The 56,860-nt window shown below is 56.8% G+C and overlaps 1 protein-coding gene across 1 annotated transcript; it reads right to left on the minus strand.

The window, feature by feature from the left end:
* Positions 1-5: 5 nt before the first annotated feature.
* On the minus strand, positions 6-33,007 carry SH3TC1 (SH3 domain and tetratricopeptide repeats 1; the record flags this gene model as incomplete). The annotated part of the gene is made up of 13 exons (XM_031662674.1): positions 32,501-33,007; positions 26,532-26,731; positions 22,097-22,171; positions 19,158-19,285; positions 17,425-17,530; positions 15,794-15,940; positions 14,883-15,093; positions 13,714-13,790; positions 12,529-12,724; positions 9,067-9,197; positions 6,926-6,967; positions 3,539-5,203; positions 6-37 (listed from the first exon to the last, which is right to left on the minus strand). Coding segments are annotated over exons 2-13 (2,982 nt in total), but the record flags the coding sequence as incomplete, so codon positions are not given.
* Between the last annotated feature and the right edge of the window lie 23,853 nt (positions 33,008-56,860).

Here is a 56,860-nt window from a genome sequence, read left to right on the forward strand (position 1 = left end):
TAGAAGTAGCACAGCCGCTGGACGGCCCGCAGCTGGCCTGGGCAGAAGACAAAATGGAAGACGTTAGCCTCCCAGCATCGAAGCGAGGCTGGCTGGGCTCGGAGGCCCCTGCGCCGTGCTTGCCTCTTTCACACCTCTGTGAGCCTGGGCCCCATAGGCAGGGAGCCTGAGCGCAGACAGGCCATGCACCCGTGCAAGGGCAGCTGCCGAACACACTGTGACATGGGCACAGCTTGGTGCAGATGCTCATGGTAGAGCCCGGCCTTCTTTACAACCCCCAGGGCCGAGGTCCTGGCCAGGCTCGGCCCCTGCACCAGGCCATCTATTTCTGCTTCACAAAGCCCCTCTGGCCAGGACCAGGGCCGCCTTCAGCCTGAGCTGATGAGGCCAGGGGCACAAGTAGCCCCTGTCGCAGATGGAACCCTGAGAGAGCAAAGCCAAGCGTCATGTCTGCCACACACGGCATCATGTTGGGGGAATGGGGTTCAAAGCCGGCCCCTGGCGTTCCCACACATGCTTCTCTCATGCAACCAGGCTCCCAAGCCACAGGCTCACTGGCCTCTCCCAAAGCCTGATTTTCTAGTGTCAGAAACATTCCGGAGATTAACACAGGAAACCAGGTACGCCGAATGGACATCTGTCACACACGCCACCCAACAACAGCTGAATACACAGTCCTCTCGAGCGCCCACGGGACATTCCCCATGACAGACCACGTGCCAGGCCACAAAACGAGCCTCAGTGAATAGAGAAGGACTGAGACCAAAGCAGAGGTGTTCTTCAGCTGTACTGGCACGAAACTAGAAATCAACAGTGAAGCAAATGTGGGAAATTCAAAAATATGTGGAAATTACACATTCCTAAACAACAGTGAGTCAAAGAAGAGACCATCAGGGAAACTGAAAACTAATTTGAGAAGAATGCAAACAAATGCACAGCTCGGGCCAGCGCAGTGGCTCACGCCTGTCATCCCAGCACTGTGGGAGGCCGAGGCGGGAGGATCGCTTGAGTCCAGGAGTTTGAGACCAGCCTGGGAAACATGGTGAAACCCCGTCTCTATAAAAAATACAAAAATTAGCCGTGTGTGGTGGTGCATCTCTGTAATCCCAGCTACTCAGGAGGCTGGGACATGAGAATGGCTTGAACCTGGGTAGAAGTTGCAGTGAGCCAAGATTGCACCACTGCACCCCAGACTGGGCAATAGAGCAAAACTTTGTCTTAAAAAAAAAAAAAAAAAAAAAAAAAGCACAGCATATCAAAAATTCCAAGATGCAGCTAAGGCAGTGCTGAAAGGGAAATTTATAACTGTAAATGTCTACATTCAAAGAAAGAAGAAAAATCTCAAATCAAAAACCTAACCTTCCACCTTGAGAAACTAGAAAAAGAATGAACTAAACCCAAAGTGAACAAAAGGAAGAAAATAATAAACGTGAGAGTGGAAATGGGAAGTAAAAATACAGAGAATGGAAAAACAAAAGAGATAATCAACAGAACCAAAAGTGGGTTTTTTGAAAATAATAACAAAATTGACAAATCTTTCACCAGACTGACCAAGAAAAGAAAGACGGGACACAAATGACTAAAATCAGAGACTGAGCACCATGGCTCACGCCTGTCATCCCAGCGCTTTGTGAGGCTGAGGTGGAAGGATCGCTGAGGCCAGCACTCAAGACCAGCCTGGCAGAACATGATGAGACTTCATCTCTAATATAAATAAATAAATAAATAATTAAAAACCCAAGTTTCTAAAATCAGAAATGAAAGAGGAAACCTTATTGCCAACCTGACAGAAATAAAAAGATTCCATGAAAACACTACGAACAACTGTACACCAACAAATCAGACCATCTAGACACAACAGCCACACTCCTAGAAAGACACAAACTACCGAAAGTGACTCAAAAATGACCCCAAGGAAGCATGTGGGATATCAGCCCCGCCCTCAGTCTCCTCGACTGTTCAGCGCAGGGTGGGGAGACAGGGAAGCATGATCCCCGTTCCCTGGCCTGCATTTCCAAGTCTGAATCTCCCAGCACCCCACGGAGGGCCTCGTAGGAGGAGGTGCCACAGGCTATTGTGCCAGGAGCCACGGGAGGCTGCAGTGGGGGCTGGGGTGCTGGGTTCCTGGAGGGTCTCCTTCCAGTCAGAATGCCCCTGGGGAAGAAGCCTGGGTCTGAACCCCCTACCCCTCCTTGGGCAGATGTGTGGGACCGGGGCCCCTTCACATGGTCCTTTCCAAAATCTCATCCCTCCTAGGGCCAGGAGTGGTGCCAGGCCTGTGCTGGGAAATGGGCAGATTTGGCCACAGCCCCTGGGGCTCTGGGCCAGGCCACAGGAGGCACCTCTGAGTGGTCTCACTACGCCATGACAAAGCGCTGCAAGACAGAGGGGACCCACAACAGTATCCCTTGTCTCGACCATTTCCCTGGACTCAACTTCCTCATCTATCCTCTGCGGCCTAGATTTCGGACAGCCCTGCCCACCTACTGTCCGTTCACTGCTCCGTCTGCAGTGACTGTTCGATAGCACTCCATGGCTCCCCAGTGCTCTTGGGGAAAAGGCCAAGCACAGCCTGAGGCCCCAGGCCCTGCTTAGCTCTCCAGAAGAGCTTCTCACCATCCAGCACCCAACCCACCCAGTCCCAACTCTGCACCTCCCTGCATAAGCCCTGCTCACTCCCCCCCGCTCACACCACACTCATCTCCGCTCACTCCCGCTCACTCACCCCCATCACACCCCCACTCACTCACCACCACTCACACCCCACTCATCCCCGCTCACTCACCCCCACTCGCTCACCCCTGGGCCTTCACACAGGCTACACCACCAGCCCCTCCACCACCACCAGCCCCTCACCCACCACCTATTACTTGACTAAATCCTCTCAACCCTCTGGTCCCAGACTAAAGAGGCTTCCCTAACCCGGGGCCAAGTGCTGCCCTGCCATCACGCCACTCACCCTTTTGTGGCTTCTCTGGCCTGAAGCTCACATTCCCACGCTCAGCCCCTGCCACCCGAGGACCCCACAAGCCCCATTTGTGGGTGGGGCCTGGCACACTCTGCACAACGAGCTGCTTTTGCATGAACTGCTCTGCGGCTTTGGGCAATTGCCCGTCCTGTGTCCTCTGTGAAGTGGGATGACAGGTGCACAGGCTGCCGAGATACCAAGCAGATAACAGGGACACAAGAACTGGCGTTCAGGGCCTGGCTCGTGCAGGGGCCCCAAGTCCCAGCGCAGCAGAGCCTGCCTTGATCCCAGGGTTATGTCTAGGGATTCCCAGCATGCAGGACTTTCAGTGCTCAAGGCAGGATGGTCCCTGGGCAAACCGGGAAGAGCTGGCTGCCCCAGTAGGGCACAGAGGGCCTGGCCCTGCGTGGGAACCGCCTGTCTCCAGGGCTCTTGCCAACATCTGCTGTTGGCCACGACTCAGCACTTTCGATGGTGGAAAAACCACCACTTGTTTCTGAATCACAAACCCCAGGTGTGCCCTGACCCGAGTGGCCCCAGAAGGCGCACAGGAGGAACCGGGGCACTCACTCTCCACGTGGCCCATCTCCATGGCGACCAGAAGGGCCCACTCATAGTAGCCCTTGCCCTGCTGGGCCGGGCCCTGGCGGGTGCAGAGGTGGCCCAGCTGCAGGAGCACGTGGGTGAAGTCCCGGCCACACTCCCGACAGGGCAGCCTCGAGAACAGCCGCACGGCCTCCAGGAGGTAGTGCTGGGCCAGCCTGCTGGCACCCGCATGCAGGCACAGGGCCCCGAAGTTGGCCAGCACCACTGCCTGGTTCCTCTGCTGGCCCAGGTCCCGAGCCACCCGTAGGGCGCGGTAGTAGCCCTCGGCTGCCTGCCTCGTCCGGCCCGTCCTCTTCAGAGCCACGGCCACCATGTTGGCAATCACGCCCTCCTGGTCCTCGCTGGCCACCACTGCATCCTGGACAGACTGCAGGATGTCCAGGGCCACCGGGCTCTGTCCATGAAGCACGTGCAGCCAGGCCAGGGCCAACAGGCGGTCCACGATGGCACGGACTCCGGCAACAGCACTGGCTTCCACTGCCTGCGTCATGAAGGTGATGGCCGGGCCGTGGTAGCCATGGTGGCTGTACAGCTGGGCCAGGCTGGCGTGGAGAAGGCCGCGCAGCGCCTGGCCTGCGCCCGGGGTTAGGGAGGCCAGCGCTCGCCTGAGGTAGTGGGAAGTCTGGGTGGGGAGGCCGTGGGGCTGGAGGGCGTTCTGGAGCACCAGGTTCACGCTCCTCAGCGAGCCGGCCAGCGAGTCCTGTGTCCTCAATGAGGCCACCTTGACACAGCTCAGCACCAGGTGGGGCAGGCACTTGTGGCTGTAGATGTCAGCCAGGAGTAGGGAGCAGTCTGAGAGCCACGCAGCCTCTGGGGCTCCCGAGTCCCTGTGCAAAAGCAGCAGCCGCTCTAGAAAGGGCAGGGCCTCCTCGGGCTGCTTGAGGTGCACGTGGTGCCTGGCCAGCAGGAAGCAGGCCCGGGCCTCGGCCTGCAGGCTCTGGCCACCCACCGCCCACCGCAGCGCCAGCTGCAAGAGCTCCCCCTCCGCCTCGGTGCTGCAGATGTGGCCGGGCGTCCCCAGGAGCAGGGCCATGGCTTTGGGAACCACCTGTGTACACTTCTCCCGGTTCTTCTGCTTCCGGTAAATGCTGGCCAGGTTGGTGTACACAGCCACCACCAGGAACAGGTCCCCGAAGCTGCCTTCCAGGGCCCCCAGTGCTTCCTCAAAGTACACCCGGGCCTGGGACAGCTTGAGCCTCCTGCTGCACAGCCGCCCCAGGAGGAAGCAGAGCCTGGCCAGGGCCATGACGAGGCCAGCGTTCTTGGCCGCCCCTCGGGCCTGTGCCAGGCGCCCAGTCAGCTCCTCCTCGTCGCTAAAGCTGCAGAACACGCTGCTCAGCCATGGCAGCGCCACGTCGTACAGGCCACGGAAGCTGGCCTTGTACCCGGGGGCGTTCAGGAACAGCAGCAGTGAGCTCAGGGCCTCTGGATCCTCCCAGTCGTCCTCAGCTTCCAAGCAGAAGGAGGGCTCCTCGGGGTCCTGCAAGCTCACGTTGCTGGATGCCGCACAGAGACCCCAGGACGCTGGCTCCAGGGGGCAGCCTGGGCAGGTCTTGCATTGTTCCAGAACATTCTTCACCTTCGGCAGGGTCTCCTGTGGCTCCAGGCCCAGGCAAGGTGGAGGTATTTCTGCAAGTCACAAAAACACCTAGACAGATGTGAGTCCTTGGTCCACTGGGGGCAGAGTCCCCACATCCCCGACCCTGGCGCAGCTTGCCACGAGCCCTTGAGAATTATGTGCAATGCAAACTCGGGGCCTGGAGCACGTAGGAACTCCGGCACTATGGGGACAGAGAGAACACGCAGGCCCGTGGCCTGACTCTCCTACAAAATCACCCTCCTGTCCTGGCTTTGTCACCCACCTGACAGCAAGGTTTTAGGAGACTATGTCAGCTCAGTGATCCCTCAGAGACGTCTTTCCCTTTAGAAAGAATCAAAGCCTTCTAACTGGACCCATGTATGTGCAGCACTACAACTACAAATGTAACTTTTGTCAGCATATTGGGCCCCCCGGTGGGGTACAGGAATCCATCAAATCCTCAACAGCCAATCAGAGCTATGGATCAGCTCAAAAGCTGCTATGCAAAATTGGTAAAGCCACCGACGGCACAGGACAGGGGTGTTGTACCCATGTACCCAGCTCCGTGCAGGGAAACGGACCATCCCTGCAGGAAGGATGGGAAAGCTTCCAGGCCCCTGTGGCCACCTTCACCTTGGATGGTCTGAAAACCTGAAGCCCTCAGTTCCTAAAGGGTTAACAAAGGCCAGACTGCTCCAGCAGCCCACTGGTGCCTGCTGGCTTTGGTGGATTCCTAGCCAAAGCCCCCTCCCAGAGGTGAGCAAACAAGCGCATTTCCTGTTGGAAAACCTGGGATGAAAGGAGGCATTACTGGGAAGGGAAAAACCTAGATTGAAACAGACTCTCTGTTTCAAGCTCACATGTAAAAAATATTTTCAATACAAACTGCCTCCTTATTCATCTGTAAAGCCTTGGAATTAAAAAAATAAATAAATATGATTTAGAGGCAAATGTCTGACTTGACTACACTAGATGAGCTAAGAAATCTCCCCCACCCGGCAGAGGCACACAGCCCCTCCCAGCCACTACCCTGGCCTCCGGGGCAGCTGGAGAGCCACGTGCCTTGGCTCCCGGGACTTTGGCAGAGGGTGGAACCACCCCCTCCCTGAGGCAAACCTACAACAGCCTTCCCTTCCCCACTGGCTTCCCTGGCCTCCTCTGGGACCTTGTGCCTGCATCCCAAATGTACTGGGATGGATCCCATTCCCAGGGAACTTCCAAGGGCCCTTGGGGCGTCCACATCACCAGGCTGTCCACATGCAGACCCTGTGTGATGGGAAGAGACAGAGCCATAGAGGGGAGAAGGGAGGGCCTCCCTGAATCAGCCCCTCAGGAAGGAGCAGACCCTTCAGGGACCTCAGTTGAGGCCCCTGCAACCTAAGGCTCTGAATTCTGCTACCCGCTGAGGGCAGTGTGGCCTCCCACCTCTGAGGCAGAGCACAGGGTGAGCTGCAGCTTCTCCAGGTCATGAGAAAGGAACCCACAGCTACATGTGGGCCCCGGCAGTGGAAAGGATGCCCCACTTCTGTCAGGGACCAGGCAGGGGCCAGCATGTTCACTGGAAGAAGTGTGGGACCCCACGGCCTCCAGTGCCAGAGTAGACGGGAGGTTCAGGCCCACCTCAGGCGATGTCCCTCAAGTCCCCGGCCCACACCACAGAGGGGTGACAGCCGCATCCAATGCCCACCGTACTCAGCTCTGTCCCCTCCCCCAGCGTTACCCCAAGGCCCAGCTCATAACCAGAGGAAGCCTGAGCCACCAGCAAAACCCACCTCGTTCCTGTGGCTGCTCGGTCTCAGCTTCCTCTACTGAGTCTGGCAAGGGAGAAAAGAGAAGCGATCAACACCCCCAGCCAGCACCTCTGGTCCCCTGTCAGCTTCAGCTGGGTATCGGTGTTGCAGGGTGAGAGCATCGCAGGGTGCAGGGGTTGCTGGCTGGGGTGTTGCAGGGGTACAGGTGCACACCAGCATAGGAGCGCTCCTGACACCTGAGGGAGAGGCACGGCCAACGGGCCAGAGAATTCCCGTGTTCCAGCATCTCCAGGCCTCCACCCCACCCAACCCCTGTGGGGACTCCCCTCTCCCATCGTCTGGGGACATCCTCCCATCATCAGTGGGAGCACGCTCTCGGCTTGCATCAGCTCCACCAGGGAGTAGGGCGCATGGAACAGTCAGCAACTCTGAGTCCGAAAGCCCAGGGATGAATGCCGATCCACCGTGCACCCCCACCCTCTTCACCCCAGGGCAGGCAGCTCCTGGGTCTGTTTCCACCCCAGCAAAGAGGCTGACATTAACTGTTTACTGGGTTTCCATGGAGATCAAATGAGAAATAGCTGTAAAAGGTGTGGACCGCGTCAAGTGCTGTGAATGAACTGGGATAACAGGCGTGCGGTTCTGGGGAGCACCCTCCAATGCCCCCACCCCAGAACATCTACACCCTGTAACGCCCCCACCCCACAACACCTACACCCTGTAACGCCCCCACCCACACTTACACCCAGTAACGCCCCCACCCCACAACACCTACACCCTGTAACGCCCCCACCCCACAACACCTACACCCTGTAACGCCCCCACCCCACACCACCTACACCCTGTTCCACCATTTTATTTCCCTTCCACCATATTGACATTCCCTATTTCTCGCCACTCCACCCCATTCTGGGAGGCAGCCCCGCCTGACGCCCTGCCTGTGTTGCCCATGAGCATGCCTTGGGATGGCATTGCCTGGCCGCCCTCGGCCCCGCCTGGCCTGTGGGCGGCCCCGCCTGCGGCCTCACGCCCATGGTGTTGCCCATGAGCACGCCCGTTGACCCCGCCCTGGCCAGCCCCGCCTGTGGGCGGCCCCGCCTGAGCCTCACCATGTGGGCATTATGACGCCGCCTCAGTGGGCCCCGCCTCTGGCCTTAACGCCATTACCACAACACCTACACCCTGTAACTCCCCCACCCCACAACACCTACACCTGTAACGCCCCACCCCACAACACCTACACCCTGTAACGCCCCACCCCACAACACCTACACCCTATAATGCCAGCCTGGCCAACATGGCCAAACCCCGTCCCTACAAAAAAATACAAAACTAATCCAGGGTGTGGTGGCGTGTGCCTGTAGTTCCAGCTACTTGGGAGGCTGAGACATGAGAATCGCTTAACCCAGAAGGCGGAGGTTGCAGTGAGCCAAGATCATGCCACTGCACTCCAGCCTGGGCAACAGAGCAGGACTCTGTCTCAAAAAAAAAAAAAAAAAAAGTGGGTGTGTAGGCACATCTGTGTTTATCTACACCCAGCAAACAGCACGACCTCTGCCATGTTTCTTTATGTTGTGGATGACATACCACCTTCATCCATGCATTGCTCTGCAGCCCCCAGAGAAACCTTTCGCACACAGAGGGGCACTGAGGTCAGAGGGACTATCTCTGTCCTTAGAAGGCGGCAGCCCTGGGATCCCACCATGACATTCCCTGGCAGCCAGGTGACCAGGTCACACCACAGCCTGGGTTCTTTGTCTTGTGGCGAGGAGAAAAGTCACCCTCACCCGGGCAAAGCGCGGTGGGCAAAGGGCTGGGCCCCGAACAGGAGCCTTCAGGGCTGGCAAATTAGAACCAGGTCCACACCCTCTCCCTCGCCCAGCGTCTCAGGCAGGTGCCTGGGGTCAGGGTAGGAAGGGCTTCCCTGGTGCCCACGGGAGACTCAGGGCCACATTCCCACACCCCCAGCCCCTCACCCATCCTCTCTCCTGTCTGGCTTCTCTGCAGCCCCTGTGTGCCCTGGAGGCGGCGGCAGCCTCTGTCTGTTCACCTTTCAGTGCCCGGGGGCTGGCACTCACTATCTGTGGATGGACAAGGCAGTGGGGGCTGCGGAAGGGAAAGGGGAGGGCAGCAGCCCTGCCACAGGCATCGCCCACACGCACCCAGGCTGTACACGCTGCAGACATCAGTGCCCGACATCCGCCTCAGCAACTGCCTGGCATCCTCCTCAGAAAAGCGGCCCTCGCTGAAGAATGACTTTTCTTCCTCATTGAGAAAAATTGCACTTTCCAACCTGGAAAAAAATGAAGTGCTTTATTTAAAATAACATATTTGCGAAGTTGGCATTTCACACTAAGACGCATTTCCATTCCTTGATTTGACAGTCTCGGAGCACTACTCTCTGCCCGGGGTGGAGACAGAGATTTAAAAACAACAACAACAAAAAGTCCGGACGCGGCGGCTCACGCCTGTAATCCCAGCACTTTGGGAGGTTGAGGCGGGCGGATCACTTGAGATCAGGGGTTCAAGACCAGCCTAGCCAACATGGTGAAACCCCATCTCTACAAAAATACAAAAATTAGCCAGGCATGGTGGCATGAGCCTGTAATCCCAGCTGTTCGGGAGGTTGTGGCAGGAGAATCACTTGAACACAGGAGGAAGAGGTTGCAGTGAGCCGAGATCATACCACTGCACTCCAGCCTGGGCAACAGAGCAAGACTCCGTCTGGGGGAAAAAAAAAAAAAAAAAAACAGATCCTGCCCTCAAGGGGTGCCTTGTCTGGCCAGGGTCAGATACCCAAAAGCAGGAAAGGCTGCAACAGATGCAAACAGGTAATGGTGTCCTAGGACAGTGAGCTCCTAGACAGCCTTCAAAGCCCCACCCCAAATGTCCCCTCCCTTATGAAGTCTCCTGTAACAGCTGCAGGCAGAACCAATCCAATCTCTCCACATTGTAAACTCCTGCTGATTCTGTACAACCTCAATGCTCCCCAACATAAACTCAGGGCACTCTCATAAAGTCAGGGAGAAGAACTACAGGAAGAAACAGAGAGAGAGGGAGAGAGGGAGAGAGGGAGAGAGGGAGAGAGAAAGGAGGCAATTTTTGCTTATAGGACTAAATTACCAGTATAATATGAAACTTTGAAAAGCATCTTATTGAGATTTTAAAAAAACTTAGAGTAGCTTACAGCACATTCTACAAAATAACGGGCCGATATTCTTTAAAAACATCAAAGAAAGACTGAAAAGCTGTTTCATATTAAGAAGGCAAGACAGGACATCTGAATAGAACACGAGGTCTGAAATTTTCATTGTCTATAAAGGGCATCATTGTGACTACTGGCAAAATCTGAATAAGATCTGTAGATAATGGCATTGTATCAGTGTTAATTTCCTGATTTCGACAGTTGTACTGTGGTTACATAAGCAGATGTCCTGGTTTTAGGAACCACATACTGCGTTATTTAGGGGTAAAGGAACATCATGTTTACAACGGACTCTCAAAAGGTTTAGAAAAAAATAGAAGTGAAAGAGAGAAAGTAATAAAGCAAATATCATAACATGTTAACATTTGTGCAATCTGGGTGAGGGCATATGGGAATGTTGTACTCTTTTTGCAATTTTCTTCTAGGTCTGAAATTGTGTCAAAAATAAAGTTAACGAAAAAAAAGAAGAGCCACCAGGTTGTTCATTAAATAAAAGATGAAAATCCAGGGTCTGGATTAGGAAAGATATTCAGCAAACATTTGTTGAGTGGATGAGAGAAGTCAGAATTTCTCCATCCGGGAACAGGACCAATGGCACCTGGCCCTGTCATCCTTCTGGGTTAAAGGAAGGGAACAAACTAGCTCATTCCCCGGCTCTTCTCTGACCCTTTTTAAGTTCAGTACATGCTGACTTCACACGGCCCCCAGTGACCTGTTGAGAAGTTGTGGTCTCCCTCGGAAATGGTAGGGATCAGCTAGACCAAGGATGCCCAGACAGTGTCCCGTGGAACACCAGCTCAGCCAAAAGCAAACAGGGTTGTGTGAGAAGAGGATTCTGGAGGTTATATAAGTGTGGGAAAGGCATTTCAACAGGAAAAAGATACCTTGTTTGTGCTGGGAATCCCTGGGATCACCCACAAGGGATGTGAACAAAGCTTTTCCCCACTGCTTAGGGCACGATGAAGTCTGTGATGGAGTAGTGGGTGAGAACATGCTTTGGGAACTGCTGGTGTAGCTCCTGCCATCAGAGTATGGCCTAGCCAGCTTTCAGCTGCTTCTGATGCACAGGTGCCAGAGGTACCAGAGCAGATGGACCCTTTCCATGAGGGGAACAAGTGCATAGCTTGATGAGGCATGATAACAAATGGCCTCTGAGACCCAGTCTGAGAAGTGTTGGTCTGTCGCAGCCCCAAACATGGAAAAGGACCACTGAAGACAAGCATCTCATTGGTGGGGCCAGGACCAGGGTCATATGACCCAGAAAGTGGACTCTCCACGCACCCACGTTCTCTGTGCTCCTTGACCGAGGTCTGAAGAAGCTCAAGTACAGGGAAACAGAATTCCATCAAAGGATGGGCACAGCTGACTCCTCTCCAAAGACCCCCTGCTGTTGCTCGCACTGGGCAGTGAGGACACCGAAGTGACCAGGGAATTCTTCTCTTGGAGTTCCCTGGCTGGGGGCAGGCAGGTCATGGGCGGCGTGGGAATCACATAGGAAGAGGCGTATGGCCAGAAGAGTGCCCCCACAGAGGAGCCACGGGGGCTGATGGGAGGCCCCAGGAGAACAGGGGGGTCGGGGAGAGTGGGCATCCCGGGCAGAAGGGCACACGTGTCACCCAGAGCCGTTTTAGAAGGCACGAGTTACTCTGTGCAGCTGCACTCTGGTGAGCTGATGGCGAGGGCCAGCCTGGCCATGGGGGCCCGCAAGGCTGGGCCCAGAAGCTTCCTGGGGCTTTACGGAGAAGGGTGACGTGTGTACTGGATTACATTGTGTCCCTCAATTCATGTCTCTCGGAACCCCAGAAGGTAAGCTTTTCTGGAGAAAGGATCTTTGCAGGTGTAATTAGTTCAGCTAAGATGAGGTCAGACCGGAGTTGGATGGGCGCTAGGAGACGGGCACCCTCATAAGAAGAGAATACAGTAGACACCCAGAGGAAGACAGCCACATGGAGATGGTGGCAGAGTGCAGTGATGTGGCCACAAGCCAAGGAACGCCCGCGGCCACCAGGAGCTGGAAGAGGCGAGAAGAACCCTTCCCTAGAGACTCCAGAGAAAATGTGGCCCTTCTGGCCTTGGTTTTAGACTTTCGGCCTCCACAACTCTGAACGAGCACATTTCTGCTGCTTTAAGCGCCTGGTGTGCAGTGCCTTATCACGGCAGCCACGGGAAGATAATGCACATGGGCAGGTGGGCATTCGAGGGACGCTCTCCCTGCAGCAGCCCGGAGGAAGGACACAGGGGAACCCTGGAGTCAGGCACTGGGGCTGAGGGGGCAACAGCCTGAGGACAAGGGAAGAGACTAGGCATCGTCCACAGCGATTTCCAGGCTTGTCACCTGGGAAGCCAGGTGGACGCAACAATGTCCCCTTCGGTGAGATGGGGGTGGGTTCAGGAAAGGAGCAGGGCTCCAGCCACTCACTCGGACACGAGGCCCTGCATGCTGATGAGGTCGCTCCGCACAAACCCCACCTGGCCCGAGGCTGCGTGTCGGCCCACGCACCAGGGCAGGCCGGGCACCTGCGCCCCAAGGATCTCGATGAGGTCGCCACCTTGGAAGGTCATCTCTTCGGGCCCCGAGCCCTGGAAGTCTGCCAAGGCCCAGGCCAGGCCCACAGCTACAGAAGAAAGCCACACGGTGAGTGCCAGGGAGACCAAATAGGGGCCTGAGCGGGCAGACAGGGCCGATGCCAGCCACCCTGGACCATGGGGAATTCATCTTTTGGCTGCTAGGAGGTTCGTAGTAAAGCTTGGCCTCCGCAATGAGACAGGGAACGTCTCCGTGGTCCTCAGAGGGGATGTTTTTATCCCTCTATTGAAGATGAGGAAAATGGAGGCTCAGAGATGTTGATAAATGAGCCTCGGCCATCAGCCTCCAAAACCAAGGCTCTTTCCTCCTCGGCCATCAGCCTCCAAAACCAAGGCTCTTTCCTCCTTTCCTTCTGCAGCCACAACCCCCAGCCCTGCCCACTCCCCACCCACTCCCCACCCCGCTCCTGACAGGTGCACAGGCCATCCAGACACCAGCAGCTTGGCACAGAGCAAAAAGCGCTGGATCTGGCATCCAAGCAGAAGGGCTGCTGGCAGTGCCAGCTTTTCACAAAGAGGACACAGCCACAGTCCTCTGTTAGTGCATGGGGCAAATTCTGCCAGTGCCAGCCCACCTCGACGCAGGGCCTTCCAGGCGTTTCATACAGTGACGGAAGGATAGAGTCTGAGACTGTTGGGTTGCACTGTCTGAGAAGTGACATTTGGGAGCTCTTCGGAGACAGTGGCCAGGGGCCTTGGTGCAGCTTCACTGAGCATCCTGTGAAGCTGCATCAGCCCCCAGAGTTCCTGAGTATCAGTTATAACCTCACAAGCTGGAGAAGACTCGGTTGGTACAAAAGTAATTGTGGTTTTTGCCATTGAAAGTAATAACAAAAATCACAATTACTTTTGCACTACCTAATAGCTTTCTCTCCCTCCCTCTCTCTCTCTCTCTCTCTCTCTCTCTCTCTCTCTCACTCTCTGCCTCAGGGAGGGTTCAGGACAACTTCCAAAATGTTGGTGCTGCTCCGTGGTACACACCTTTCCCCGGGAAAGAGAGGCCCATGGAAACACTTACCCATCAGCGGGTTGTCGGGCGTCACAGGGCCACCCATGGCGTCATCGATGGGGTCCTGGGGGACCCTAAGAGCCCACCTGGAACCAGAAGAGGGAGGTCTTTGCTGCGGGATTTCAGATTTGGGGCAGATACATCCTGTGCAGAGACTGGACAGGTCAGCCGCCCCCAGCAACCCAAGCAGGTCCCTCACCTCCCCAGACACACACATGTGCACCCACACACACGCCTGCCCGGCTGTGTGTCCTTCAGGCCCCGTGTGTGTGGCACTGCTCCCAGGGAGCCCCATGTCCCTCAGCCTAGGGCCCTCATCCTGGAAACACCACCACCCCTGTGAACCTGGAACCCTGCAGACCCCCAAAGCACCTGCCTCCCCAAGCTCCGCACAGAGAGGGGTGAGGGAGATTCCAGCCTGGGGCTCTGGAGGCCTGGATTCAAATCCTAGTGCTACTGTGACTTTGCCATATAACCTGGACAGATCACTCCTCTCTCGGCCTCAGTTCCTTCAGCCAGAAAAAAACGAAGCTGAACTAGATGACTGATAGTCCCTCTTTCCCAGGGGGCAGAGCACACTCAGTGTCCCCTGTTGGGATGCCACTGGCCAGAGGACATAGGGAGGATTCTTAGGAGAAGCTCCTCCTGGGTCTCAGTAATGAGAGAAGCCAAGCCACAGCCTGTCATTTGAGATACTGCAAATCAAGAGACTGAGGTTCTCTCTTTGCTTTGGCTACCAGGAAGCTCCAACCCAAGTTAATGCCCCTGCTTCAGCCAGTGAACAGGAGTCTGCATGTGACCTGTCCTCACATCCCCTGGCTCTACCCCTGGGTCCCCTGTGCCTTCTCACTCTGGGTACACATGTTTTATGTAACTTCCTCAAAAGCTTTTTGGATGAGCCTGGTAAGAGCTCATGCCACACCTCCTGTGCCATCGAACCCCAGGATAGCCCTGCCAGGTGGATGTCATTGGCCTATCATGCAGCTGGCAGGCCCGAGGCTCAGACAGGTGGCCAACTTGCCGAGGCCACACCGCTGGGAAGCAGCAGAACAAGTCCATGGCCAGGTCTGTCCGGGGCTCCCACCACTCCCTGTCCATCCCCTTGACCTCCAGATGACCCGGGTCTGGGAGTCTCGGTGAGGCCAACGGCTCTCAGAGCAGCAAAGGCCGGTACCTACTGATGAAACGGAATCAAAGGCTCCGGGGCGGCTGCCACTGCCACCTCCTCGGAGGACACGCTGGGGCTCGGTGGTGAAGAGTCTGCTTCCGGGGCCGCCTCTCCCTGGGGAGCCCCCGAAGCCTGCCTGAGGGCCTGGGGGCCATTTCCTGCATCCCGGGGACCCGTCATCACTCTCACATGGTGGTCAGGACACAGGACAAAGAAGGGCCCTTCAAAAGGATGGAGGCGGTCACTGAGGGTGGTTGGACTGGGCGCAGCTGTGGCCCTGCCCCCCACACCCCTGCCGGACAGACAACGAAGGCAGCACCCGCAGGAGTGGTTCCCCCAGTATCTGCAGGCACAGAAACCCAAAGGGGCCCAGACGGGGAGGTGGGCCCGGGGCGAGGTCCCAGCTCAGCCTCCATGTGCTGTGTGAGGCTGGCTCAGCCTCAGACCTTCGCCCTGGGCCTCAGTTTCCCTGACTGTGCGATGCGAAGCCAAACGTGGGACCCCAGGGCCCTTCTGCTGAGTGTGGACTGCCCCCGTGAGCCCAGCCACCGCTGGCAGCCCTCTCCGGCTGTGGTTGGGTAGGAAAGACAGCCTCATGTCCCCGCCTCAGACTCGGGGCCAACCACGAGGCTAGTGCAGCAGCCACGCCAGGGACACGAGCTGGGGCTGGCACCAGACAGAACCTCTCTTCCGCTGTGTCCCAGGCACCTCTGTGTCCCTGGGGGCTGGCCAGGGTCTCTACCACTAAGTGACAGTGCCACACCAAGCACACCTCCCTGCCTGGAACACCCCTCAGCCTCCAGAGGCTCCGCAGCCCACAGCCCCAGGCATGCTCAGCACAGCGGGATCCAGGCTGTCACCCCACGGCCCGGGCGTGCCCCGCACAGCTAGACCTTGGCCATCACCCCATGCAACACTCACCTTCTTGGACGAGGAGGCTCTCGTGGGTCAGCCTCAAGGCGTTCTCATCGACATGGACTTGGATGGCCGTCTCCTCCTCCTCACTGGGCGAGAGCAGCCAGAAGGCCTGGTCCATAAGCAGGTTTGCCAGGCAGTGATGAGTGAAGCCTGTGGAGGCAAGGCCCGGTCACCTGAGGGCTCCAGAAGAGGGGCAGGGAGGCAGGGAAGCCTGCGTGGCCCCAGGTTAGCTGAGCCCTGCATTGACCAGGTCCAGGGAGACTCGCCCTGAGGTGCACACAGTGCTGGCCACACAGCCTGACCGTCCGGGCTGTGAGAGGTCAAGCCCAGCTCCACCACCCACCAGCGGCAACCATGGTCAAGTTATGTGACCTCCCCACGCCTCCGTATCCCCCTCTGTGAGACAGAGACCATGTGGTCGGGGCCGTGCAGGCCGTGGGGGGTGCAGGCTAGCAGCAAGGTGAGTCTGAAACGCACATGCGCGAGCCCCACCCCGCGTTATGAGCTGATATCTGTTTCCATTTCTATCAGCTGAAGCCTTGTCTCTGGGATGCTGCGAGCTCCCCACTCTGGTCTGGGACAGTGAGCCTTCGTTCACCGCAGCTGAACTAGGAGGCTCGGTGCACGCTTAAGGCACAGGCAAGTGACGTGAGAATCCTTCCTCCACACTCAGCGTACAGTGGACTCTGAAAGACGGGGACGGGAAGCCTGCTGCCCTCTGGATGGACGCCCCCCTGCCCCGCCCACAATGGCCACCACTGTGGATGGGCAGCCAAGGATGAGCCACTTCCTCCAAGAACCGGCCAAGGGGGATGAGCGTCAGCCCTGCTCACTGGTGCTCGGGGAATTGTGGCTACAATTCCTATTCCCTAACTTACTCGGCCCTGAAATCAAGGGTGGTACGGCAAGATCCCCAGGGAGGCTCCGTTAGAGCCTGGAATTCCTCCAAATGGAACAGGGAATGTTTCAGGAAGAGCTCACGTGGGTCAGCTTTCAAATCACAGCTTTCCCGGTCAGCACTGAGGCCACTGGATGGCAGCTTCCCTCAAGTTGTGGTTGAGTGAAATTACAGAAAGCAGCGTGTGAAGGCAACTAGAAGCACAGCCTATATCATTCCTTCAACAAAGACCCACATCCATCCACGACTCCGCCTACCCGGCATTGCTCCCTGAGCACCAGGTGCGCACACCAGTGTTGCTATCTCGCTGGTGAGGCCTTTGTGAACCTGCCTGCTCTAAAGCACGGATTTGTGGCTCACGCCTGTAATGCCAGCACTTTGGGAGGCCGAGGCGGGCAGATCACCTGAAGCCAGGAGTTTGAGATCAACTTGGTCAACATAGTGAAACCCCATCTCTACTAAAAATACAAAAATTTAGCTGGGCATGGTGGCTTGTGCCTATAATCCCAGCTACTCAGGAAGCTGAGGCAGGAGAATCGCTTGAACCCAGGGGGCAGGGGCTGCAGTGAGCTAAGATTGCACCATTGCACTCCAGCCTGAGTGACAGAGTGAGACTTCGTCTTAAAACAATAGATAAATAAATAAAGCACCAATCTGTAATCTAAGTGCATGGTGTGTAACCAGCACCTTCCAACAGGCGTCCCCATGACCAATTCTGGGAGGGTCACCTCTTTACCAAGAGCGTGGTAGGTGGAAAACTTCCAGATTTCTTCAAAAGTCTTAAATGTCACCACGATCCGGTCCTGGTCACTGTGGATCGACAGCAGCCTGGCTGATAATTCCTTAAGAGAAAGAAATAGGAATTCGAGAGGGCCCAGGAGCTCCGGGGCATCTGTCAGGAGGATAAGTCCACATGACAGAGACATCTCACAGACGTGGCCCCAGCGGGGCACGACACACCCAGGGCAGATTCCTTCACATTCCAAGTCAGCTCCTCCCCTGCTCTCAAGCCAGCCATGGCTCCCCAGAGCCTGTGGGGAGAAGCTCCTGCCCTTCCCAGAGCTCATGTGGCCCCCATGCCCTGGCCCCTCACCCTCTATGCCTCCACCTCAGCACTCCACCTGCCTTATCCCACACACACCAGTGACCGCCTGTTCTCCCCACCTAAGCTGGTTCCTGTTCAGCTGTGCTCCCAGCCGCACCTGCAGCATCAGCTCTGATTTCCATCTCCCCAGCCAGCATCCCCTCTCCTCTGATTTCTACTCATCAGTGTTGATAGGCACATGAAAAATAACAGCAGCTAACACAGCTCTTCTCGGGAAGTATGTGTCACAGGGCACTATTAGAGTCTCCATTTGAGAGACAAAAAATAAAGCCCTGTTTCTTTCTTTTCTTTTCTTTTAGAGATGAGGTCCCACTCTGCTGTCCAGGCTGGAGTACAGTGGCACAATCACAGTTCATTGCAGCCTCAACCTCCTGGGCTCAGGTAATCCACCCATTTTACCTTCCCACAGGTGTGTACCATCACACCTGGCTAACTTTTTTATGTTTTGTAGAGACGAGGTCTCCCTATGTTGCTGAAGCTGGTCTTGAACTCCTGGGCTCAAGTGATCCTCCTTCCTCATTCACCCAAAGTGCTAGGATTATAGGTGTGAGCCACCATGTCCCGCTGAAGGCTCCATTTCTCATCCAAGGTCTGACATCTGTAAGTGGCTCAGCTGAGATTCAAACCCAGAGCCAGCACACTGACTCAGTGCACCTGTGCCCGACATCACGCACCACAGCCCCACGTGTCGAGCAGGTACTATGTGTCCAGCACCCTGCAGGTGCTTGGTGTGAGTTAATCACATAACCCTCAAGTCAGCTCCTAGGGACGTAATTCTAAGCATCCCCAATGTGTGGCTGAGGAAGCAGGGTTCATAGAGGCTAACAGGCACCGGCCAAGGCCAGGCTGGTTCAACCCCAGTCAGTGGTGGTAATGTCCAGCCCAGCTCCCAAGCCCCCGGCCCTCAGCCATGGGGAGGTCTGTCAGGCCCAGACACACCCTGTGCCAGCCTCCCCAGAACGCTGGTGTGTGCAGAGGCCCGCAGGATGCTGGCTTTGTCGCCAGGAAAAAAATAATAAGACTAACTTTACACTTGTCCTTAACTCCCCATCAAAGAGACTTTGACAGTCCTTGCGAGTGGAGGACAGGTGGAGAAAGTGACAGCCCGAGGTCCCCTGTGCTGGGGCTGTGGGAGAGCAGAGGGGACGATCACAGTGTCCCCCATGAAGCAAGTGGGAGAAACAACCCTTCGCCATCCCCTGGGCATCACAGCCTCCCCTCCCTCCGAGGCCACCACTCTCCTGAGTGGCTCTTGCTCTCTGAGGCCTGTGTCCTCTGTCCCCGGTCTCAGACACTGCACCTCAGTCCCTCCCTGCCGCCGACTCCAGCTCCCATCCCTGCCCAGGCCCTAGAAGGCTACTCACCCCGAGCACGCGGGCCATCTCCCGGCTGTCATTCTCCAGCAGGCGGAGCTGGCCCCGGAGGGTCTGCTGTAGGCCGGGGTCCTGTAGCCCGCTCTTCCTCCGCACAGCCAGCAGCTGCAGGGTCAGGTCTGGAGGGGCAGATGGAGAGTGGGCAGCTGGTCTAGCCTGGGCTGAGAGGTCTGTGGGACACTGTACTCCCCCTGCCAGCCTCCAACCCACACACCTGACCCCGAAGGCCTGGGCAGTGGGCTCCTGGGTTTAGATCTCAACCTTGCCCCACCCCTAAAAAGGCCTTAGACTGCTGCTTAGCTCCCAGCCTGTTTCCTTCGGGATGAGTGCCTGTCCTATGGAGTGCTGGAGACAAGTGGACTCATGTCCCCTGCAGGCCAGGCCAGCACAGCAACCACTGCACACAGATGGTCTCTCCTCCCTGTCACCGTGACCTCCAACCCTTCCCCTCAGCGCCCTGCCCCTAGAGGGTTGCTGCATCGGAACCTGTGGGCACAGGACCTGGACAGCTGCATTTAGCAAGCCCCTCTTCCACCCCCATGGTGACTGTAAGGTGGGGAGTCTGGGACCATGGGGGCACCCACCTCCAGCACACAGCCCATAAGCACCTTGGAAACCTCAGTTCCGCCTCCCTAAGCCAGCTCCTCTCCACTTCCTCCCTGTCTCTCAGAGGGCAGAGGCCCCCACCCCTGTCCAGATCAATAACACCTCCCACTCACACACCACATCAGCCACCAGCAACCCCGTGGGCTCCACCCCCCACCCCACCCCTGCCCCCATCCTGGTTCCGAGCCTCGGCGGGTCTGACCTGGGCAGCTGTCCACACCTGCCCCTCCCTCCTGTCTGTGCCCTGATCTGTGCAGAGCCACTGGGACCCCATGACGGCACGGTCCGACCCATCACCCCTGCTCTGGGCCGTCCCTGTGGCACCGTCCAGCTGAACCTTCCGCAGGGGTGGGCGTGGGCTCTGTCTGCTGGGTCCCATTCGGGGGCCACCCACCACGGGGGCTGCGGAGCTCCTGAGATCCACCCCCCTCCTCAACGTCTGAGGTTGGCAATTTCCCACTAGAATCCAGGCTCCCGGGGCTGTGACCCCGTCTGCCCTGTGCACTATCCCTCCCAGTGCCTGGAAACACAGAGAAAAAAGGCTTCCCCATCCCCCAGGTCAACACTCAGCCCCAGATCTCTAGGCAGTGTCATTCCAGGGGCTTTGGCCTCTACAGAGCCAAAGGGAGAAGTGGGGGAGACGGGGAAGAGAATGAGTAGTAGAACAGGAGGAGAGCAGGGAGAGGGGAGAAACTGGGACGGGGAGAGGGAAGGAGAAGGGAGAAAATGGGGGCGGGGGTGGAGAGGGACAGAGAGGGGAGAAACTGGGTGGGGGAGAGGGAGGGAGAGGAGAGAAGCCAGCAGGGGGAAAGGGAGGGAGGGGGAGAAAATGGGAGGGGGAGAAGGAGGGAGAAGGGAGAAAAGTAGGGGAAAGAGGGAGAAGGGAGAAAAGTGGGGGAAAGAGGGAGAAGGGAGGAAACGGGTAGGGGGAGAGGGAGGGAGAGGGGAGAAACCAGGAGGGGGAAGAAAATGGGAGGGGGAGAGGGAGGGAGAGGGGAGAAAATGGGAGGGGGAGAGGGAGGGAGGGGAGAGAAACCAGGAGGGAGAGAGGGAGGGAGAGGGGAGAAAATGGGAGGGAGAGAGGGAGGGAAAGCTGGAGAGACAGACGGAAATGAGACAGAGGCAGAGACGGATTCTCACACCTTTGAATAACCCTGAAGCACCTGCCTGAGAGTTTTCGGCTAAGGGACCGTTGAGCAAACACCCTCACCCGCTATGGGGGAAGGGCCAGTCCAGACACCTCTGGAATCCGGAATCCACTCCTCCAACAGGAGACACCAGCCCATCATTCCACAATGGTTCCTGCACTGTGATGGCCTGAAGTTCCTGCTCCCATAAGAGGATGGGCATTGCATTATCCCTTTTTTGTTGTTGTTGTTTTTTAGAACAGAGTCTCGCTCTGTCGCCCAGGCTGGAGTGCAATGGCACAATCTCGGCTCACTGCAACCTCTGCCTCCTGGGGTCAAGTGATTCTTCTGCCTCAGCCTCCAAGTAGCTGGGATTACAGGCGTGTGCCAGCTAATTTTTGTATTTTTAGTAGAGATGGGGTTTCTCCATATGGGCCAGGCTGATCTTGAACTCCTGACCTCAAGTGATCCACCTGCTTCAGCCTCCCAAAGTGCTGGGATTACAGGCATGAGCCACCGCACCAAGCCTGCATTTTCAAATTCTAAATAACCTGTCCTATTGCCTAACGCATCCTGGTCATCCCAAGTGGCCACCAGCAGTGCTGACCACACAAAAGGAAAGTCAGAGGACAGTCGGGCATCAAAGCAAAGGTGAAAAGCCAACGTGGATGCTGGGGTCTCCATTCCTCCCCAGCTGGGGGTCAGGGGGTCTCCAGGGTGAGCGGCTTTTTAACACCTCCACAGCCCACAACTTCCTGGGCCCCCTCTGTGGGCTCTGCTCCCCAGCCCGGGGCTGCCTCCCTCCGCCCGTGCCCTGCGGAGATCCCATCCCTGGGAAGCCTGTGCCTGGATGCCTCACGCCACCACACAGAGGGCACTTTCACCTACTTCTTACCACATGGCACCTGTGAAGCCCCTCCCCACGGTGTCACCCATGGAGCCCCCAGGACCCACGTCCCCTCTTTGTTCAGACGCATACAGGGATGCTTAAGGGAGCCCCCAGGGGCTATGTCCCCCTCTGGGTGCAGGACCTGGGCATCCGCATTTAACAAGCCCCTCCTTCTACTCCTACGTGATTTTAAGGCGGGAAGTCTGAGGCCACACGTTGAGAAGCCCTGGGTTAGACTCTTGGATGCCCAGGGAGCGCCACAGCCCAGATTTGAACCTGAAGCCCTGTGTGGGGTGCAGGATGTTTACCTGTGGGATAAGCCCCCATCTGCCAGGGAGGGGTCCCAGCGGCAGGCCCAGCCACACGGGTGGGAGAAGCCTCGTCTGCAACATAGCAGGTTCCCAGGATTAGGGGAGACCAAGCAAATGCCTGGCTGCCCTGAAGGCGCCAAACGCTCCAGGTCTTTCTGCAAGAAAAGAGGTGAGTTCTGTCCCGCACAAGCCGCCTTTCCCACAGCTGCCTCCCTCCAGTCTCCCCAGAGCCCAGCAAGGAGGGAAACTGCCTGCATTTCCCAGTGTGCTGTGACAAGCTGCCCCACACTCAGAAGATTAAGACCACACCACTCGTAGGACCCCGCTGCTCTGAACTTCCAATGCGCCTCACAGAGCCAAAGTGAGGGTGTGGACAGGGTCCTGTTCCTCCCAGGGTCTCTGGGGAGAATCCACTCCTGGCCTTCAAGAGGCCGCACATGTCCCTCGGCTTGTGGCCGCCACTGTACTTCCGCTTTGTCACTGCATCTCCTTTTCTGCCTCTCCCTCCTGCCTTCCTCCTACAAAGGCCCTGTGATTCCATGGAGGGCCCATCGGAGCATCCGGGATCCTCTCTCCATCTCGAGATCCTTGCCTTTGATGACATCTGCAAAGTCCTTTTCGCTGGATGAGGTAATGCAGGCACAGGTCCTGGGCATAAAGACGTGGGCATTTTGGGGGGACTTTATCTTGCCGCCCACAGATGGGCTTAGCCTCACAGCTTGTGCAGGTGGGAGCCGGGACATGGACCCCTACTGGCTGCTCGGTTCCCTGCTGGGGGTCACCCCTCTGGCCATTGGTCCTGCAGACTTTGCATCTTGGCCTGGGCACTTCACCTTTGTCCTGCGCAGTTTCTCTATCCAGGCCTCAGGATCCAGGGGGATCTGATTAGGAAAACCTGCAACTGCAGCAGAGAGCCGTGAACTTCTGTGTGGCCAGTCTTCACAGCCTCCTGGACGTCTCGCTCCGAGCCCTGGGCGCAGCTCAGCCACAGTGGCCTTGAGCCTTGCATCGCCCAAGTGATAGTGTTCACTTCACACCAGCATTTGCTGACCGCCTGCGGTGGTGTGCGCTTGCCCTGTGTGGCCAGAGCCCATTCTTAGGCCTCACTTACTCTGCAGCCCCAGCCCAAGCCCAGAGCTAGGCATGCAGTGAGGACTCAGAAATGTCTCAAACGGGCCGAGCGCAGTGGCTCATGCCTGTAATCCCAGCACTTTGGGAGGCTGAGGCAGGTGGATCACGAGGTCAGGAGTTCGAGACCAGCCTGGCCAACATGGTAAACCCCGTCTCTACTAAAAATAGAAAAATTAGCCAGGTAGGGTGGCGCATGCCTGTAGTCCCAGTTACTCGGGAGGCTGAGGCAGGAGAATCGCTTGAACCCGGGAGGCTGAGGTTGTAGTGAGTCGAGATCGCAACATTGCACTCCAGCCTGGGTGACAGAGTGAGACGCCGTCTCAAAACCAAAAAAGAAATGTCTCAAATGGAAAGAAGCGTGTGTTGCTCAGATCTCGGCTCCGCTGGTTGATGCACCTGACAGCTGTAACCGAAACACACCCCGTGGATGCCCCCGTGGGCTAAAAAGAACGTGTGCTCAGACTTTCGTGCTAAAGAATCCAGCAGCAGCCAGCCTGGAGATTCACTCCCCGTGTGAAGAAGATCTGAGCCCCTGGCTCATTGCACGGAATGCAGGCTGTGCAGATCCTGCCCCTTTGTTTGGAAGGGTTGGATGAGGCTTGCCAGCTGGAGGATGGTAGAGGGAGGGTGCTAAGGGAAAATGCTATACCAACTGCATGCTTTTTTACAGGGGGCCTGTCCAGTCCGCCACTGCTGAACCACCCTGTATAGAAGTCCTCTCAATCAACCCTATGTCATGGTCGCTGGCTCTGTGTCTCCTCTTCAACCTCTCGAACAAGGTGCCGTCCCTATTGAAGTTGATAGGTGTCTGGCCCAACAGCTTCTAAACATCATCCTCCAGTTCAGAAGCCAGGGCTCCCTGGAGACCCAGCCGATCCCAGGGCTGTGGCAGGGAAAGTGCAGAATGAGCCCGGAACATCTCATGTCCCAGAAAGTGAGGACGCACCCACTGAGTGAAGTAGACACATGGAAAACCCAAATCTAGAGTGATCTGAATGACAAAATAGGTAATGATGTATACAGTCCGGAGACTTGATTAAAGATGTGTGAGCCTACGCTGAATTAAATCAGTGGATACCTGGGGAGCGGAACAGCTCTTCCTTACAGTTGAAAACTGATTGCTGAATGGAGAAGGCTTGCCTCATTAGACAGTCACCGCCTGGCAGCCTCTGTCGCAAGGACTATTTCAGCCAGGCCAGCCCATGATGAGACAGTAGAGCTTCACGAGTTTGACAAGGAACAGGATATTCACGCAGTTTCAGGGTGTCGCCCACCCAGTTACTTACTAACTGCAGAGGGGAGAAAAATAACCGTGCAGTGGGGAGAACTGGCAGCCGCCCCTTTCCCAAGGAACCAAAATTAGCATCACCAGCCAGAGACTAATGGACATCGTCTGCACTGAAGAAACATTGCTTCTGTGGGATTCCTGCCCAAATCTCTAATGTGATCGTGAAGAAATATTGGCTGCACTCAAATCGAGAGACATTCTACAAAGATCCAAACTGTATCTTCAAAACAGCAGCCTCCGGATTAAAAGGTACCTCAGAGAGGTCGCGTCAGAAAACAAGGTGTGACCCAGGAATATATATACATATTTTTTTTTGCTATAAAGGATATTATTGGGATAAATGGCAAGATCTGAATGAGGCCTGTAGATGAGGTGATGGTGTTATTAAAACCAGGAAATTAACATTGAAATAAGTACAATGCGGTTATGTAAGAGAACGTCCTGGTTTTAGGAAATATGGACACTTTTTAGGATGAAGGGGCATCGTGTCTGCCATTTACTCCCAAAAGGATCAGAAGAAAATCACACACACACACACAGACACACACACAGACACACACACACGAGTACACACACAAAGTAAAAGTCATAAAATGTGAACATTCAAGGAATGTGGGTGTGGGCAAATGGAATTATCTGCACTATTTCTTGCCACCTTTGATGTCTATCTGAAATTGCCCAGAGAAGACGAGGAGGTGAAGGAGCTGAGGAGCCCCACCCCAAGCCAGCTTTCCCTCGGCCCACCCAGCCTCCAAAGCAGGGAGAGTCTCCTCAGCTCCCCTGCGCTGGGCCCACAGAGATTCGCTCCAGGCAGAGGCGATGCCACAGTGCTTTGCTGAGCCTCTGGAGGAAGAAATACCCAGCCACTCAGGGCAAAGGCTTCCAACGCCCGCCACTCCCATTCCCAGAGGCTCCCAGCTCCTCCCTGGGCCCCGCGGCTCTGTGGGAGGCTGGCCAGGGCCCTCCTGCTCTGTGCACTCATGGCCCTGGGCACGGCCCAGCCCCTTCCTTTCTGTGAGGCCTGCCCTGGAGGGAACGTGATTCCGTGGCCTGGTGGGCTCCCCAGGCCCAGGCCCCGCCCCAAACCTCTGAGCCGCCCTTCCTGGCCGGGCAGGCTGGTGCCTGCAGACCACTTCCCCTTTGTGATTCAGGGCAGGAGGCCATCGACCCCTTCCCATCTCCGCCCTCATGCGGAAGGGCAGGATTGCAGGTATAAAACTCTCCCACACCCGGCTGTGAGCCACGACAGCATCTGAGGTTTTCACGCCGCTGTCCAAACACATCCTTCGTTCATCAATCCCTTGAACAGTGACGGAGCACCTACCATGTGCTAAGCCCTGGAGTCCCGAGACAGGGACGTGGGCAGCTAAGAGGAGACCAGGCTGAGGCTGGACACTGGGAGGAGGCGGCCCAGGGTGGGGTCACAGCCGCAGCTGTCTCCGGCCAGGGAGAGACTTGCAGGCCTTGGTGTCCCCTGCCTCTCCCCTCCTCCCCTTCAGGGTCTCAGGATGAGGGTAAGATGGGATCCTGGAGATCACCTAGGCCACCCTTCAGGTTTCCCAGGGATTCAGGAGACTGGGCATGCGTCCTGGCCTGGCCCCTGACTGCAGGGTGGCCTGGCCCGGCCCTTCCCTCTCTGCACCTTGGGTGCCTCCTGGGGAATGAGGATGCCTCGTCCTGAGGACCCTCAGGGGTTCCAAGGCCAAACCCATCGGACTGTTTCTGGAATGGTCTCTGAACATGTGGGTTCGAATGCCCCTGTCTCGTTCTTTGCCAGCTTTGTTATCACTGACCTGTCCCTGGAAAAACACGAGCTGGGCTCTGGCCTCTCAAGTGACTCAGCGGGCACAGTGGCTCCAGTAAACACACGTGGAGGAAGGAAACAAGAAGTGATGGAGAGCAGACCCCAGCCCCAGCCCCAGCCCTTACCCCAGGAGGCCTGGAGGCGGACAGGGCGGTGAAGGACGGATGGACAGGGCAGGTGGGGTGGACAAGTGGGTGGGATGGACTCACCGCCTCTCCCCGGTGCCTTGGCCTCCTCAGGCCCCGCTTTCTCCCAGCTCACAGAGGGCCTCGTGGTCATCGTCCAGACGTGGTCCCGGCTGCTGCCCCCTCCTGAGGGTCCCACGGGACCCCTTCCCATGGGGGTCGGCTCCTCAGTGATCACAGCAGGGAGGTTCTCCATTACCTGCGGCGGCCTCACATGCCTGGCCCTGTGGATAGAGTGGGTGTGGTCAGGAGAGGTGGCCCCCGCCAGAACCAGCACAGAGGCTGTGTCCAAGGCTGGGGTCCAGAGGAGAGAACGCCAGCGTTGCTGAGCGCCTGCACCTTTCAGACCCAGCGGGCCCCTCACCGCAGCAGGTGACCGTGCGCGGTGTTGTGGTGGGCGTGATCCCGCACCGCTGCTGTGCCTCCCTCCCCATCTCGGGTGTGCTGTGCTCTCTTCCTCCACAGGGCCTCCTCTCACTGGTTTTCTGCCTGGAGGCCCCTTCCCCATCGAAGCAGAGCCCCTGGGTGTCTTGGGCCTCTCCTCAGGGGCCGGTCACTGCCTCTTTGCTAGGCCGTCATGCCTGACAGACTCTGCTCCCAGGACAGTGCTCCATTGCCTGCCTGAAGACACAGAAGGACACAAAGTCCCCCTTCCGGCATCACATGCAGGCGCAGGGCCCGTGGGGACGGCGGCCGGGGCCAGGGCTGAGGCACACAGGGGACAAATCCCAGCTGTGGCCGCGGGGATGGGGTCAGCCGTGTCCTCCTCAGCTCCGGCCTCAGGCAGAGAGGCTGACAAGCGGGGAGGACGGCAAGCGCAGTGTCAGGACCCTGCTGTCCCTACAGGGAGGGCTTGGTCATGGGGGGCCTCACTGTTCCCTGATTGTGAGTGGAGGAAGGTCCACCCTGCCCCACTAGAATGCCATGGCCAGGGCGGTTTTCAAGTCCAGAGCCTCGGGGAGCGATGGGGACGCAGAAGAAGGAAAAGGGGTTCCGTCCGTGCCTGACGTGTGGTGAGAAGGTTTTCCCTGCTGCTATCTAACGCAGGCTCCGCTGCCCCTCCTTGGTGAAATGTGAGGTGGGAAAGAAATAAGCCAGTGTCCCCTGCAGCTCCTGCCTCCCATCTCCCTGCCCCACAAGACATTCTGAGCAAACACTGGGACAGACTTTCCTACGTGTGGACTCGTCCCCTTGCTCTTGGCTTGAAGCCCCCAGTGGTCAGCAAACATCCCCTCTGCAGGCAGGGCATGGAGAACCGGGGCAGCGATGCCTCTGACCTCTGTCTGGAGGCAAAAGTGCAAGTCTGGCCTCCTGCTGTCCCGTCACCACTTTTGTGGTGGACGCTGGGGGACCAGGCACCCAGGGCTTGCCAGGGCCTCTGTCCGGGCCTCAGAGACCTGATGGGCCCACCAAGCTGGGGCCTGCCAGTGGCCAGGACAACCCCCAGAGCCTCCTGTCCTTGCCCCATCTCCCACTTCCACCCTGGTCTCTGGGCAGGGAATGTGGCAGAGGACTGGGAGGCAAACCGGGCAGCTGTTGGGGGTACGTGGGGTCTGCAGTCAGGGACACAGGACGCGGCTGTGAAGGGAAGGCAGGAGGCCCTGGACATCCAGCACCCAGGAAAGGCAGAGAGGCATCCCTAGGCGCTTCAAGCCAGGAGCAGGGGGTCGAGTCCACACGTAGAAAAGTCTGTCCCAGCGTCTGCTCAGAATGTCTCGCAGGGGCGGGGAAATCAGAAGCAGGAGCGGCGGGAGTGCTGGGCTTATTTCTTCCCCACCTCAATTTTTCACCAAACAGGGGCAGCTGAGCCTGCATCAGACAGCAGCACGGAAAATCTCACCATACATCAAGCACAGACAGAGCCCGGCTTCCTTCCCCAGCACCCCCAGCCCTCCCCCAAGGCTCTGAGCCTGAAAACCCAGAGACAGTCAAGACTGACCTCAGGACTCCCAGGACAGTGGGTGTCAACTGGCACACCTCCCATTGCCAGACGCCTTGGCCCAGCAACCCCAAGGAAGGCCTACCTCCCCAGTACACAGATGGGGAAACCGAGGCTCTGAGGGGTCAGGCAATTCTCCTGCCTGTGCGCGCACACACACACACGCGCACACACACACACACACGTGCACCCGCACACCCATCAGACCAAAGCAGAAGCACACACTGCAGCTGCCATCCCTGCTGCCTCTTCCCCACCCGTGAGCACCTCCGCCATCCCCGCACTGCTCTTGGCTCGGGCCACCACTGCGGCGACAGCTCCCTTCACAGAGGCTCCCCAAGAGGCCACTCCCCTGTAACATTTAGTACAGAACGAGGAAACCCTCATGGGGGGGCGAGTCGGCTGCAGGCAGGGACAAGTGGGTGTCATGTAAGCCCAGCCATCACCCCTGCCCCCATAGCTGTGGCTGTCACCCTGAGAACCGGCCTCCCAGGCCCCAGCTCACCGCACACTGTGGGCTCCATCAGCAGAGCAGGGGCAGGAGGAGCCCACCGTCTAAAGTCTTTGGTTTCAACAACCACCACCCACCCCTGTGCTGTGCCAGCTCTGAGCCGGCCAGTGGGAACACAGAGGGAGGAAGACCCAGACCTGCTCAGTTGAGAATTTAGACAGAATAGCGATGGTTCCGTGAGGCAGGTTCTATGAGGCATAGAGAGGGTCCCCTAGCCCTGGCCGAGGAGGGAATCTCAGTCAGGGAAGGCTCCCTGGGGACCTCAGACCGCAGGGCCTCAGCCAGACCAGCCCCGGGCCAGCAAGGCTTGCAGAGGCGACAGCTCCTGGCTATGAAGTGGCCCCGGCACACCCCCTCCCACCAGCACACCTGCTCCAACTGTAACCTGATTGGTCAGTTTGTGGCCAAATCCTTCCCACCCCCCAACCACCTCTGGGGGCCGGGAATGGTGAATCAGGAGACATCTGACGCCAAGAGGCGCCCAAGAGACCCTTCAGGGAAACTGCTCGCCCAGGAGTGGGAGCAGGGTGCAGCCCGTAAGACGCTTTCCAAAGGAGGAAACGTGCATGGAACTGTGGACATGGAACATGGCCTCACTGATCAAATGCCTTGTGCAGCCTGGGGCCTTCACCCTCCCTGTTCCCATGTCCTGGGACCCTGGTCACGCCTGGAGAGCTCTGGGCACCTTCGGGGACAGCGCGGGACGCTCCGGCTGCCCTTGCCAGCCTCAGACTTCGCTTTCTCCTCCTTGCTTTGCAGGACTGTGGTCCTGGTACCTGTGGCTGCCTGTGCCCACCACCTGGCCCGGGGTCTGTGGCAGCACCAGGAAGCCGCTGCCTGCAAGGCCAGGCTGTCTTCCCATCTCATCTCCGGAAGCGCATGGAGGGGTCTCGACAAAGCGCTGGGGTCCACTCGCTGGCGTGCGAGCTTCCTGGTTTAGGGGGTCTTTTGCTCCCAATGCCTGACCTTGGGGTCCTCGTCCTCCCATCTCTGCCTTTGTCCCTCAGGAGCCAGGTCTCATGTCCCTGTAAGCAGAGCAGGGGTCCCAGCAGCCTTTCTGCATCCACTGGCTGATGCCCGGGACACCTGCCTGCCTCCCAGCCCACCTCCCCCTGGGTTAGGAACGGGCCTGTTCGAAATGGCATCCAGGGCTTCTATGGGCCTGGCACACAGCCGGTGCTCAGAGACGGTCTCCTGAGAAAAGGAGGGCTCCCCGGGCTCAGGGAATTTCCCACCTGCTGTTACAACCCTAAGCGTGGGGTTCCTGTGCAGAGCCTGGCGATGAGGAAGTGAGTTCCGTCTCCGCAGCGTCCCCTCCCTCCACCAGGCCCAGCCACCACTGCACAAGCAGAGGCCCCAACCACGGGTAGGTGTTGATGCTCCCAGGGGCCAGCTCACCGAGCTGGGCGACCACCAAGCAGCCTGCAGGACTCTCTCCTTCCTGCCTTTATCCTGTTTGTTCAGTTTATCATCAGGATAAACCCTTGGAGGGCCCTGGATGGGTCAGAACAGGCCCCAGCCCCAGGCCAGCCTCCGGCTCCAGGGCAAGGGGCGGAGTTTGGCTCCAGAACATGGAGATGTGGGGCCAAACCCTGGTTTCTGGGAGACCTCTCCATGCCTCAATTTACTGAGCCAGAAAATGAGAATGAGCACGCACACCGCACAAGTGGGTCGAGTGGGTAAAAGGGACAGTGCTCCTGGTCCACAGTCAGAGTTTGGTGAGTGTGGGTTGGAAGAAGGAGGGAGAGGGCCCGGGCCGGCCCTGAACGGGTTTGGGAAGCTTTGGCCAAGCTTTCGCCATGCTGTTACTGAACAAATACTTCTAGGGTCATTGAGACCTCACCTATGCCACCAAGCACCTCTGGAGTGTTGACTTGTCACCTCGCATCCTGGGGTGACACTGTCCTTTCAAAATTCATGCCCACAGGAACCTCAGAATGGGGCCTTACTCGGAAATGGTCTGTGCAGACGAAGTGACCTTCACTTAAGATGAGGGTGTTCCAGATGAGGATGGCCCTAAATCCCGTGCCTGGTGTCCTTGTGAGTAAAAGAGAAGACACGGAGACACACAGAGCAACCGGAGAGGAGGCCACGTGACCACCAGGGTGGAGAGTGGACTGATGCAATCACAGCCAAGGAGCGCCCGGAGCCACAGGGAGCGGGAAGAGGCAGGGAGGAGCCGCCCCAGGAGCCTTCTGAGGGACACCTTGAGTTCGGAATTCCGACCTCTAGAGCTGCGAGAGAACATGAGCAAGAGGGCTCTGCCATGCGCTCTGGCAGCGCGGGAAACCGGCGCAGCCGTGCACTCCTGGGCCCTGCCTTCCTCTTCTGCGTTGTGCGGCCATCCTCACTCATGTTGCTGGAAGAGTGAGTGATGACTCCGTGCATAAAACGCTGGCCCAGCGCCCGACACGGGACACAGTTGTCATCGCTGTCACAACGGTGTTGACAGTCACATAATTATGGCTGTCCGGGGTGCTCACAGCATCCTTGGCTCACCTGGAGGAGGGAGGCACCACCGTGCCCCTTTCACAAATGAGCCATCAGCTGCGGTGACTCTGCCTGCCCAAGGTCACACAGCCAAGCAGCACAGGTGGGGTTGAACCCAGGCGGTCTGAGCCCAGCCCCCGCGTACCCATCCTAAACCTAACCCTGACTTGGGCCCAGCCGTGCCTCCAGCCACAAGCTCAGCCGCAGCCCCGCTGCCTGGCACTGGGAGGCCACACCCTGAGTGGCCGGCCCACATGTAGGCTGCCCCTGGCCCTGGCACTGGCTGACGCCACTAACTCCCCGCTGTGTCACTTTCCTATTCATCTCATTTGAGTCTCGTCAACGGCAAAAGGTTGGAAACTCCCGCTTCACAGACAGGGCAGGGCTCCCGGGGTTCCTGGGGAATCACGCACAGGCCCACAGGGGGACTCAGTGGTGTACACACACGGGACCACACGCCCCGGCACACCTGCAGTTGAAGGCTGGGCCCAGGCCCTCCCTGGAATTTTCAGGCTGGAGCCCCTGGTCCAGTGGCTGGTCCATTTGGTTGTTGGAAAAGAGACCAAGGTGGCAGCGTCAAAGTGGCTGGTTACAGCCACCGCGGTGCCGGGTGAGGCTTAGAGGCGCTGGGCTTGCCCTGGTGGGTCTGGCAGTGTGGCCCGAGCTAACCAGGGGCTGGGGTCACACCTAAGACCCGCTGGACTTGGAATCCAGCGACAGGCTGGCTCTGCTCCCAGACCCCCAGGGCTGCTCATGCCGAGGGTCAGCATGGGGTCAAGCCAGGTCCCAGAAGCAAGGGTGCTTTGTCAAAGCTGAAACCATTGCCCGTAATTACTGCGGATTGGCACTGCCAGCACCTGTGAGCTCTGAGTAGGGTCTGCTGAGGGTGCCGCCGACCTCCCTGAGGCCCCCAGCTCGCAGTTTCGCTCCACTCCCATCCGAAACAGCTCAGAAAAGTCCTCAAGAGAGTGTAAAGATCCAACCGTGGCAAGACCCGCAGATAGCAGCCTGCTCGGCCAGTCCGCACCCCACCTGCCCCGGAGCCCCCCGTACCTGAGGCGTGCTCCTCGGGGGCAGCTCCCAGGCCCACAGGACCGTGGCACGCAGGCACCAGGTGGCCGCTCCTGGCCCAGCGCTGGCTGGCCCCACAGGGTTGTCTCCAGCTGGACGGAGCAGGCAGGGGCCGCCCACAGCCGGGCTGACTGCACAGCGGCCTCCGCCCCCTGCTTCCTGCCCTACTTCCTCCCTGCGCCTGAGGGCCGGTGACGGAGAGGCAGGCCCAGCGCGGCTGCACAGACACCGCAGCCGGTTGATCATTAGCTCTTTCCTGGACCGGCTCCAGGCCCTGTCCTGCCTGCCCGCTGCCCAGCCCCCAGGTTCTGTACTAGAGGCCGGGGCAACCAGCCCCCCGCCTCGGCTGGGATTGGGGAAGTCCACCAGCCACCGGCCCTCCAGCCCTGCCAGCCTCAGCTCTGCTCTCTGTTCCTCTTCCACTTACTGCACACACACACACACGCATGCCTGCACACACACATGCATGCACACACACACACATGCATGCACACACACACACATGTGTATGCAGACACACAAACACACATGTGCATGAGCACACAGACTCACGAGCACAAGTGTGTGCACACAGACAGGCACACGTATGCACACACACGCTCACATGCAGTTCCTTCCGTCTCCGCCCGGGTGCTGCCCAGGCCACCGGCTCCATCAATGGGAACACTTAGGGGAAGAGATGGGCCCCCCTCCGCCTCACCGCAGCTCTCCTTGTAAACCTGGCCTGTCCCAACGGGCCTCCCTCTTTACCTCCCCCAACTGGCTCCAGGCCTGAGCCAGGTTTGAGAGCAGAAACTCCCTGGCCAGGCGGACCCAAGGCCAAAGCACGGAATCTCACCCCTGCCCGCTGAGGAAGCCTGGCCTGGGCTCACGTCAGCTCAGACAAGAGGCAGAACTGAACTCTGTTGGCCCCACCTGTCTGCCTGCTCTGATGCCCTTGCCAACACAGGAGTATGAGCACCCACGTGGTGGATGTGGGCTGCTGGCTCCGGCCCAGCTCTAGGAAATGGGAATGGGAGGGATCCCTCCATCCTGTGCTGTGGTAGGTTGGTGCTTTACACACACCTGGTTTAATAAAACCAAGAATAATCGCTAAGTTAAATAGTAACGTATCCATCTCACAGATAGGAAAACTAAGTCTCAGGGGGTAATATGACATGCCCAAGGCCAGTGACCAGCTAGAAGATAAAACTGGAACCAGTTCTGACTGGTCCTGAGGGCTTTAGGGCTGGGCTTTTCAACCCAGGCACTACTGACATTTGGGGTCGCATCCTTCTTTGTTGCAGGGCAGGGGGCTGTCCTGTGCACTGGAGGGTTTTAGCTGGTCCCTGGCCTCCACCCACTGGATGCCAGTAGCCCCCTCCTCTAATCATAACAGCCAAACAGCTCAGATATTGATCCCCTAGAGGTGAAGTCGCCCCAGGCTGAGAATTCCCACCCCAGGTGAGCTACTCAGGTCAAAGCCCCTCCCAGCCCACACCTGCGTCCTTCATCCTCACCCTCCCGTCCTGCTCACCTTTCTCTAATCACAGGCTCTGCCCAGGGGCTGCCACTTGCCTCAAGTCCCTGCATCCTGCACGGCAGCCCTAAAGTCACACCTTCCCTCCTCCTCACTGAGGCCAGGGCCTGGGAGCGGGGGTGCAGCTGCAGATGCCCATGCACATCCCCTCGCTGCCCCGAAAAGACGCAAAGCCCTCGGGGAGGGCCCACGTGAGGCCCAAGCCCCTTAGGGGCCCAGCCTCCAGGCTCCCCGGCCGGTCTGGCCAGCCCCACCTTCCATGCCACCAACATGCTCGGTGAGCACACGGTGGGTTGCGGGGGGTGGTTCAGAGGCACCAAAGGAGACTTTCAGAGAGTCCCCAGTGGCAGCAATCTGGAAGTCTGACCCACAGGCAGAGGGGCAGCAGCTCCCAGACCAGCTCTTCTTCCCTGCAGGGACGCGGCTCCCCAGCCCCAGCTCGTCTGAGGAGGAAAACGGTGGTGTCTCCAGCCTCATCCAGGGGCAGTCACTCTGTCAGTTTCGTGGAGCTGCCACAACCAAGTGCCACAAACTGGGGACTCCAGACAGCAGAAATGTCATCTCTTACAGCTCTGGAGGCCAAAAGTCCAAAATCAAGCTGTGGGAAGGGCCACAGTCCCTCTGGAAGCTCCAGGGGAGGCCTCTTCCTGCCTGCTCCAGCCTCTGGAGCTCCACGTATGTTCTGCTGCAGGTTGCATTGCTCCAGTCTCTGCCTTTGTCTTCACCCAGCCTCCTCCTCTGTGTCTGTCTCTTCAGTCTCTCCTAAGCGCCCTGTCACTGGATTTGGGGTCCACCTGAATAACCCAAGATGATCTCATCCAGAGACCCTTCAGGAAATTACATCTGCAAAGACTCTTTTTCCAAATAAGGTCAGGTTCACAGGTTCAGGATGGACGTACCTTTTGGGGTCAGCTCGGTACATAAGCTGTGATGCAGGCCTGGGACAGTGGTTAGAAATAGTGGCCCCCAACCACAGCCCCTCAACCCCAGCAGCCTGCAGCCCCTCCAGCCTGGTGTCCTCCCGGCCCCCTCCTTGGGCCTTGGGGATGGATGATACAAGGTCCGGGGACCCCATCCTGAAGCCCCTCCTGGACTCCAGCCCTCAGCACCCCACCCTTCCTTGCAGACACCTGCCGGCCCCATCTCCCACCTTCCTTCTCCCACCAAAGCTCAACTTTCATCCTGCCCAGCCCCTGCCAGCTGGGAGCCTCTGTCCAGCTCCCTTTGCCTCCCATCTCAGGGGACTGGGTAATGCTTCCACCCTTCACAAAGGTCCCGCTGCCGAAGCCCAGAGCACTTTGGGAGCTGGATTCTCCTGGCACCTTCCCTGTGGAATGGGTGCAACTCTGGGCACCCACCTCTCCTCCATTTGGGCTGATTTCCTGGGTGAGCGGCCACCCCTGAGGCATCTGCTGCCCCAGTGCTCAGGACCTGTGGATGCCCACAGACGCACTCAACATCACCACCCCGTTCCAGGTCTTCCTCTCCCTACGCCTCCACCAGTGCCATCTATAGCCTCTGTGGCTCCCTCCCCTGCTCAGCGAGTCTTCTCCACCGAGGGTCACATTCATGCCTCGGGTCCAACACGTCTGTCAACACATCCTCACGGGGTGGTCACTTCCTCTGAGTAGCCCTGGGGGTCAGGGAGGCGGGGACGTGAGATTCTGTGGCTGTGCCCTGAGTCATCATAAAGATTAAATTAGACTTGAGGACTTTTCCAACAAGCCGAGCACAGGTGCACAGCTCAGTTGCACTGAGATTCTGTGCCCACGCCGAGTTCTCTCCGTGGCCTTGGCCCAGCGAGGAGCACAGAGCAGCTGCGCTTGACAGGCAGGTGGGGAAGAACTGACGTCCCTGGGAGGTCAGTGCCTCCTACCAGTGCCCTGGCCGCGTTGTCCTCACCATGGATGGGGCTGCCTGTGCCCCTGCTCAGATGATGGCCCCAAGGGGCTGTGAAGAGAAGTGGGGAGTGGGCGCCCAAGACCACCTGCGTTAACTTGCTGCCTGCCTGTGGCACCTCCTCCTCCTCCTCCGGGCCTCAGTGTCCCGTCTGTGACCTGAGACTCAAAGCGGGTGCCCCCAGTTCTCCAGCCTACTCACACCTCTGCCCCTTCTCCAGAGTGGGCAGAACAGTCCTCTCCTGGCCAGAGACGCTTGGCTTCCCCTGTGTTTGCTTTTCTGGAAGCTGCGTTGAAAAAAGCCCCCAGACGGGCTCCACATCCACACACGGGTCTGGAGACATTTCCTCTCCTGGCCATTGTCCCCCGTGGTGGCTGGAGACCCCGTATCCTGTTTGTCTCTGCAGCTGTACTTCTGGCCCAAGGCCGGGGGAATTTTCCAAGAGCCTCCCCAACTGCACAGAGCACCCTGACTGCACACAGCACACCCAGCGGCCTCCTGGAGGAAGGAGCCTGAGCCTTCAGGGCTGGGGGCTTTCCAAGCAGGCCCACCTAGAGGCTGCAGATCCTAGGGCAGAAGCGCACACAGCCCCTGCTGCCAGAGGGGCCGTCCGAACTCCAACTCAGGCTTCAATTCTCTCAGGACAATCTGTCTCTCCTCTGGGCCTCAGTCTCCCCATCTTGCAAATGATAGAGTTGGGCTTGGAGATTTCTAAGTGCCCTCCAGCTCAATAGTTTTGCTCCCTGATGTGGTTGTAATAAATTCCAATTGTCACTTGCCAAGAAGATGCTCAGCCCTTCATAAGGATTGTCATCACATGGGGCTTGCTGATGGCCCCACCAGCTTGACTGTCTCCTGATGGCCACTGAACTAATTCACAGAGGGGCTAGAGGAGGCATGACCTGCCCAGGGCCACACAGCTCCTATGTAGCAGAACCAGCCCGGATCCCAGTCCTTCCAGCACCAAACCTGTGATCCTCACTGTCAGGACTCTGAGCCCAAGCCAAACCATCGCATCCCCTGTGCAAGCATCCCTGTGACTTGCACATATACGCCCAGATGGCCTGAAGTAACTGAAGAATCACAAAAGAAGTGCAAATGCCCTGCCCCGCCTTAACTGATGACATTCCACCACAAAAGACATGAAAATGGCCAGTCCTTCCCTTAAGCGATGACATTATCTTATGAAATTCCTTTTCCTGGCCCATCCTGGCTCAAAAGTCTCCCCCACTGAGCACCTTGTAACCCCCACTCCTGCCCGCCAGAGAACAACCCCCCTTTGACTGTAATTTTCCTTTACCTACCCAAATCCTATAAAACGACCCCACCCTTATCTCCCTTCGCTGACTCTCTCTTTTCGGACTCAGCCCGCCTGCACCCGGGTGAAATAAACAGCTATGTTGCTCACACAAAGCCTGGTTGGTGGTCTCTTCATGCGGACACGCATGACATTCACCCCTCCCTCGACTGCCCTCTGGGGCTCTCTAAGGTGTGAGTGGAGCAGCCAGAGACAAAGGCAGTGGTGCCCTCAATTCCCGGAAACCCCGGGAAGCAAGTCCTGCCCAACAGTCTGCGGTTTTCCAGGGAACCTAACACCCACTCCTTTGAGCTCCAAGCCCCAGTGTGAATCTTTGAGACGCTGCTCTGGAAAGCAGCAACCCTCCTCTCTCCCTTTCCTGATCTCTGGGACCAGCTGGTGTTTTACTGAATTATAAGACAAGGCGGCCCATTGCCAGGGTGAGGGGACAGTCTTAGAGTTTCTCCATCTCGTCACCCACCTTTTACACCAGGCTGTTTTCCGTCTCTGGCCCGCTCTGGGCTGGGAAGCTGCTGAACAGGTATGTTAGAGTTTGGAGAGAAAACAAAACGAGCCACCCTGGCCAGAGGCTTTCCCTGAGGGCGGAACAAACTTGTTTTCAGCAAGTGTTTCCCATCTCGGGGTTTGGCTGCTCCGGAGTCTGGGCAGACGAGGTGCCGGGGACACAATCTCTAGCCAACGTAGAAGCAGCAGGCATGGCCACCACTGCCTGGGAAAAGCGAGTGCGCCTTCAGACTTCTCCTGTGACTGTCCTGGGTCGCTCAAAGAAGCGACCAGACCTGTTCCTGCGTCCTTCCTTCAGCAAAGCCCAAATCGGACCTACCTGTGACAGAGCAGTATAAGCCCCCCCAGCCACGCCCTTCAGCTGTGGTCTTTCAGCCCTCCCCCCCTTTAATTATCCATCTCAGAAGCTCCCAGGACAGCTCCTGCCAGCCCCTGCGTGCTGACCAGGCTCCCTGAGGTCCGAGCCCCAGGGTGCAACTCAAGTTGGGGGGAAGGGGAGTTCCTGGCTGGGGAGCAGAGGCCCTGCCTTCTACCTCTTTTGTCTTTGTGTTTTTCAGCCTCCTGCAGCAAATGATGACAGCTGTAGTCATAGGAAGGCACAGGTGGTTTCTGGCTTCATCGCACTGTCTCAGAGCATTTTCAGTTCTGGGCAGTGAATCATCTCGGGCTCAGAAGGTGATTCCGAACCTGCCCCCACATAAGCAGGGGTCCCCGGGACTACATCCCTCCCAGGAAACTGCACCTCTGAGGGTCGGTCCCACTCTCCACCTCCGAGTAATGCTGCTTTTTGCAGCTTGGAGCCCCACCTGCCACTGACTTTGGCAGCACTCCCATCCCAGCTCTGCCTTCTGGGACCCCACCTGTCCCATGGTTTGGCTGCTCACAGGAGGAGCTCACAGACAAGGGGCGGGTAACTGACTGGGAAACAGACCAGGATGGCAAAGCACGATCGGTGCAGCAGCAAAGGGAGGCCTGGGAGGAAAGAGAGGAGGGTGAAATCTAGGAAGGCTTCCTGAAAGAGGAGGCACCTGCGCTAAGACTTGGAGGGAGAGGAACCAGGCAAAGCAGGGGAGTAAAGGGCTTCTCAGGGGTCAGAGCCAGCTCAAACAACTGTGATCCTGGCAGGCAGTGTGCTAAAATCTCCCACAGCCACTTCAGGGGACTATGGACACTGGCAGCCAAGGAGAGGCCAGCATGCTTGCACCCCAAGGGGTTAATCTACAACGCCATAAAAGTGACTCTCAGGAATGCAGAGGCCTGGGGCTAGAGGCTACCCGCAGTCTCCCCACTTCAGTGCTGGTTCTCCCATTGGTCCTGTCCAGCAGAAACAGGCATGCAGGAGCCTCCAAGGTCATTCTAGAACAGGGGAGGCAAACGTGCTCTGGGTAGGGCCGGAGGGAGCATGTTTAGCTTTGCCAGTCATCAGGTCCGTCACAACCTTGCCCTTACAGCAGGAAAACAGACAGCAGTAAGTGAATGGGTGTGGCCACGTGCCAAGAAAACTCTCTATAATAGTATAATACAAGATGGGGCAGCAGATTTGGTCATGAGTGTGGTTTGTAAGCTGAGGCCGTCTTCTGTTGTGAAACAGGCTTGAAACATGGTACATGGGCCCCGCTTCGCTGCTCCACCCTGGTCATGCCTGCAATGGTGCAAATGTGCACACAGAGAAGTCAATCACCAGGTGGCAACACGAACCTAAACGGAAGAGAAGGCAACAAATAAAGACAAGTGGGCCGGGCATCGTGGCTCACGCCTATAATCCCAGCACTTAGGGAGACCCAGGCGGGCGGATCATGAGGTCAGGAGTTCCAGACCAGCCTGACCAACATGGTGAAACCCCATCTCTACTAAAAATACAAAAATTAGCTAGGCATAGTGGTGCATGCCTATAATCCCAGCTACTCAGCAGGCTAAGGCAGGAGAATCACTTGAACCCTGTAGGCAGAGGTTGCAGTGAGCCGAGATCACGCCACTGCACTCCAGCCTGGGCAACAGAGCGAGACTCCGTCTCAAAAATAAAATAAAGACAAGTGGTTGGATAAAAAGATTGTAATTTACAACCTTCAAGCTTATAAATGGGGAGATTGAGGGGCAAGGCAGAAATGACCTTCACCCAAGGTCACAGGAAGGAGAGTTCTGGTGATTCCATGGCCCTTTCATTTTAGATGTGACTGAGTGCCGGACACCGTGGTTCACCGCTGTAATCCTAGCACTTTGGGAGGCCGAGTTCAGATCACTTGAGGTCAGGAGTTCAAGACCAGCCTGGTCAACATGGTGAAACCCTGTCTCTACTAAAAAAAAAAAAAAAAAAGATACAAAAGTTAGCCGAGTGTAGTGGCAGTTGCCTATAATTCCAGCTACTTGGGAGGCAGAGGTGAGAGAATCACTTGAACCCGGGAGGCAGAGGTGACAGTGAGCCGAGATCCTGCCATTGCACTCCAGCCTGGGTGACAGAACAAGATTCCGTCTCGAAAAAGAATGAATAAATGAATAAATAATTATATAAGTAAATGTAACTCAGAGATCGGCCCCCGCCCCTGAGAACACAGCCCGGCCAGATCCCAGCTCCACGCTGAGCAGCCCTGCCATCTTTCCCAGTCTCCGATTCCTCCTGTATAAAATGCTGTCTCTGCTAAACGCAGTATTTCCCGGAAACACAAACAAGCAAAGTTGTCCCCGCACACCTCCCAAGGCATTCCCAAGCCCTACTCAGGCTCGAGAACAGCAGGGAAGGACCAGCACAAATCTCTCCCGAGGTTCCTTCCTGAGTTAACTCCTCTGCACACCAAGTTTGAGGACGGGTGTATCCGGGCCGGCACGATAAGCCGCTAGTCTGGAGCCCCGTACCAGCTGGTGCTGGAATGGCAGCATCGTGAGTCATCCCCCGGAAAGGGCTAGGATGATGCTCCACTCAGCAGCGCTCACACTGTGTTATTTCTGGCCTTTGCTGCTGAAACCGGCCCCTGATCAGAAGAGCAGAGCTCTAAGCCCCGTGATTTCAGGAACTGCTCTTTGCAAAACAAGGACACAGGGCTCGTAGGCTTTCCAGATGACTGATGGCCACCCCGGCCGGATGGGTGGCTAGGCCGCCGGGTCGGAGGCCTGCAGGAAGTGGTCAGCAGTTCTCGTGCCTGGGCTGGAACTGAAGACACCCACCCCCAAACTGGCTGGAATGTCCTGCTCTGTCGGGGCAGGCGTCAGCCTGGAGCCCAGGGAATCGCTGACTCTGCGGCCCAGCAGGTCCACAGTCCTTCCTTCTCCCGCTGACCAGGTGCCTGAGACTCCTTAGCACAGTGCTCCTCATCTGGGGGTGGTGAGGGAAGCGAGCTGTTTCCCCAGCGGAGATTTCGGAAGAGGGACCTTCCTTCCTTGGAGGAAGCTGACCAGAGAGCCCTCACTGCCTACATAGGAGCCCCCACGGCAGCCCTGCAGCTCCCGCCAGTCCTCGGCATCTCCACCTTCAAAACCACGAGGAACAGAGGTGCAGAGAGGGTAAAATCACAGAGCCAGGGCTGGGCGCAGTGGATCACGCCTGTAATTCTAGCACTTTAGGAGGCTGAGGCAGGAGGATCGCTTGAGTCCAGGAGTTCAAGAGCGGCCTGGTCAACATGGTGAAACCCATCTCTACAAAAATTACAAAAGATTAGCTGGGCATGGTGGTGCACGCCTGTAGTCCCACCTGCTCGGGAGGCTGAGGTGGGAGCATTGCTTGAGCCGAGAAGTTGGAGACTGCAGTGAGCAAGGACCGCACTACTGCACTCCAGCCTGATCGCACTATTGTACTCCAGCCTGGCCGCACTGCCGCCCTCCAGCCTGGGCGACAGAGCCGGGCCCTGTCTCCAAAAAAAGATCACAGAGCCAGAAGAGGCCAAACCCCAGAAACACCCTGTGGACCAGCCAGCTGGTGGGGTGTGGGTGACCAAGAGAGAGTGCACAGAGGAGAAGGCCCCAGATGAGGGCACATGGCAGGGGCTACAAGGCTGCTATTCTCCCAACAGCCTGGGGACATCAGATCCCAGCTTACAGAAGAGTCCCCCCAGGACTCCCAACCCCATAAGCCCGAACTCCTCAGATCCCCAACTTTTCCTGAATCAGGGGTGGGACCGCAGCCGGAATGTTGGCATTCTGCAGAGCCCAGTCATGGGGGCTGATCCTGACCTTGGCTTACACAATCATTAACCCTGCCCAAGCACACACTCCCCCATCTCCTCCTAGGGAGTGAAGTCCTCCAGCTGGGAGCCATCTCCTGCAAGCTCGAGGCTCCGAGGCTGATGTCACCACAGGCAGAGGGGAGGAGGGCTCCAAGGGGGATTCCTACAGGCCCCCCGCTACCCACCTGGACGGGGCCAGATGTCACGGGGGGCACGCTGGTGATCGCAGGCACCTGTGGCCAGTGCTGCCCTCCCAGCAAAACCTCAAGTGCTGTTTTCCACACCCTACTTCCTGGCCTCACATCAACGCACCCACCCCACGCTCCCCAAAACTACCCAGGCATAGGCCACCGGCGTTTTCCACGTGGCCAAGCCCAGCAGTCCTTTCCCAGCTCCCTCTTCCTTATCTCTCCGGCCAACTGGTCCACCCGCTGACCACACCCTTTGGATACCTTCTCCTGCCTCCCAGCCTCCTCCTCCCTCATGGTCACACCTTCTCTAAGGGCCACACACTGTGTGGAGAGCTCACGCCAGCGGGAACTTCAGAGCCACCTGCTTTCACTGAGTTCCCCAGGCTCCAGCTCAGAATGATGGCCTGTGCCAGTGCCACTGTCTGCCTCTCTGATGGCCAGTAGCCAGCCCAGACACCACCCAGCCAGAACTGGACACCTACTGCCCCTCCCCTGCCCTGAATCTTAGCAGATGGCCCCATAGGGCACTTGGCACATGACCCCTCTCTTTCCCCACCTGGTTACATCCAAGCCACCGTTGCCAACCTCACCCTGCTCTCCCTTCCCCCTGCCCTCCCCTCCCCCCCCCCCGGCGGGGCCCTGGCCACCCTGTGCTGTCCCACACCCCTGACTCCTGCCCTGGTCTCTGCACACCACCCCTTTCTGGCAACGCTTCTCCTCCAGGCTGTGACTGCGGTGTATTGCCTCCTCGAAGAGGCCTACCCTGGCTGCCAGCCTGGCCAGCCCTTGCCCTGCGCCCTGGAGAGCCTCAGCATGCTCCGCCCCTCCTGGGACTGGGGCCACTGTCTATCACCACCACTTTCTTCCTAGGCAGGTCCCCTGCACTGCGGGCTCCTCCAGCGAGGGCATGGCGGGTCTTGCTCTCTGTGGGCCCCGTGCCCAGCACACTCTGCAAGCGTTTGCTGAATGACTAACAAACCAAGACCCGGTGATAGGGGCCGGGCTGCCCAAGTCAGGTGGGAGCCAACAGCCCCCATGTGTTCTGAGCGGGGTTCGCCTCTGCCGGACATGCAGAAGGGGACAGAGCCCAGTCAAGTGCACTTCTGCTGAGGCAAAGCTGTGTGGGCAGCTGGGTGGGAGGGAACCACCGGCTTGCAGTGGGCACGGGCTTGCCCTAGGTGGGGCTTGAGCTCTCCCGCCTCCTGTGTTGAGCCATGTGTGCCTGTGAGCGGTGCCCGGCAGGATCTGGCCACAGCACTGGCTGCACCTTCCCCTGGGACACTGGAGAGACAGGGAGGGGGTGGCTGCCTTGTGACAGGTACCCAGTGCCGGCTCCAGGCAGCAGCCCCTTGCTGGGCCAACATCCGTAGCTGCCACCGCACATGCCTGCTAACCAGCTGGGGTGTCGCCCAGGCGGCGTCACAGGTGCGTGGCCCACCACTTTGGTGCCTAGCCAGGTGTGGGTCCCAGGGTCTCCCCTCACTTGCTGCAGGATGGACACATCCCTCACCCCTTCTACCCTGGCATAGCCCTCCCCTGCGCACCAAGGGTAGCGTAGTGGTCCAGGTACCACACAGAGGGGACCAGGAAACTCCCCCACTGGCCCACACAGCGCATCCTGGGGGGCGACCCGATGATGGAGAGCAGATTCTGAAGCCTGGGTTCGAAGCCCCTGGGGGAGCTGCTTTATGGTCCTGCCCAGGCCCAACACCTGCCAGCGCAGAGGAGGGTCCCACAAAGGAGAGCAGTCATCGTCATTATTGTTCAGTGGGGAGGATCAGCAGGCAGCGTGGCCCAGATCCAACCTGCCTACCCGACGCTGGGCCTGGCCCCGTGCTCAGCATCCGACATGGATGAGTCAGATGCCCACAGTCCTCTAGAGAGCCCAGCCTCGTGGTGGAGACAACCATGGAGCCAGATGGGACAGCTCGGCCGGAGCGGCCATTGCGGAGGGGTCGGGAAAGGGGAGCACTGCACAGCCCCAGTCCTGCCTGTAGACAGCTGGGGAGGCTGCCTGGAGGAGGGGCTCTGCACCAGCCTCCGCACAGGAAATATTTGTGAAATAGATTCCCTGGCAGGAAATAAACACAGTGGGCCTGGAGTGTCTTGTAGCATCAAGAAGTAAGGAAGTGATCCATTGACCGGCCAATAGATAAATGGATCCACAGATCCCCGAAATGATGGAACTGTGACAAAGGGGCACAGGAGTCAACTGAAAGAGCTCCCAATGGCCAAAGCTGGGACAATGTGAACAATGAAACACAGGTAAAGCAGTAGCAATGTCAACCCCAAATAGAAAACAAATATGTAGGCCGGATACAGTGGCTCGTACCTGTAATTCCAGCACTTTGGGAGGCCAAGACGGGTGGATCATGAGGTCAGGAGTTCAAGACCAGCCTGGCCAATATGGTGAAACCCTGTCTCTACTAAAAATACAAAAATTAGATGGGCGCGGTGGTACACGCTTGTGATCCTAGCTACTCGGGCAGCTGACAGAGGAGAATTGCTTGAACCCAGAAGGCGGAGGTTGCAGTGAGCTGAGATCACACCACTGCACTCCAGCCTGGTGATAGAGCAAGATTCCATCTCCAAAAAAAAAAAGAAAAAAGAAAGAAAGAAAACAAATATGTATGAGTCCACACCAGTACAAATAAGTGATGGGATAGCTGGGTAAATGGGGGAGAAGAGACAGACCCCCCGGGCAAAAGAATTCCAGCTAATTTAGGCTGAGGGGCAGAGCATGACCCCCACTCCTTTAGTGTGGGATGCACATGGTGGCTTCCTTCCACAGAGGATAGTGTGGAAATGGGGAAACCCAACCAACACCCCTCAGCCAGGTGACAAGGGTCAACAGCATCAATGACAAAGCCTGTTGATAGCAGGTGTCCTTGCTATGATGCGAGCAGGAGTGCACTTTGCTGTCGTGGTCTTCCTCCCCCAAACCCATAACCCCAGTCTAATATGAGAAACACATCAGACAAATCCAACTGACAGTGTAGAACAGGAGTGGTGTTGGGTGGAAAAGGGTACGAGTGAGGATATTAACTGTGCTTGGCAGTCAGGGAAGGCTTCCTGGAGGCAGTGACATTTGAGCAAGGCTTTGAAGCGTGGCAGGTGTCACAGAGGGCAAGAGAAGGTCGGGCAGAGTCCCAGAATGGGCAGAGGCACAGCAATGTGCCTATAGGAGCACGTCTTTTCTCTTTCTTTTTTTTTTTAGATGGAGTCTTGCCCTGTCACCGAGGCTGGAGTACAGTGGCGTGATCTCAGCTCACTGCAACCTCCACCTTCTGGGTTCAAGTGATTCTCCCACCTCAGCCTCCCAAGTAGCTGGGATTACAGGCGCCCGCCACCAAGCCCACCTAATTTTTGTATTTTTAGTAGAGACAGGGTTTCACCATGTTGGCCAGGCTGGTCTCGAACTTCTGACCTCAAGTGATCTACCCACCTCTGCCTCCCAAAGTGCTGGGATTACAGGCGTGAGCCACCGCGCCCAGTCTCAAGCGGTTTTTTAAAAGTGTTTTTTTAACCTAAACTGTATTTTTAAATTTTAGATAGAAAAGTTGGGAAGCCAGAGCGAGTGTCAGCATAAACTCCCAGCAGCCTCCCCCGTGATGACTGTCTCACACCTGCGTCACCTGTCACATCCAATAAACCAACGTGGACCCGCTATTGTCACTCACAATTCACACACGACTTGACTTCCTTAGTTTCCCCTAACATCCATATTCTGCTCCACCCAAAAGCTCATGGGGGACACCGCGTGGGGTTCATCACCTCGTCTTTTGGGTGCCTTTTGGCCAGAATGCTTTCTGTTTTCCTGACCTCGACGTTTCTAGGGAGAACTGGCAGGGATCTTTGTGATTGTGCTTGCACTGGGGTTTGTCTGAAGTTCCAGTCCCTTCACTTTTAATTTGCAACAAACAAATTTTGCGGCTGGCCTCGGGTCAGAGTCAGGCTGGCCCCAGCCCTTCTGCCAGCAGCTGCTGTTAATTCAACCATGTGTGAGAAGCTGACCTCTGCTTCAAGCACCAGAGGGCAAGACAAACTCCACAGCAAAACAGCGAAGGGCCCGCACGGACAGTCCTGTCTATTGCCCTAAAATGTAGGAAATGTTGCTCAATGTCCCCCTGTCAGGGAGTGCAAAAAGACCCCAAGGTACCCTGTGGCACCTCCTAGAGCAGCAGCACCTGGCATCCAGGAGCACCCGGCCTCCAGGAGCATACCCTAGACAGGCTGCAGAGAGCATGGTGCCAGCAGGGCTGATCTCAGGGCAAATGAACAACACTCATAAAGCCACGACTGTGCTGACCCTTTGCCCAGCAACCCCACTCCTGGGAGTTTACCCCGCAGATGACCGTCGAATTCTGAAACGGCAGGGTACATAGTTGCCCATACAGTTCGTTTCTAACAGCAACGCCTTGGAAATAACCCGATGTCAGATAAATCACACTCCAGACACACAACAGGTAGCCAGCAGCTGTGATACAGAACCAAGGCGTTCTCTGAGTGCCAGCAAGGAAAGATCCCTGAGATATATTAAGCAGAAAAAAGCAAGTTGCAGAGTGTCTGAAAGTGGGGTTAGGATGCGCTCGTATCTGTTTGCACTTTTGAAAAGAAACCGCAGGAGGATGAAGCACTGGCAACAGCGGGAAGCTGAGTGGGTGAGCCACAGGGAAATTCTTGGCGCTGAAACTATTCTGGATGATGCTCTGATGGGGGATACCTGACTCCATTTCCCAAAAGACATTGAACTTTACAGCACAGGGAGCCTCAGTGTATGTACTTTTTTTTTTTTTTGAGACAGAGTTTCCCTCTTGTTCCCCAGGTTGGAGTGCAATGGCATGATCTCAGCTCACGAAAACCTCCACCTCCCAGGTTCAAGCGATTCTCCTGGCTCAGCCTCCCGAGTAGCTGCGACTACAGGCACCTGCAACAATGCCCAGCTAATTTTTGTATTTTTAGTAGAGATGGCGTTTGATCGTATTGGTCAGGCTGGTGTCGAACTCCCAACCTCAGGTAATCCACCCGCCTCGGCCTCTCAAAGTGCTGGGATGACAGGCGTGTGCCATCGCGCCCTATGTATGCAAATTATATTTTTTTAAAAAAGTAGGCAGACAGGGGAATCCCAGGATGAATGTGAAATGTGACAAAACAATTAACTGTATCACAAATGTATGCAACAATCTCATTGAAGTGGGAGGAAGAAAGTTCCACTAAGTCTGTGAAACTGAAGGCAAAAGGAGCCCCACAGACGCACTCCGCTCTGGCTGATAAAGTTGCTTTCCAGCCGTCCACAGTGGCTCACACCTGTAACCCCAGTACTTTGGGAGGCTGAGGCAGGAGGATCACATGAGCCCCAGGGTTCAAGACCAGCCTGAGCAACATGATGAGACCCTGTCTCTGAAAATATAAACAATTAGCTGGGTGTGGTGGCAGGTGCCTGTAGTCCCAGCTACTCAGGAGACTAAGCCAGAAGGATTATTTGAGCCAGGGAGGTCGAGGCTGCAGTGAGCCATGCTCACACCACTGCACTCCAGCCTGGGCAACAGAGCAACAGCCTGTCTCAAAAAATAAATGAATAAAGTTGCCTCCCATAGGGATATGGGTCAGCCATTCTGATACTTCTGTACATGTAGACTGGAACAGAACTGTTAAGTCAGTGGATGGCTAATGGTGAAAGCCAGGTTTCTCAATGTTGGAGTGGGTGGTTGTTACAGATTGCCGGTGGGGTAGAGCTGGAATCCACTTAGTAATAACAGATTTGAGTTGGAGACGTCAGTATGAACTCACATTTAACCTAATAGAGATACAGATATTGCATCTAGGCATACTTAGGGACATGCATATATACGTGGTTAGTGTACACATATATGCCTTCATGCTCTGTGCTCTGTCAGCTGAGAGGGCCTAAAAGAAAAGACACCCAGCCAGGCACAGTGGTTCATGCCTGTAATCCAGCACTTTGGGAGGCTGAGGTGGGTGGATCATGAGGTCAGGAGTTCAAGACCAGCCTGGCCAACATGATGAAACCCCGTCTGTACTAAAAATACAAAAATTAGCTGGGTGTGGTGGGTGGTGAGCGCCTGTAATCCCAGCTACTCAGGAGGCTGAGGCAGGAGAACTGCTTGAACCTGAGAGGTGGAGGTTGCCATGAGCCGAGATTGTGCCACTGCACTCCAGTCTGGGTGACAGAGTGAGACTCTGTCTCAAAAAAAAAAAAAAAAAAAAAAAATCCACCTGTAGTCCCAGCTCAGGAGGCTGAGGCAAGAGGCTCCCTTGACGCCAGGAGTTTGAGGTCAGACTGGGCAATACAGTAAGACTTTGATGCTAAAAAACATTTAAAACAACAACAACAACAATAAAAACTAAAAAAAAAAAAAAACTTAATTTTTTTTTTTGAAGAAAAGATCCCCACATAGCAGCAAGCATACCTAGCACCCAAAGAGATCTTGGTTTCTAACACCTTTACCCAACAACAACAAAAGTCAGGGCTCAGGGAAATGGCAGAAACTGGGCCAAGAACTTGACAGGCTGAGCCTGACCTGTGGTGCCAGGAGAGTGAGTCGCTGCCTGCATGGGGAAAGGAGTGAAATCCCACATCAGGGGGGTGTGTCAAAGGGACATGGAACTAACTGAAAGAGTTAAAGTAATTTGAGCAAAACTAAGGTAGTATTTGATTATAACTCAAAGTGTAAAATAGATATCCACTAATCCGTCCTTAAATAAGTCAATAATGGAGTAACTGAGTAAATGGAGGGTAAGAGGTGAATCTCCCGGGCAATAGAATTCCAAATAATTGATGCAGCGGCTCCACTCTGAAGGTGGGGACCAAGACTCCTGCTCCTTCTTTTTTTTTTTTGAGACGAAGTTTCACTTTTGTCACCCGGGCTGGAGTGCAGTGTCGCGAATCTCAGCTCACTGCAACCTCCGCCTCACAGGTTCAAGCGATTCTCCTGCCTCATCCTCCCGAGTAGCCGGGATCAGAGGCGCCCACCCCTACACCTGGCTAATTTTTGTATTTTTAGTAAAGACGGGGTTTCACCATGTTGGCCAGGCTGGTCTCGAACTCCTGACGTCACAATTCGCCCACCTCAGTCTCCCAAAGTGCTGGGATTACAGGCGTGAACCACCGCGCACGGCCAACTCCTGCTCCTTAAGTGTGGGTTGCACACAGAGACTTCCTTCCAGAGAGGACCGGAGGGAGGGGGAGGAAAAGAGAATCTTTACAAGGAGAAACCTGACCAACACCCCTCAGCCAGGTGGCCAGGGTCAAGGTCAACAGTGGGGAGTCCTGTTGACCGCGTGCGGCCCTGGGACCATGTGATGTGGATGGCACTACGCCTCTGAGGTCTGTCCCCCAAGAACCTATAATAACTCCAGTCTAATCATGAGAAAAACTTCAGACAAATCCCAACGGAGGCACATTCTACAAAATCCCCACCACGCCTCAAAACTGTCAAGGTCAGCAAAACCAAGGAAAGTCTGAGGAACTATTACACCCCAGGGAGCCCAACGAGACAGGAGGACTAAATGCAGCGTGGGGTCCTGGGTGGGATCCTAGGGCAGGTGAAGGCGTTCGGTAAAGACGAAGGAAATCTGAGTCAAGTGCGGGCTGCAGTTAGTAATGAGGCATTGGTAGTATTGGCTCATTCGTTGTGACAAATGTACCCTACCGAGGTAAGATGCTAATCATAGAGGCAGCTGGGTGGGGTTTTATGAGAACTCCCTGAACTGTCTTCCTGACTGTTTTGTAAATCTAAAAGGATTCCAAAGAATTCAGTCTATTAAAAGAAAAACAAACAAAAAGTCCCTGTAGGGTGGAACAAGTTTGATGTGTTTGGAGAGTGAACTTTTAAGGCCCAAAGACACCCAAGCGTCACCGCGGGATCCTATCCAAGCCTGGAGCCGCCTGCTTGGGTGACACCCTGGGGCTGCTTGCCATGGGCCTCGGGCCAGCCTGGAAGCCTCCCTGGGCCACGCCTCCCTGCACTGTACAGGACTGAGTTCATCACAGAGATGCATGGGGCAGGGCCAGTTTCTGGTAATTGTCCCCACAGCACCAGGAAACTGAGGCAGGGCTTTGGAAGGGCTTCCTAGCCCCAGGCGTGACCTGCCCGTGGTCCTCAGCCAGTCCTGCCACCTTGAACCCTGGCCTTCCTCTGTAAACGAGGGTGAGGATGAGGATAGGCTCCTTCCTGGTGAACAGAACTCACCCAGGGCTGCTGCCACAGAGGGCTCCAGACCATTCTATAGCCCCAGTGGGAGAGGGAGGCAAGGTCACCAGGCAGGTGGCATGCTGAGAAACTGAGGCTCACAGAGGCCCCACACCTTGCCAGGGGCCACAGAGCCCCCTCACCCCCAGGGCAGCCTCTCCTCTGCCCTCCTCTGGGTCGGGCCCCTGTGCCTCTCCTCGCTGCCCTGACAGCCTCTGCATTCAGCCCCCACCTCCTTCAAAACGCACGCCCAAGTCCAGCCCTGAGAGAAGGCAGCCTCATCCCCAGTGGCAGGTGGGAACCCTGGCCCCACGAGGGGGACTGAGGCTTCAGAGACGCAGAGAGCCACTGGAACCCCTCCGAGACCGCTGGCACTGGTGCAGCGGGAGGGCAGGGCCAGTACGAGAGACACAGCGTGCAGGGAAAGCCGACTCTGGGCCCGCCCAGGGCTCCTGCGCCCTCCAGCGTCACCAGCACTGCACCATTTCCATCAACTATGGCTGCTGGCCACATGTGGACACTGCCCTGGGCACCAACACCAATGCCTCACCTTACAGATGGAGACACTGAGGCACAAAGGGTGGAATCACTTGGTGGCAAGCCAGGACCAGAACTCCCGGCCACAGCCTCTTGGGACCTCACCTTTCCACCAGGCATCCCGCCCGCCCAGTCGTTGGGATGCTGGGGAGACAGCACCCCCACCTCACCCTGCCACCCTGCCAGCATCCAGCTCCACCCATCAGGCTCTTGGCCCATTTCTCATACGTGGGAACACCTGGCTGGCCCTTGGCCTGAAACCCCACTGGAGGCAGCACCCGCCCTGCCGCTTCTGGCCAGGTGAGTTTCGAGTTTCGGGTGCACCCTCCCCATGAAAACCGTCTCCAGCCTCACCTGTCTCAACAGGTGACACTGAGCATGGGGCTGGGGGCCTTAGCCTCGGGGGGAGGGCTCTCCAAGCCCAGACCCAGCAAAATGCACTGGAACTTACCCTGCCAGGGAAGGGAGGAGGGGAGGCTGGATCCCGGGCCCACCACCTGCTGCAGGGCCATGTCTGTTGCTATCACAGTTCCTCAGGACAGCACTACAGCCCAGCACCGTACCCGGACAGGAAAGTGCACATTTTTAGTGAGCCTGGCCTCTGGGCTCCAATCAGATGACCTGGGTGGCCGGCCTGGGTCATTGGCTGTGCTGCTGCGGCCTGCCCCACCCCACCGGGGAAGGGCTGTCTCCTCCCTGACCTTCCTCCTCCTTATCAGCTGTCAGAACTGTCAGCTCTCCTGGGACAGAATTCCCAAGTAGGGCGCGGAGGAGCCACTGCAGGGAGCTTGGCACAGGCGCTCCTGGGCCAGTCCAGTCTGCCCAGGGCTTTCAGGGTTTCAGACCACCTCCCGGTCCCTGCTCAGAGAGGAGAGAGGCTGGGACCTAGGAACAGACGCCAGGCCCTGCTCCACCGGGATGAGGAGAAAATGACCAGTCTCGCCCAAGCCTGGTTTCTGCAGCTGGGCAGTCACGGCAGCTCGGTGGGAGTCCAGTAAACATTTACAGAGCACCTACTGTGTGCCACGGGGCCCAGTGTAAGGCCAGAAAAGACGGGCAGGGTCTCTCATGTGGTGGCCAGAGGGACTGGTCCCCAAACTCGCTCAAGATAGAGTCACCTGGGACGTCCTTAAAGGTTCAGATTCTTGACTCGGGACCCCTGTATCAGTATCTCCTAGAGTGGGGCCCAGAAATCTGGATTTTTAACAGGTTCCCAAGCAATGCTTGTCATTGGGTGATTCTGGGAACCTCTGTTCCAAACAGCACTCTTACCTTCAGGTACTCACCACGGGCCTTGACAGACACAGGCCCCCTGAACCCCCAGGAGCTGGGCACGGCCTCTGTGACTGGCTGTGTGGCACAGGGCAAGTTCCTTAACCTCTCTGTGCCTCCCTTTCCTGGACTTTGTGCTGGAAGAACAATAGGTAGTTGGCCTACCTCATCGGATATTTATGAGGAATAAACGAGTTAATCAATGTTCAGGGCCTAAAACAATGCCCTACACACAGAGACACACAACACAGACACACATGTGCACACATGCATACACATACATGCACACACACATACATGCACACATACACACATGTGTGCACATACATACACCCACATACACATACGCACAGGTGCACTCACACACACGTATACACACACACACAGACACATGCACACACAGAGACACGTGCACACGTGCATACACATACTTGCATGCACACACATACACACATGTGCACATGCATGCTCACACATACACATACACACAAGTGCACTCACACACCTATATACACATACACATGTGCACACAGACACATGTACACACAGATACACGTGCACATATGCACACACATACATGCACGCACACACATATATATACACATAGACACATACACACATGTGCACATACACATACATGCAGGTGCATTCACATATATACACATACACGTGCACACAGACGCATGTACACACACGTGCACACATGCATACACATACATGCACACACATACACATATACATATACACACATGTGCACACACATACACACATGCACATACAGGTGCACTCACGTATGTACACCTATATACACATACACATGCACACACAGAGATACATGCACATTCATACACACACACACACACCCCTGACGTGTATTTTTATCAGGCACCCTGGTGATCCTGACCCAGCCCTGCCAGGTGACTTAGGCTGTGACTCAGTGGGGACAGGGGAAGTGCTGGGCTTGGGGCCTGAGCTGGTCCTCGGGGCTGGGCAGGAGCTGCCCATGCAGCGCTTGTTATCTGTGTGAATTAACGAATGAATGAATGAGGTATGAATTGTTTGACATTTTTCTTTGCTTTGAATTAGGAGAGCACCAAATTCGCCTCTATAATGCCCTGCTCGTTGCAGTCTGGTAACGACAGTCACTGGGTCTCTGCCCTGTCCCTTGCACTGGAGGCTTCCTTCCCCCACATTCCCTGGGCACTGCTCCAGGACCAGGGATTTCGGACAGGCCCCACCTTGGGAGCTCACGTTCCCGGAGCATCCCCCTCGTCTGTGGCCCTCAGTGCACTGGGGTGAGGTTTAAAGACTTCCCAGTATGTTTCCAGCAATAAAGCAGGCAGAGGTTTCCCCCGAAAGCCAGACATCCTGCTGTTCTTGAAAACCCAGGAAGCCTGGCCACATGGGGTGACACGTTCAGCCTGCCCATAGCAGGCGCTGAGTCAGCTGTCCGTGGGGTGAGCTCTCTGACCGCACAGTCGTACGGAGGTCCCTGCTGACTGACACCCTGCCGGAGCTGAGCTGTGACTGAGCCTCCAGCCGCTCCATCCTCAGGAACCTGCCCAGAGCCCTGAAATTCCTGGAGGGCCCCAAGCTCCTGGGCCACAGGTGTGTGCCCTGGCCACTAGACCAGGGAGGCCAGGCCCCGGGGCTGAGAAGAGATTAGTCCCAGGCCACGCTCTACCATGGGCCCTCTGCAGGTCATGAGCCTGCAGGGGACCAGGGGCCTCGCTGGGTGCTTCTCTTTGTGCCTCTGACTTGGGTGTCAACCCCCCACCCCCACCCCCCAGTGAGGTCTAGTCAGCTGTCCCCGTTTCCAAGGGCAGAGACAGGGTCTAGCAGCCCAGCAGCTTGGACACCTTCTTACTCTGGAAGCCTCAAGCTGCGTCTGCGCCCAGGCACCTCCCACGGCTAAAGTCGCAGAGACTGGGAGCTCTTCTGTGCTAGACGTTCTGACCTCTGCCCTCCCCAGCCCATCGGGTCCTCTCCCGGGGCTGAGCCGTGTCAGGAGCCTGCATTTAAAATCCCAGCCTCAGTCTCCCTGTCTGCGTCTGGAAGGGTTTGGCTGGGCATGCTCTGTGCACCTTCCAGCGAGGGTGCGGGGCTGAGTTACTGAGCAGGGACATCCTACCTGCCAGACTGTGGGGAGGCATTTTCCTTCTCCACCGACACCCCCACGGCTCCAGCAGGCTGAGGGGGCTGGGATGGTGTGAGAGCTGGAGCGAGACATCTCTGCTCCCTTCTCATTGTCAAGAACTCCCTAACGAGAGGAGCGTCCACACCGTGGCAGCCTCCCGGCCTCCTCCTTTTAATCTAAGATGGACTCAGAACTCACATGAGAAGAGGCTTCACTGATGTGTACAAGATGTGTGTGAGGCCAGGCACGGTGGCTCACGCCTGTAATCCCATTTGGGAGGCTAAAGGGAGAGGATTGCTTGAGCCCAAGAATTTGAGACCAGCCCGAGCAATGTAGTGAGACCTTGTCTCCACAAAAAATTAGCCGGGCATGGTGGCATGTGCCTGCAGTCCCAGCTAGTTGGGAGGCTGAGGTGGGAGTCTCGCTTGAGTCCAGGAGGTAGAGGGCGCAGTGAGCTATGATGGTGCCACTGCACTCCAGCCTGGGTGACAGAGTGGGACCCTGTCTCTAAAACAAACACACAAACAAAAATATGCATAATTCCTTGTGCCTCGGGGACTGGCACTATGGAGCCAGAATTCATTTAAAAACACATGTCTGGACATGGTGGCTCATGCCTGTAATCCCAGCACTTTGGGAGGCTGGGATCATAAGGTCAAGAGATCCAGACAATCCTGGCCAACATGGTGAAACCCTGTCTCCATTAAAAATACAAAAATTAGCTGGGTGTGGTGGTGGGCACCTGTAGTCCCAGCTACTCAGGAGGCTGAGGCAAGAGAATCGCTTGAACCCAGGAGGCTGAGGTTGCAGTGAGCCAAGATTGCACCACTGCACTCCAGCCTGGGGACAGAGTGAGACTCGTCTCAAAAAAACAAAACAAACAAACCACAAGTTACCTCTGTATTGCCTTACTCTATAAGACTGTTCTAGAAATAAATAAAGCCAAGTGCACCTTCTTTTGGTCAGTCTTGATCCTAAAAGTGCCGGCAAGGCTACCTGCTAGTGCAGAGGCGGACAGAGATTTGACAGGGGCTCCGTGAGGCGAGTCTCCCACGGCTGGGAGGAGTTTGCAGGGCGAGTGAGGGAGTGAGGGGTGAAAGGTGGCCTTGAAGGGCAGGCATGGCCTCCTGCGTGGAGGCCACCCACGAGAGGCTGGAAGATCCCACATAACGATGGACACTGCTGGCCCCAGGCCCCAGGCAGCAGAGACCCCGCAGCAGCTAGCACACTGCTCCTTTGTTTCTCTCTGGGATAAGCAGTACAGCCCAAGGCCAGAGCAAGACACAGAGACAGGCAAAGGAAAGGTGGGTGATCTGGCAGGGCAGAGACGGTTGGACCTCCCGAGTGGGGGAATCCCAGCTTCCCACCGGCTGAGGGCAATGGGGTGGGTAACACCAAGGCCACACAGGACCTGAACTGCGCCCTTCTGACCTGGCCGCAGGAGCTGGACCTCACCTCTCCCCGGGACCCACCCTCTCCAAATCCAGCTTGGGCCCTGACACCAGGGGTCTGCCCAGCCCAGCAGGGAGTCAGGAGCCACTGAGAGTGACGGGCAATGTTCCAGTAGAATAGTGACTGTGTGGGAGGCAATCTCAATGTATTCCCCAAGGCAGATGAGATCTCAAAACATTGTGCTTCTAAAAATGCTCTTAAGAAGAAAAAAGTTGGACAGAAGAATATGGGAACATTTGCTGTGGTCATCAGAGTGACAGGTTGGAGTGAATAAATGGAATAAATGTTCACTATCCTCTTTCTGTATTTTTCATGTGCATTACTTTTAAAATCAGAAGATGATTATTTTTGCAATCAGAAGAAATGTGATTAGTGTGATAATAAAAGCCATGTCTTGGTGCAAGTGTATAGAGGATGGTGTTTCTGGGAAAGTTTATAGACAAAATAGGTGTCCCTCTTCAGAGGTCCAGAGCCCCCGGCCCAGCCCAAGCACAGCACACCTTGCACAGGGGGATCCTAGGGCCCCGGTCTTCAGCAGCCCCTGACTCAGGGCCCCCAACTCCCCCCAACAAGTTTGCAATCCTTTAGGCTGTTACCTGCCTGTGGTGTTTCTCCACAAGCACCCATTGTGAACAAGCGTGTGATGGGTTCTGAAAGCCCGGGGCAGCTCTCCCTGGTAGCTTTGAGCAAGTGCCTCCTCGTGTGTGGACACAGCACCAACCTCTACAGCTCCGAGACAGGCCCAGATAGTCGCAGCCTGGAGAGGACGGCCCTGACCCGCCACTGCCCTCTAGCGGAAAATCAGAAAAACAACAGCAGCACCCAGGATTGAGCTCTGGTCTCAGACAGGCGCTGGGCTAAGACCCTCCGGTTCCTCCGCTCAGTGAGAGCGTCCGGAGGGCACGTTCCTAAACCAACCCCTTCCATGGATAGGAGAGGGGCATGGCTTGCCCAGGAAGTGGTGGGCTGGGCTTCATCTGGCTGTCTCCAGTTGTGAGATCCCCAACCCTTAAGCATGTAGTAGTACTGCATTGAACGGCAGATAACGTGCATGGATCTCTGCAATGGAGGGACAGCGTCCGGCGAATGTCTCCTGCATGCGCTGACTCAGCTACCACTCCACCTGGCTGACCTGTCTGATCACCA

Source organism: Papio anubis, unplaced genomic scaffold, assembly GCF_008728515.1.
Source record: "Papio anubis isolate 15944 unplaced genomic scaffold, Panubis1.0 scaffold83, whole genome shotgun sequence".
NCBI classification, from domain to species: domain Eukaryota; kingdom Metazoa; phylum Chordata; class Mammalia; order Primates; family Cercopithecidae; genus Papio; species Papio anubis.